The following is a 72,089-nucleotide window of genomic DNA, read 5'->3' on the forward strand; positions in this document are numbered from 1 at the left end:
CTCCCTCTTATCTACTACTGATCCCTTCTCTTCCTGGTCCGGGCTACGGTTCAACCCACGCAAGTGTGGCACCTTATCCTATAGGAAACCATCGGCGTCCCGTCTGCGGGTCGACCCGGAACCTTTCTCCCTAGCCGGGGAGGAAATCCGAGTCATCCCCAAAGGCGAAACGTACAAATATCTTGGCGCTCGAACCGGTTACGCCTCGGATGCGTCCCTTACCCAACCTTTCATCTCCACCCTGGAGAAACACATTTCCTCTTTAATGAAATCTTTCCTTACTCCAAGCCAGAAACTTCTGGCACTTAATTCTATCATTCTTCCGTCCGCGTCATACCATCTGCGAGTGCGGCGCTTCAGACAGTATGAGCTTCTGAAGCTCGATCGACTGGTATTGCAGTGTTTGAAGGTGGCGTGGCGTCTTCCCAGGTGGGCGTGCAGCGCTTTCTTTTACTGTAAGCCTGCATTGGGGGGGCTTTGGTGTGTTGAATCTGTGTCGCGAAAGCGACACGCTTTCGATAGCCCAGGCCTTCAAGATGCTGACGTCTCCTGACGACCGTGTCTCTGCCATCGCTTTCGGGCAGCTTAGGCGTTGTGCCAGTCTGAGGTTCGGCACTCCAGATCCTACCCCGTGCCAGCTAGCCAGTTACTTGAATAAGGACCCCCCTCCTGAAGGTGCCCGTTCTCGACCGTGCCCAACAGGCGAAAGCTTGTGGGGCCGCGTCCCGGCGGCTACCCGTCGTCTAAATGTACGTTGGTCCGCACGCCCGGATGGCGGTCTCGAGTTGACCGCGGGGAGCTCCAAAATCACTCCTCCCCTAAGAAAAAAAGTGGTTCCGACCCTCCACCAACACAATGACTTGTGGTGGAGGAGACAGTGGGAATCCAAACCTGACCAAGGCAAGACGGTCAGTGCCCACTGTCTGTCCGGATTTTCGAACTCTTGGACTCGGCGACCGGAGCTCCTGGATCACGCGAACCGTGCATTTGCTTATAAAGCCCGCCTAAACCTACTTCCCTTGAAATCAAAACCAAGCCATGGCCACCCATATAAACCTGCCATATGTCGCGCGTGTGGGAAAGCGGAAGAGACTCTTCCTCATATATTGAACCACTGCCCTACCGTGATGCCTGTTGTCACGGAACGACACAATTCAGTATTGTGGGAGATCGTGAAGCATGTACCTGCCGAATGGCAACCCTTGCTTACCATAGATAGTACGGTTCCACAACACGTGGAAGCGGGCGGTGCTGATCTGCGCCCTGACATTGTCCTGCAACGCCCTGACGGTGTCACGGTTGTATGTGACGTCACTTGCCCGTTCGATTACGGCGCGGATTCCCTTCGAAAAGCCGCCGACAGGAAACACGACAAGTAGGCTACGGCGAGTTATGTGTAAACATATTGGAAGACAGGAAGCGCCCTTGCAGGGACGTCCTGTCCAGGGATATCTATAACTACGGGATTGGAAACTCTATGGAACTGAAAACCATTTTATACACCAGTAGGGTCACTTTTCTTTGTGCGCTGCTGTGATAAATAATCACATAAATTGATCTCAAAGGTCAGCAAGTAGTAGGCTAAACGAACAACCAAAAGTGTAACAATCAATTCACCTGCTGTAAATTGTAAGGTCTATACTCTTGCCTGGTTTGTTTATTTGTTTGTATTCCATTAGTGGTCATGTTGTATTTTGCTTGCTGCTTAAAAAATTTCCAGACTGACTATTGGTTATAGTTCTGATGACATCTTAAACGAATTGGTTTCGTACTGGATTGGTCTGTGAACAAGTTGATGATACAACAACATATTTCACTGATTGCTGAACACTCCTCATTTACGTACTTCTGATCCGAATTGCAGTACGCAAAATGCTAAAGAACAACAGTAGGCGGTTTGGACTTGTTGCATTTATTCATTTTTTGGATTCATTGTTTTTTTTCTAGCAGCGCAAATGTACTTTTATATTCAATTAAGTTTTAATATGAGTGTATATTTTGTATTAATATTGTAAAATCGAATTTTGTATACCTTTTAGTCGGCATTTTATTTTGTTAATCTTTCTGTAGTCGTAGTAATGTGATGACCCTACTGATGTATAGCACTGAATAGAGTTTCCAATCCCGTAGTTATAGATATCCCTGGTCCTGTCACTTCCGTTCGTCGTAGGCTCCCTCGGGAGCTATGCTCCGTTGAGCTCTCGGGCTTTGGCGGCCTTGGGTGTTCCTGCTCGTGGGGTAGCAGAGGTGGCTAGAAAAGTGGCCTCCCTCTCAATCGAAGGTTCCCTCCGTGTCTGGAAAGCTTGGAACGCCGGGCTCACTCGTGGAGGGGCTACGTCATAGAAAAGACGATTCCAGCGATCAGAAGCTCAATTCCCCAACAACAGAAGCTCTGCAGTAAGCATCCGAGCGCGCAAGACAGCAAACCTCAAAACCCGCCAGTAATTGTGTGACGTCATAGTATGTTAAATCCATTGTTTCATTATCAATTTACCTGTAAACAATTGTTGTTTCATCAGCATGCTGCAGCTCAATGAAGAATACAATCATCATCAATAAAATAAAATAGCAATATATGAATTAAGTATATATTGCATATCGTGAATGGACTCATATCATCTATCAATGACGTAATATCATTAACAACACTGGATCTGTATTTTCATATTTCAATATTTTAGATTATCACACACTACCTTCTCCCGATACGCTGCTCTTTCCCGCTCGGATCAACCTCGCGTTGCTTTTAACTCATCGATAAACATGATTTCCTGATCAACTCGATGCAACCTCCAAAGTTTCATCCCACTATTCTATATTTTTCCTGGTAACGTAGCCTAGTCATATCTACGCTTCGATCGCTAGTCCCCCCGACCCATCTGGGCGAAACTGCCTCAACGTCTGGCCAGTGCACATCTGTGCTCGTTGGTTCAACGTAACCACTTTTTCGGTAGGTAAAGCATACAATATATTCCCACTTACCATCTTTTTTTTTTTACACCAATTAATTGAGCCTTTGCTCCAGATTTTATATAATTTTCGTCTCCCACGAGTGTTCAAATCGTCCTTGTAGCTAAGCATCTCTTCCTCGTGGGAGACCCCAAAGTTTATCCGGTCTGCCTACGGGCAGACCGGGTATAGGAGTTAAACGTACCTGTGTTACGGTCACGTGATGGAGACGTGGGCGCTGCCTGGCTTTATAAAAATTCTGTCGCCCGGCCCATCGTGAGCTGACCTTTTTGCGTTTGCAGAAAGCAAAGCCTGTCTCCCTGGCCCGTTCCGCCATTCTAACTTTTGCGGACGAGTCGCACAAAATTCTCGATCCACACTTTCCTTCCACAGGTACCTAGACTCCCCAGCCTGGCCCCCGCGACCTAAGCTGGTGGACTTCCCTTCCGGGTGCATCGCCACCCCATAATCACGCCGCTCCCCGCCTCCACGGGGCGTGGCAGGCCGGTTCTTTAAAGTCTCTGACCTGGCTATGTTTATTGTGTTCTTCTCGCCGTGTCAATTATTTTGTACTCGTGCGTCGTTGATCGAAATAAAACAGTTCATCATCTTCGACCTGGCTATGTTTGTTTGTGCTCTCTCGCCGTGTCAATTATTTGTACCCGTGCGCTGTTGATGCAAATAAAACAGTTTAACACTGTTTCGAATTATCTTATGCTGCCTTCGCCTTGTAACGCTGTTCTTGCCCGCTCGGATCAACCTCGCTCTGCTTTCAACGCATTGATCAACTCGATGCAGCCTCAAAATTTCCACCCCAATTTTCTACTTTTTCCTGGTAATGTAGCCTATCAGTGCCTCTAGTTTCAATCGCTAGCCTCCCTGACCCAGCTGGGCGAACCTGCGTCAACGTCTGGCCAGTGCACATCCGTGCTCGCCGAATCAAAGCTTACTCTTCTCCAGTGAGTATGTATTACAATCCCACCTATATTTTTTGTTTCTATTGATTAATCGAGCCTCTGCTCCACATTTTTATTTGAATTTTGTTTGCCACGAGAACCAAATTATCCTTAAATAGTTGACTCTCTTCCTCGTGGTAGACCCCAATTTTATCCGCTCTGCCTACTGGCAGACCGGGTATAAGAGTCAAGTACCTGCGCCGAGGTCGCGTGAGGGAGACGTGGGCGCCGCCCGGCGGTCAATTACTGCCGCTTCCAGCGTCCACACGCGACGGGTCGCCCGGCCCGTCGCAGGCCATCTTTCTGGGCAATGCAGAAAGAGCCTGTCTCCCTGGCCCGTTCCGCCATTCTAAATTTGCGGACGGGTCATGTAACGTTTTCGATCCACACTCTCCCTCCACAGGTGCCTCGACTCCCCAGCCTGGCCCCCGCGACCTAAGCTGGTGGACTTACCCCTCCGGGTGCATCGTCACCCCTAAATCACGCCGCTCCCCGCCGCCGCGGGGTGTGGCAGGCCGGTTTTCTAAAGTTTTCGACCTGGCTATGTTTGTTTGTGCTCTCTCGCCGTGTCAATTATTTGTACCCGTGCGCTGTTGATGCAAATAAAACAGTTTAACACTAGTGGTGCGATACTGACGAGCCCAGCCTCATGGGCGAAACACGGTGTCTATCGCTGTCAATTCTTGCTACAAATCGGCTGCCGAGAAACATATCGTTGATTGGAAAGTCTGAATGGCTTGCGTGGAAGCTACACCGTTATGGTTAGCGAATCGTAGCTGCTCGCTGTACTAGCGAGTGCTCAGCCTTGTGCTGATAGCCGGGAAGAACGCCCCTCTCTTCACAAAAACCATCGTGTCAGAAAAATTTCTCAGCAACAATTAGTCTATCTTAGCTAACCATTTGTCAACAGTTTTGCTTTAACCAATGCGATAAAACCTTATTTTTGGACATCTTAGCATAAGTGATGACTGATGAGGCAATGCTGACTGCATTTAGTCTATATTCTATAAACCATATACAACTTTACTTCGGCTATTATTAAAATTAAAATGAACATTATCGATTTCATACCTTGATCGCAGGATCGCAGCTCCACACCAGAAAACGAGATTCCAAAAAGACCGAAACTTTGCAACCAAACTGATTATATAGGCTATATAATACAGTAGAATTCGCCTATAGTGACACCTGAAGGGACCGCGGAAAAAGTGTCACTATATAAGCGAAGTGTCACTATAGACGAATGATGACGTCGTTGATAACTTCACTTGTGTAGTATCTGCGCATGCGCATCCCATGTTGGTTTAATTCAAACCCAGTCAGCAAATCAATCCTTTATGGTTCAACCTCTGCATACGTTAAATCAATGTAAAAAGATAAATTTGCTGGCTGGGAACTGGCAAATGCTGATAAGAACAAAATATGATTCCAACTTAAACTGGAAATACACCATAAAGTGTCCTTATACGGAAATTTTTGAGCCCAAGGGACAGAAATGTGGTGTCACTGTAAGCAAAGTGTTCTTATACACGAAGTCACTATAGGCGAAGTCATTTCTATGCAAAACTAGGGATCTATATTTGAACTGACGATGCACTGAATAAGTGCAAAATATATTTTCTGTAACATCTACTGACAACTGATCCCTGTTACCTTAGCAATTGAGGTTTTAGCTTTCTAGATATGGAACAGGGATCGTTTCAGAATAAGACTAGGTCAGAATGCGAGGCAGACTCCGACGCAGCTCAGCATCAGCCAAGAGCAGTTAGCTACAAAACTAGGGATGGTAGAAGTAGGGGATTGCTCACTCAAAAGTAAGGTGGACAACTGGAGGGTCACCATGTTATGACAAAATTTGATGCAACTACAGCTTGAGGTCTACTTTCATACTCAGGTGCAGTTTATATGACCTGTCCACGTGTGTACAAACTGTGTATCTCCAAAATAAATGTAGGAAATTTGTGATATCATGTTCATTTAATAGTATTCAAGTCATGATAATGCAAGGGTAGACTTCACGCAACACCGGTAACGGTAGGTAGCCTCAAACTGCTGTAGTGAGGTTTTGCAGATTTTGTAGCACCCAAAATTTTAACCAAATATAGCAATTCATTTGATGAGAATAAATTTACCTAAAAGCAAAGAAAATGTTGTGCAATTCTGCTAATTTTTGAACTTCTTAGTAACCCTCCAGCTGTCCATTTCGTAGGAAAAATCATTAAAGTAAGTCGTCCCGGTATTCTACTGTCCCTATGCAAAACATATGGTTTCCCTTAACCAGCTCAGTGGCCGAGTGGTTTCGCCTTCGGCTCTGGTGCTGGTAGATCTGAGATCGATTCCAGGTCGGGTCAAACCGAAGACTTTAAAAACGGTACCGATTGTGTTCTATCCTGCATAGCGCAGTGAGAATGAGTCGGGTAATAATGTGATAACATCGTAAACCTGATACAAATTAAAAATGAGCCCTGTCGCTAAAAGACCTTAGCTGTTGTAGAGCGACAATAAATAAAACCATAACATTATTATTATTATATGGTTTCCAAACGGGACTTTGCAACAGGTGTCACTATAGGCGAAGTGTCACTATAGCCGAAGTCACTATAGGCGAATTCTACTGTATAACTGCTTGACCACGCCAGTGTTGCAAAAAAACGAGTATTTTTTTCACTTTAAATTAAAAAGTAGCGGGTAGCGTGAGTGCGACAGAAAAAAAGTAGCGCCTCTCCCGCTCCCGCTACTTTGGAAAAATAATAGCGCCGCTACTGCATCCGCTACTCATATCTGGATCCTAAATTTTTATAACTTTTTTTTATAGATTTTGTTTCACAAAGATACAAAATTTTAATGAGCTCCTGGCAACATTGCCAAACCTGGAGTAAGTTTTGAACCATTGTGTTTGTGGCAACACTAAAATTGATTCAGGTCAAAATAAATTGATGTTGACTGTTGTGAGAAGATCGTTTATCCTTTTACCACCCCAAGTAGGCGCGGATCTAGGATTTTTTTTTGGGGGGGCCAGAAAATTTGAAAATAAATTAAAAAGATGAAACAGATATGAACAATCAGTGGCGTTGCCAGGAAATTTTGGGGGTTTGACGGCCGGCGAGCAAAGCCCGACGGCGTGTTCGCCAAAGACGACACCCAACGGCGGGGGGTCTGGGGGGCCTCCCCCAGAAAATTTTGAAAAATTACTTTGAATTTGGTGCATTCTGAGAGCATTTTCAACAAAAATATGGCTTAAATATTCCTGTAAAATGGTGCTGTCCGATGGCATAGCAAAAGGATAAGATCATGTTTTCTTCGGCATTTTTTCGGTAATAAAGCTAAGTCTCTACCGTATGTTTTCTTGTTGCTGATTCCTGGCTGAGATGTTTGGTATTGGCAAAACTCGCTCTTTTAATGCATTTTCGCTTAAAATTAGGCAAACTTTGTTTCAAAGATAGAGACTGAAAGCATCATTCTCAATATCGTGACGGCACACGCGTGCCAAAGGGGGGGGGGGGGGGTTGTAACCCCCCTTTGGCTACGCCACTGTGAACAATGATACTACGACATATACGATATGCTATAAAATAGACATTAAAACAGCCATGTTCATCAATAAATTTTGCTGGAATAAAAATTGCTAAGCATGCAAAGTAAACTTGAAATCTGGTTTGAAACCCTGTATGCAGTGTCCATGACCAATTGGATATTTATAGGTTTGCAGACATATAGCCTACAGTAATTGATTGAAATTATGATGAAGACTAAAAACTATAAAACAATTCAGGTTTCAGATTGTTTCAACAGACGTCATTTGGTTCAGCGTTGGTTTCAGCTGAGCCAGCTCCAACAAATGTTTGCCATTAAAATATATAATCGATGGATAATTTCAACCTTAATAATAACGAAAATAATTCCCACTCCCCTCCGGGATAAGTTAAGTCCGCTGTGGGACTAATATCAGCTGTTTAGAAGCATATCAAACCATTCAACAATTTCTCACAAAATTTTGGGGGTCCCTTGGGCCCCCCCCTATAAATCCGCGCCTGACCCCAGGTGCCCTGTGAGTCAATCAATCAATGTTTTATTTGTCAGCAACAGGAACATAGGTACATGTTTGAAATATGCAAATGCAATATATATATACAATACAAAAGTTACACAAGTTCCCATACCGACAGGGAGACAACGAGACGACCATACGATCTACTAGTCAATTGCCACCCTATGGAAATTACGATTTTGTCATTTAAAATAAGCTTACAAGAGAAAAAATAAAATAAACGTTGAAACGTTCCCGCGCTTCAACAACATACGCACAAAAAAAACATATTGATGATAACGTAGGCCTAAACACAAAATTCCATGAAGCAAGCAGAGAATAATCAAGTTTCCAAATTCCAAAGAAACTGACAAGTTGGTTTCTAGGGTCTGCAGGGGTAAAATGGGTACCTGGGGTAAAACAGGTAATTATATTATTTTAATGAGTGCATCATTTGTTGTTGTTAAAATGTAGAGCTGCTTTCAGTGATAGTTATTTATACCAACTGCTATAATTTAGCACAAAAAAAAGTGAGAAGAAGAGTTTAACTAATCCATTTATTGATTTTGAAGTATTTTTTATGCAAGACGCTTATTTGGGTATTGTTTGAAAGTGAAACTTTTATGCTTCTTGGAAAGTTCAATAGTAGGCATCAAAATATTGTATTGATCACATTTAGAAGGTGTTAGACCATCTTTCTGTCAATATTTTTTGCTTTCCAAGCACAGTTTACTTGGAAATCAGTATTTGTAGAATACGGGGTAAAATGGGTATGCTTATGATACTTTGCAAGAAGAAGTGCCACGGACCTACAAAAAGATTTGTAGGAAGTGATTTTGAAGATTTGTGGGAAGTGGGCTCCATACATTTGATCCTACTAAAGTACACCTCGAATTGTAACAGCACTCAAGAGTTGAATCTTCTTCAGCAATCATCTCAGTCTCCAAGAAAGCTGCTTCGACAATCCATCATTAATACAATTACTCCTCCTGCATTAGCTGAAATGTAAGGTGCTCTAGCCAACTCCAAAAGGAAGAGAAAACGAGTACAGGTCAAGACTAGGAAAGTATTGACTGCAGATACTGCTGAGAAATGCCTATTTATGGAAGAGCAACAAAGAAAGAATAAAAAATTGCAGTGGCAAGGAAACAGAAGTCGAATGAAGCTTGTTCCAGTCATCAATCAGGAGAGTCTGAGGATGATATAACTCATTGCATCGCATGTAATGGCCAGTTGGAGATGGATACTTCAGAAAATAAAGAAAATTGGGTTGCATGTGATGACTGTGATGTGTGTGATGAATGGACCTGTGTCTCTTGTCTTCTTTCTGACTTTAACATAGACACATACCGGTAGTGCATTTGCAGCCAATGCCACCAATAAACTTCTTGTCATTTGTATGGCAGTATTGTGTTTGTGTTGATATTTGATGTTAAATAACTTGTTACTGTATTATTTTGTATGCTTGTGTTTGTAGTTCTTTTTCCATGGTCTTCATTTTTCTATAATACAACAATAAAGCAAGTAATACTGAGTATATGTATGATATACCCATTTTACCCCGAGGCTTGGCTAAAATGGGTACCAAAATGCAGGTTCAAAATGATAGGCCTACAAGGTATATAAGTGAATATTTTTGAATATCATAAATATGACATATTCTACACATATCAAATGTTACATTGGAAAATTTTTTTAAATATTATAATACTTCATCTGTTAAGATTTTACAAGATTTAAAAGAAAAAATTAGCCAAAATTCTACCCGTATTACCCCAGTAGACCCTATAACATATATATCACTTACGATGCACTGTAGCTTTGTAAAATTAACGTTTTGATCTCTTTTTTGAAACAATGAAATGATAAGTTGTTTAGCCTACTTGGAACCTCTGACCTGAGCATTGGTCCCAATACCTGCATGGACTTTTTGCCAAATTCTGTGTTTGATCTATTTATAAAGGCAGTGGCTATTTGACCGGCCCCGGTCTTTGAATCTGAAACACTATTTGACCGGTCATGACGTCACTACATAAGTACTTTTTTCTTTTTCTCTTTCAAAGCAACAGACGAGAAGCGCCGATATAAACTTCTAAATTCAACACGTTTTGTTCAACTCAGTACCTGGCTCGTACGTTACATCTCGGCCTGCCATTCTAGAGGGGATAAGTTCGATACTATCTGGAAGCATTGCTTTTTTTCATCTAAACTTTGAACCGAAGCGCATTTTTGTGGTCAATTTTTAATTTGAGTAGCCTACAGCCCATTTTTTTATGTCTTTTGAAATGTGAGTAATAAAGTTAGAGTTTTTTTAATTTGCTGGAATTTGAGAATTTCACTGGGTAATTTTCCGATTCTATTTGAATAAGATTTCAAATTGGTTTTGTAATTGAATCATTGAAATTGTCTAAGTGTTTGAATAAAGAAAATGAATAAAGAAAAAGAAAGTTGCCCGAAATGCAGTAAAAAAGTTACAGTGGATGGAATTGCTTGTGACATTTGTGACTGTTGGTTTCATGCTAAATGTGTGAGCTTGACAAAAAATGCATTGCAAATTTTGTCAAGTCACAGCAGCAGTGCAACTGGTAGCAATGGGGTCATACAATGGTTATGTCCTGGATGCCAGAGAGGTTCAAAAAAGATTATGGATCATATAACCATGCTTATGAACATTCAACAGGAGCAGAGACAAAAAATAGAATTGCTAGAATGTGAAGTAACCAAGTTATATTCGCTGATAGAAACTGTTGAAGAAAAACCCTGTGAAAAAAACTCTCAAGTTGTTGAATTGCATGATGAAATGCAAAAGCTAAAGCTGGATGTTCAGGAAGATATGCACAAGCAAAGAAGGCAACTCAATGTAGTGGTTTTTGGGGTCGATGAATCAACATATGAAACTGAATCACAGCGGCGTGAGTCTGAAGGAGACAACCTTTCTGCTGCGGTGGAAGAGGTTATCTCACACAAGATTTGTATGGTTAACAACAAAAGGTTGGGGAAAAAAAAGGAGGGAGAGACACGTCCAATACTAGTCACACTGCAATCACTGGATGACAAACATAAGTTACTAAAAAATGGATATAAAATCAGTCAATCAAAAAAGTTTCAATTCAATGTGGATCGGACAAAACAAGAGAGGATGCTTTGGAAAAAACTGATACAAGAAAGAAATGCCAAAAGAGATGCTTGCACAAGCGACGAGGAAAAACTATCTTGGAAAATAAGGGGAATGAAAGTGGTAAAAGTAGGAAAATAAAGTTTATGGATAAAAAACACTCCATAGTCCTGTACACAAATATGGACACTTTGACAAATAAGAAAGATGAACTCCTTGCTAGAATTATCACCTCCAAAGCTGATATAATTGCTCTGGTAGAAATAAAACCAAAAAATTTTCAATTCCGTCTTACACAACAAGAACTGGAAATACCAGGATTTGATATCTTTTGCAAACTTGATGACACCGGTAGAGGAGTACCGTATGCATCTATACACATAAAAGTTTAAAAGCAGCTGAATGGCGAGATCCTTGCTGGCATCTTCCTGATGCATTGTTCATTGAAATAAAAGATAATTTTGGAGTAAATGTAGTGATTGGAATTGTCTATAGAAGTCCAAATAGTAGTGATGCTCACAATCAGAACTTAAACAACTTATTGTATAACCTAGGATCAAAAAACAATGATATTTTACTTGTTGGAGATTGGAATTTTCCTGAGATTGACTGGTCTGTGCCAATCTGTACCAAAGCTGTGACCCACCCAGCCAATTTATTTTTGGAAGCCTCTAGGAATGCATACCTTGATCAACATGTCGAACAACCAACACGGATACCGTACGAGTCGGAACTACACCAAGTTTAATTGACCTGGTTATGACAAATCAAATTGGCCTAATTTCAAATGTTACTGTAGGTTCCCCAATAGCTAAAAGTGATCATGCCACAATAATGTTTGACTTGCATTTGCAGAAAACCACCACCACAATGTCTAACTGGTTCTACAATTATTCCAAGGGAGACTTTAATGGTTTAAGGGAAAGCTTAGAAAAGGTGGACTGGGATCAAATACTGAGTGATACTTTAGACATACCGGTACCAGAGATGTGGGAAAAATTCAAGAATAAAATATTTGAGGCTCGTAACAAATTTGTACCTCATGTCAAGATATCTGAAAAACGACAAAGGCCAAAATGGTACTGCAATCAAGCCCAAACTGCAATACAAGCAAAACATAAGACATACAGAAAATGGCTAAAATCAAGAACAAATGAAGATTACAGATTTTACTGCAAAAAGAGAAATGCCTGTACAAAAGTCATACGTAATGCAGTTAAAAATTATGAAAAAACTCTAGCAGCAAATATATCTTGTAATCCCAAAGGTTTCTGGAACTATGTAAAATCTAAAACAAGGTATCAAGAAGGTGTTGCAGACATCGACACTGCTTATGGAAGAACAGATTCTGATAGTCTCAAAGCTGCTGAACTGAATAGTGCCTTTTGTGGTGTATTTGTAAATGAAGAGGACAATAGGAATGAAAGAGATTTTCCTTCATTCAGCACTAAATCACTCACTCATGAGATGGAAACAATCCATATAACTATTGAGCAAGTAAGAGCTGAACTCAAAGCACTTAATGTTAACAAAGCGATGGGACCTGACGCAGTGCATCCCAGACTGTTAAAGGAAGCTTGGTGTCAAATCACCTATCCCTTACAAAAAATATTTAATCAATCATTGAAAACAGGACAACTTCCAGATGAATGGAAACAAGCTAACGTAACAGCCATCTTCAAGGGGGGTGACAGGCATTGTCCATTAAATTACAGACCAATTAGTCTCACTTCAGTAGTTGGTAAAATTCTGGAATCACTTGTGAGAAATCAAATTACACTGCACATGACAAAAAATGGATTTTTCTCTCAACACCAACATGGTTTCATGCTTGGTAGGTCATGTATGACTCAACAAGTTGAAGCACTAGACAACTGGACTGAAATTTTGGGCCAAGGTGGTAATGTAGATGTTGCTTTTATGGACATAAAGAAAGCATTTGACACTGTGCCTCATAAAAGGTTGTTGACAAAGCTTGAGGCATATGGCATAGAAAAGTTTGTACTGCAGTGGATAAAATCTTTTCTCACATCAAGAAAGCAAAGAGTTGTTGTGAATGGACACTACTCAGATTGGAGAAGTGTTAAAAGTGGTGTGCCGCAGGGAAGTGTATTGGGACCAACATTATTTGCATGTTATATTAATGACATGACCGAAAGTGTAAAATGTAATATTAAGTTATTTGCAGACGACACAAAAATATATCAAAAAATAACGGACAAAAGTGACTGTTTAAAACTGCAGAATGATCTTGATGCACTGAATGAGTGGTCCAGAAAATGGAAATTGAAATTCCACCCAGAAAAGTCCTGTATTTTAAGAATGGGAAAAAACCCACCAACATTCAAGTATACCATGATTCAAGACTATACTGACAACTCAAGAAAGGAATTGACATTTGTGAGTGACTACAAGGACCTTGGTGTAGTTATTGATCAGGACTTATCATTCAGAAAACACATAGAAAAAATGGTTTCTAGAGCTAACAGTATGGTAGGACTGATTCGACGTTCTATATCTAATTTTGATACCACAGTATTTGTCACTCTTTTTAATGCATTAATTCGTCCAATTTTGGAATACAATAATTTGATCTGGTTCCCAACATATAAGTACTCTGTAGCTGTAGTAGAAAATGTTCAAAGGCGTGCAACCAAATTGGTTCCTGGATTAAGGCATTTGTCATATTCTGAAAGATTAGAAAAATTAAACTTGCCTACTCTAGCATTCCGACGTCTTCGCCATGATATTATTCAAGTGTATAAATATTTAAATGGTTTTTATGATGTAAATTATACTGTATTATTTCAAATGAATCCAAATACCTATGATACAAGAGGCCATAACTTAAAATTGTATAAGCCACAAACTATGTCAAGGCTGAGAAGCAACTTTTTCACAGTGCGTGTAGTAAATGCCTGGAATAATTTACCACCAACAGTCATAAGTGCACTTAGCTTGAATGCATTCAAGGCAAGGCTTGACAAGCACTGGAGCAGCAATCCATTGAAATTTACCTTGAAATCATCTTATGATGTTATGTATTAAGTGACAGTACTATTGTGTATGTATTTTTCATGTATATATCACCGTATTGTTTTCTGGTCCCACTAATATGTCTTCTAAAAGTTTATATATGTTATCAGATGTTATTGACGGATAGAGTTATTAGTTATTAAACTAGCTGTTAACCTAATTAACAGCAAATGCGTTATGTATATCAGAATGATGAAAAAGCACCTCGGTGCTTACAACATCAAATATTTATTATTATTATTATTATTAAAAATGCGCTTCGGGTCAAAATTTAGATGAAAAAGAAATGAAAAAAGAATGCTTCCAGATAGTATCGAACTCATCCCCTCTAGCATGGCAGCCCGAGACGTAACGTACGCACCACGGACTGAGTTGAACAAAACGTGTTTAATTTAGAAGTTTATATCGGCGCTGCTCGTCTTTTTCTTTGAAAGAGAAAAAGAAAGAAGTGCTTATGTAGTGACGTCATGACCGGTCAAATAGTGTTTCAGATTTAAAGCCCGGAGCCGGTCAAATAGCCACTGCCATTTATAAAATAGTGGTTGCTTGTTTGATATCTTGTGTTATGCTGATGAATAGATGAGTTGCGGTCTGTGATTGTTGCCACTCGCTTCATTAATTTGAATTACCAGGACTCACCACGAGGAGGTTGGCAACATGAGTCCCATGTATATATTTGCATAATATTATACATCAATACAGTGCTTATTGAAGCATAACAGGGATCACAGTTTTGAAAATGGCATTTTTTCTTTAATCTGTATTCACGTAATTGTTCGTTGTGTCGTAGTTTCAACTCGATAAAGTATGCTAAAATCGATTTCATGTTTGAAGTCACAAAAAATCTAAGGGACGTTTAGATAACCCATGAAATGAGAATAAACATTCAACCTCGCATTCGCTTTTTCTCTACCACGCGTTTTGACTTTGAAGTTGCTCTTCACGCGCGGGAAGATATGTGTGACTGTGAGCGTGCGTGCCCTGCGCATCTAAGTAGTAATTCACGTTCCGGAGAAAGCCATGTCGGCTGAGTGGTGAGAACGTCTGTGCGACGTTCAAAAGGCCATGGGTTCGACACTGCTTCAGAGCATGCGGCTGTGTCTCGGCAAAGACACTTAATGGCAAGCCAAAATAAGGGGAGCAGCTGACTCGAAGACTATATGTCACTTGGCTGCTTCCTGTCGTCTGTTGTATCGCATCTGTGATCGCAGTGTACTGTATGTTATCGCAATGGGCGCAAATAAAAACACGATTATTATTATGCGATCAGCTGCTGTTTTGCGGGCAAGAGCAACGTAGGCTGTTTCGCTTTCGGCGTTAAGTCCGTTTAAATGATCTAAATCTCTTTCGCAAACTATTTTATCTTTAGAGCTTCGGTGGAGAGTTTGTCTTGTTGAACCATAGGCATACGAAGCCGAGCAACGTGATTAAGTTTAACATCTTCAAGTTTATTACATTTACATAAACATAAAACTACGCAACAAATTAAGTATCGAATGTTTTCGACATCACAAGATGTCCTCTTCAGGAATAATATACATACAAATTAACTACATCTGAAAAAAAATACAATGGTTAACTAAATCTATAAAAAGAAAAAGACAAAAAACTGTACAGTACTTCTGACTAGCTCAAACTCAACGATATAGGCTCCACGAGAATCAAAGGTAACTGCATCAAAAGGTGTTAAACAGATTACATGATATGGTAAAAAGGCAAGGTGCGAAAAAACTAATTTTAAAATACAGAGAGCAAGAAAGACGAGCCGCAAGCATACAATTGTCTGTTCAAAAGGGGATTGTGACGTTTTATGTACAGGGCTTCCAAGATCTTAGTTTGATACTCAGACTTGCCTCTAGACATGATCTCAAACTGCTTGATAGAAACGTTATTTTGGCATTCTGTACATTAAAAATGTGATCTTTAATTGCGCTTTTCTGTATAGAATTCAAATTGAGGTGTTCCCCAGCTCTAGTCGATAAATGTCTTGTTGACATACCGATGTATGTCAGGCTTTTTGGATACGAAACCGAAAGATAAACCCGAAGAAGACGATTTTAGCAACTTTTTTGATATACCATTCTTGGGAAAAGATTCGGTAAGATTTTCAAAAAATCTAGCTAAAATTGTCAAAAAGAAATTTGATTGTGACATTTACCCTGTATATAGAACGTTCAAAGTAAGCAGATATTTGCAGCTGAAGTCGCCTACGCCCTTTGCTCTATGTTCTAATGTCGTTTATAAATTCAGGAGGACATCTTGTGATGTCGAAAACGTTCGATACTTAATTTGTTGCGTAGTTTTATGTTTATGTAAATGTAATAAACTTGAAGATATTTTATCTTTAAACGTTAATAATTAAATTGTAATACAAATTTACAATTTAAATTGTAATAGCCATTTTTGTTGCCCCTCAACTATAATTTTACGGGGAGCGCCGCCCCCTGGGAGTCGGTGCGTATGTGGGACATTTTAAGGACAAATAATAAAACTATGTTTTTTTATAGTCTAACACTTTACTGATGTGACAGGAAATTAAACATTAGCACAAAGAAGTGTTTGAATGATTTGCTAGCCTTCTGACACAGCATATAAAATAAGGCCAATTTATTTTTTTGTCTGAATTTTAGGCTACCTGGCAACTGTGGTTCTTTGCTGACATAATTATTTTTTATTTTTGCATCATCTCAATTTGTTATTGTGGCATCATACAACTTCGCAAGGCAAAGTCATGTAGTTTCTTCAATTTTTAGCAATAATGATTCAAGCAATACTGACTGAGTGATAAATGCCGGAATGGCCCGTTTCGGTGAGTCCGATTCGGTTAGTCCGATTCGGTGAGTCCGATCCCTTAACAGGGGATTTTTTCAATTTTTTTTTAAAATTATCGGGTACCGTACTGTAGCCTAATTATCATTGCCATTTTAGGGTTAGGGGTTAGAAGTTAGGAACTCACCGAATCAGACTCACCGAATAGTAGCAGACCCGATAAATGCATGAGTGATAAATCCAAATGCAGATGCTCTTTCAACCATGTGTAGTGAATAAGAAAGAATAATCTAGTTAGAGGGATGCACTGTGCCACAAACAAGTTGTCTGAGGTTTGCTGTGGCCTTCTGCTATTTTCATGTTTTTTTTTTTGTTAACTGTTATAAAGTAACAGATAAGATTTTCGATGTAACTGTTAATAGCAGTTATTTAAAAATAACAGTTAAGCACATCTCTAGCACCTAGTGACATATTTACATACCACAACATTTAAAACATGGAACACTTCACCCTGTCAATCTTGGTGTCCAGGCTTTAAGCCAGTTGCTCAAAACCTTTACATTGTTTACACGGAATGGCCCGTTTCGGTGAGTCCGATCCCTTAACGTGGGATTTTTTCAATTTTTTTTTTTAAATTATCGGGTACCGTAGCCTAATTATCATTGCCGTTTTAGGGGTTAGAAGTTAGGAACTCACCGAATAGTAGCAGACCCTTGTTTACAAGTATGCAAAACTGCCAACATTAAGCTTCCAAGAAGTCTTTCTCAGTTCGACGATAAAGTTCTCATGTCTAATAGAGGTGTTTATTTGACTATTTCTTTTAATCAATCTAACAGATTATTAGCCTTCTGGGTTTAACTCGTTTTTAGCCTTCAGTATTACCATTGTCCACATACAGCGTTTGTGCAGTTTGGTCAGAAATAAATGTGGCTTTGATTTTGAACTCACTTTGGCAATGAATGTAGAAGAAAAGAAGAGGCTACGAAAGTTCTTATTAGACCATGATAAAACTTTAATAAATTTCTTAAACCCTCTTCCCCTTCTTGACAAAATGCCGTATTTTGCAAAGGAAAGTGACGGTATGAAAGTGAAATTGATTTATCTATGTCATGTACTATTTTTGCTAAATTACGTTTGGTGTCCGACGTTTTCTTCGTAAACAGTTCTTCGTAAAGCAATTCTTCGTAAGCAATTTTTCGTAAAACAATTCTTCGTAAAGTTAATTCTTTGTAAAACAATTCTTCCCAAAGCATTCATTCGTGCATGCAATGGAGATTTGATGTATACGAAGAAATGCTTTACGAAAAATTCTTTTACAGATTTCATTTCACCAACATCTGTTTACGAACAATTGTTTTACGAAGAATTGCTTTACGAAGAATTGTTTACGAAGAATTTGCCTATAACCATTACGTTTGTAGATTGCATTAATATACTGCAGTTATTTGGTGGTTATCATGTTGTAGGCCTATGTGAAAATGGCTTTTGGTGTGCTGAATGTAGCCCAATGTTTCTAAACACAATACTACAAAATACGTATCTATTTGGGGTTTAAAAAGAACAACATTATTAGATGGACTTTGTAGCAGGAGTTTGTAACAAAGTTTTGAAATGTCAACAAAGAAATTATTAAGTATGTTTAGATTATGCCTTTAAACGTGTTGAACACTAGGATGGTGTTTTCAAAGTTCCTCACTGTGTACAGGGCTGCGATTTTTTCTTTCTTGTCGAACGACCAAAAATTCTGCGTTTGTTTGTCGAATAGTAATATGACGTCATAAGAGTCAGATTATAAGCGTTTGGCCGCGAATTACCACACAAGTTGAATGGTATCAGAGTCACTTACTGAAGTTTTTAATTGCACGCTGGTTGAGTGATTGCAAAGGAGTATCAAGCGCTAAGTTATGTAGCCTACCTACCGGACATGTATATTATTTGTTTTGCTCCATGAAGAGAACTGTTGTAAACGCGAAACTGAGGATCGCAAAAGAAAAAATTCCTTAGACTATACACCTAGCGTAGCCTAAAGTGAGAATTTTTCCTTTGGCATCTCTTTAGTCTCGCTTAGTACGTAAATGGTTAGGCCCGTACCCGCACGCAAACACAGCTTGGAGCGAAATATGCAACTTACCAAGAAACACAGCGAAGATATAGCGAAAAATAAACTGCAGATAAAAGAAAACGGAACAATACTACGATAATACGAAACAACGGCGTAATGTTACAGCGTTTAAGGTGTGCCGAGATGGCAAACAAGCCCCTTCACCTTCATACAACATTGCAACTTCAGACCGAAATCCAGATCTTTCGATTGTTGGTGGTATTTCAACATGAGAGGTCGTTTCAACTTCCTGATGAGTTTGAACATCTAGTGAAGCCGTGCTATCGCCAGGGCCTGACCTTGTATTTGCAGATGGTAGCTCACCGGCCGAACTGCTTGTGCAAACTCAGAAACATAAAATTTTATTGTTGAAAAGTGAAAACGTAGTAGGCGCATTTTACTTAACATGCTTTTGCTTACCACTATTAAATTAAACATGTTCAAAATTGAGAATGCTTTGCGACGTTAAGCTATTAAACGCTATTAGCCGGAAGTTTACCTGAATGATAAGTTCCAAAGTGACGTGGCAATGCTTCTCTCGGTAGCTCCTTCGAACAGATCCCGCACTTCACTCGCTGTTTGCTGAATCTAAACCGCTTCTCGGTAAGACTGACCGAAGCTTTTGCCATCCGTGTTGTCGGAGGCTTCTTTCGTTTTTTAGTCATGATAGGATACTGACTAACTGAAGACTATCCTATCTGTAATTGGGCAAAGCTATGCTGTTCTTACAACTTGCCTTGTCCACTCCCAGTGACTACCTACTATTCTTCTAAAAGCGAACTCTTATATATAGCGACCTTTCTTATCTGTGTTTCTGATTCTGAACATCTGGTCGAAAACTAGGCTATTTTCTGATGTAAAAAACTTGCGTAATAAGTAGGCTTTATTGTGTTCTTTTATTGTGTGCTTCTGTGATTATTTTCTCCTGTATCAATCACTTGCTGTAAGTTACAGTAGAATTTGCCTATAACGGCTTCGTTTATAACGTCAATTCGCCTATAACGTCACATTTCGCTCGGTCCTGGCAGAATTCCTATCTTTTACGTACATTGTAGTTCGGCTACAACAGCATCGCCTATAACGTCAATTCGCATGTAACAGCACCCTTTATTGGTCCCCAGACGTCTTTTGTTCGTTTATAACGTCACTTTAAGCCAGTGGTTCCCAAACTTTTTCAGTTTATGGCACACTAAAAAAATTATAAAACGCTCGCGGCACGCCTACAAAAGAAGAAAAGTTGGTTTTAAAAAAAATATTTTCATGTGTTAATGCGATGGATGTGCTTGTTTATACGAACATAATAATAGCCTATACGTCTGAAACGAGGTTGCATTGTTAACAAACATACCCGAATTTCGTCGTCAATTCCAAGCAGTCTCTCTCGTTTACTGCTTTTAATTTCAGTCAAAACAGAAAAGCTATGTTCATTGTTCACATAGCCATGAAAATGCAAATGGGAACATAATTTTAATTGCTTTTGCACCAATCATGGAATAGGATTTGGAAGCAGACAGCCAAAACTCATCCAAGTTTTGTTGTGGAAACAGCGTTTCTAAAAACAGGTCGTTTTGTAAATCAATAAGCTGTTCTTCTTCTGCAGAAAGATTGCTTGATTCATTGCTTCCAAATGGATTAATTACCCATCTAAAGTTGTTAACAGCAAATTCTGGGAAGTAATGTTGCAGTGCAAGCTGAAGTCCAAACAATCTGCTCATGAATTGCGGAATGATTTCTTGTTTATGAGTTGATTCATTAAGAGCGGGAAACGAATCAAAGACTTTCTTCGAGACCTTGGTTTTCCACAACGTCAACTTTTCGTCTAATGATTGTAGTTTTGATGTTGCTGTAATAATGTTTCCAAATGGACCTTGGAGACTAGAAGTCAACCTGTTCAGTTTTTATCGAACAAGTCAGAAAGAAATAGAACTGTCACCCACCAGTTTTTATCTAGAAGATAAAATGCAAAGTCTTTTCTTTGAGTTTCCATGAAAGAAATAACTTGAGTTTTCAAATGCACCATGCGCTTTAACACCTTTTCTTTAGAAAGCCATCGTACTTCAGTGTGATACAGCAGGCACTCGTACTCTGAATCCATGGCTTTACAAAGCTGAGAAAAGAGTCGATTTTGTAGCGGCGAGATCTAATGTAGTTTACCACATGGCTTACTTGATCCATAACTTCTTTTAAATCTGCAGGCAAAGATTTAGCTGCAAGAGCTTCTCTATGGATCATGCAATGTACAACTATCACGTTTGGATTTTTTTGAAGCACGTAGGCTATGCCACAAATCCTTTATTTTTGCCCCGCATTGAAGGACAACCATTAGTACAAACGCTCACGGAGTTACTCCACTTCAATTTAGAAATCAAAATATTTTCATCTATTAATTGGAATATGTCTTCTCCTTTGGTTGTGCCCTTCAATTCGTTGCAAAACAAACATTCATATACCAATGTTTCGTTATTAATTAACTCGCATATGCATGTCTGCATACCTTATTATAAATATTTATAAGCTACAGTTTTTTTTCTCCAAAATTCCAAAAAGATTTGCGGCACACTTGAGAATCCATGGCGGCACACTAGTGTGCTGCGGCACACAGTTTGGGAATCACTGCTTTAAGCCATCACCTTCACCACGAACGGTCAGTCTTTTAATCTAGTTATCGCTGCTGCTTACAAAATGTCTTCCCTTTATTTTGCTACGTCGTTCGCAGCAGGGACTTTAATTAACTGAATTAACTTTTTTCCCGCGTGAAAAACTATCACGTGTAAAAAGCAGCTCCACAGCTGACCTTTAAACAACTCAAAGCAACAGTTGTACGTGCTGTACTGTATAAACTAGCAGCCGCAATGAGTGTTACACAGTACAGTTGTCGAAAAAGGTACTGGCAGGACAAAGTCCCAGACACCGAAGTTCTCAGTAAAGCAAACATGCCCAGCACTCTTACCCTCGTAAAAAAGGCACAAATAAGATGGGCTGGCCATGTCCACCGGATGCCGAACCACCGCATTCCTAAACAACTGCTCTACGGAGAACTGACTAACGGCAAACGTCATGTAGGTGGTCAAAGAAAACGCTTTAAGGACACTTTAAAAGCTTCCATGAAAGAATTCGCCATCGACGCAGATTCGTGGGAAGATTTAGCCGCAGAACGACCAATATGGCGCAGTCTTATTTATAAAGGCGCAGAATCAGCTGAGAAACACCGTACGCTATCTGCTGTCAGAAAACGAGAACATCGCAAGGCCCGAGCCTCAAACAACCCTGGCCCTAGCCAACCATCCTTCCAATGTCCATCCTGCAGCAGAAGTTTCACCGCACAGATAGGCCTCATCAGCCATCTCCGCACTCATGTAGCCTACACTGACCAAAGTCAACACTAAAAAAAGAAAAAAGAAACTTGATCTCAGTCTCATTGGCCATCTTCGGAAACGAAGGGCGAACATCATCATCATCATCACAGTTGTCGAAAGAGATCTCGTTATATACTATTGTATATAACGAGCCATGTTGCGCAAATTACCTGTATCAGTGTATCTTTCGCTGTAGGTTTTTTTTTTTAAACAATTTCTTTGTTTACTGTATTTTCTGCGTGACTTTTGTCAGTTTGGTGGTATACAGCAAACCTGACTGGATTATACACCTCTTTCTTTAATCAAAAAACAGTTTTGAAATAGTTTGCGGTTGTTCGTCTATAACGTCAATTCGGCTATAGGCCTAACATCAGTTTTTGCAATCCCCTACAGGTGCCGTTATAGGCGAATTCTACTGTATATAACGGAAAGGAAATCTTAAATTTGTTTTCGTCATCATGCACTGGCTACATAAATCCATAATTGTTAAATCTTTCAAAGGATGGCATCTCGCCTGGTGCGAGACAAATTTCCTGCAGATGTCCAGACTTCCCAGCCAACAAACTTGTTTATACATGTCATGCATTGTGATTCAACGTCTGCAGACGTTGAATCAATGTAAAAACGTCGGGTTTTGCTAGCTGGGTTGTGTGCTTTTGTGAATGTGCAAAATCGCCCGTTACGTAATCACAGAAACTCTTTTAGTGGAAAGAAGTCGAGTTGCAACCGTGTTTATCTACTATTCTTTATTCACATTGCAAAACATTTCTGCAATCTTGGAACAACAAGTGCATAAGTCAGACATAAATACAAACTTGCAAACACGTTGACAACTAAAAGTAGCCTACTTCGGTTATTAAATACAAACTTGCAAACACGTTGACAACTAAAAGTAGCCTACTTCGGTTATTTCATCTATAAAAGAAACCCGTTGTGTTGACAAGCACAAAACGTGCGTGGCGAAATGTTTGATGGCAGGCGTTAGAACTTCGATCAAAGCATTTTCTCGCAGTGTTCAAAATGTTCTGGAAGTGAAGTCCTTTTCATAAAAATAGCGGCTTTTTTCATCCGTATTTCTGAACATCTGGTCGGAAACTAGGCTGTTTTCTACATGTGAAAAACTTTCATAGCAAGTATCCAACAGTCATTTTACCAGAGCAATATTATTAATTGGCTCAAACGGCGAAATACAAACTGGCATAGACGTTGACAACTCAATGTAGCCTAGGTTATTTCATCTATAAAAGAAACCCGTTGTGTCGAATAGCACGATTATGTGTGTTGCAAAATGTTTGATGCCAGGCGTTGGAACTTCGATCAAAGCATTCTCCAGCAGTGTTCAAAATGGCGGCGCTGACGCTTTGGGAGTTTCTCGTGTGAAGCGTCGCTTTTAGACCTTGCTTTGAAGTACCTGGCGCAAGAAAGTTTACATAAGTCAGCACTTTTATGATTGCATCACGTGATGCCCCCCCCCCCCGATTGTTCCTCGACCTGACGACGTTTAGGCCTCTCTCAGTTTTTTGCCTTTTTATTTTCCTTTTTTTTTGTTTTTTTTTCCGTAAGGCACGGCGTTTGTCGAATAGTGATGGCGCGTGTCGAGTGACCTCGTCACCAAAAAAGGCAAAAATCGCAGCCCTGACTGTGTAATGGGATTTTTATAGTTTATATATATTATACTTATTAATACAACAACATACTTTTTCAGATTGATATTGTTATGATTGCAGCTCATGCCAGGATTTACAAAGCGGTTGAATCTCCAGATGAACAAGTGAAAATATTTCTTGATGAATTGGGAAAGTCCAATGAGCCGGGTACTCTCCAGTATTTTCTAGATGCATTGCGTGCAACTCCAGGTACATTGCATTTGAACCATTATAAACTCGCATTGAGTGGTGGCAGGGCCGGATTTAGCTGATGGGGAGCCCCCCTGCAAAAAAATTTTTCGCGTCTACGGCGCGAAAAAACACCTTTACATCTACAGTAGCATTAATCCAACACTGCAGAGCATTTTGCAGAAACTTCAAAGGCTGAAAGAAAAAAAAAAAAGACACAAAATCACATTCTTTCCACGTAGGGGGGGCCTTTAAATGTCGGGGCCCCCCGGGCACCTGCACCCTCTACCCCCCCTAAATCCGGACCTGAGTGGTGGCCAGGCCTGGCCCATACAATTGACTGCTGATGTCAAAAATAGGCAATGCAATGAAAATATAGTAAACTTTGTTCTATGTATTTAATCAAGCTATATTGGCTTGGTTCCGACGTAGTTCGATTAACCAGGTTGACTGTATTGGCCTCTTGCTTGGTCACAATAATAATATACTCTACTATCGCAATAGCAGGCTAATGAAGTCATACCAGTAGTAGTCTGTTAAAATTAAGCAAAGAAATTATTGAATTAAGCCTGTCGGTTGAATAGAAGCTTTCAAAACTTTTTGTCAAACCATGCCACTTTTTAAATCTAAAGCACATATTGAAAAACTCTATAATAGGTTTGACTTTCTTTTAGATCAGGAATGGCTTTATCAATTGGTGACTGGCAAAGTACCTGATGAAGATATACAAAAATACTTCTATCATCTGGAAAACATAAATTCTATCAAACAAGTATTAGCCATTATTAAGCCACAGCTGAAAGGAATTAAATTGGTTGAAGAGCTATTGGATGACATGTCTGTTTATCTTGATTCTAAAGAAACGTAAGATTGATTTTTCTATTTATAAATCTGTAGAAACTATTAACATGAAAGGGAAAGTTCTTGATTATTTCTTTAATTTGTCCTGAAGGTGTTAATTTTTAAATTTGTATTTTCATTTTAGCAAAGCTTACTTTGTAAATTTGGAGTTTGTACACAACACTTTTTCAGGTGCTTTTTGCGAAACAAGTTGAAAAATGTTGGAAATGAAATAGGTTTGTTCTGGATTTTTCGTTACTTGCAAAGAAAAGACCCAAAATGGTTGAAAACACTATACGAGCATGTGAGAGAGCGACGATATAATGATGGTGATTCCGCACGAACAACTTTAGCAGATGCTCTTCAAGAATACTTTGATTTTGGTGAGCTTAAGTTTTTACCATCGTCGAGACATACTTTGCTTCATGAATTTTGATTGCGTTATTGTACGTCGTCGCGCATGCAAAGTTTTAAACTATTATTTTGTTTTCATCAACAAAAATTTTCACTTTGCATTTGCAAGTCAAAAGAAAAGTAGTGCAATTTTCGAACAACATTATTTCGTCATGTATATGATGTATGTATAATTGTATACTGTACCCAGACAGTAAATCGGTCGGGTTTTTTACATTGATTCAACGTCTGCAAACGTTAAATCAATGTAAAAAATGACTGATTTGTTGTCTGTATAGATCAATAGATTCACTGATATACCCTTGTTGTGAGCTTCCTAGTCAGCAGTTGTGAGCCGAGCATATCGCATTTGAGCAAGTGACAACTGGGCTAACCACACTTCAGCAAGTTGCTGCTAAAGTTGACAAATGATAAAAAAACTGAGCAAGTAAATCTGATTTGCTGACTTAGTAGTAGCTGAAATGAACTTGCTGAGTTGCCACATGCCGAATGGTCTGACCACCTTTTTTTATTGCAGACGCTGATAAAGACAATGACGTGAGTATATATTGTTAGAGTGCCTTTGTTACCAGACTATTTCACAACGAGCGAACGAGCGTGCATAACAGCATTGCCGAAGACTTACAGCAATAAACGTTTATGACACTCTGACTGTGTGTTTTGTCCTGTCAATGTTTAAATATTTAATCATGAGCGATGCTGCCAGAATAAAACTTTCGAAAGGGCTTTCTCAGAGTTATATTTCTACAATTAAATTCCAATATTTCTCATTGTTATTCACCATGTATCAGTAAAGTTACTTTCCTTTCCACAACTTGGTTAAAAATCCGTCAAGAACAAGTTGATTTAATTGTTCTCAAGACGCATGACCAGGGTATGGAATGGAATGGAAGACGTTTTTTCCATCTTCCATCCCGAGATTTTCTTCTATTCCATCTCCATTCCATCTTAGAAATCTTCCGTTCCATCTCAGAAATCTCTTCCATCTTCCATTCCATCTTCACATTTTGTGATCTCCACGTTGAATATGCCACAAATAAACCTAAAAACCATAGGCTAAATTTAAGCTAAAAATTTAACAGCAATATTTTCCTAAGGATTACGTATTGTTTTGTTTCCTTCTGTTTTCCATCAACTTTGCAATTGTAGTTTTTCGTTTCGAAATGTACAAAAATCTATCTTGTTTAACTGCTTTCTCGAAACAAAACCCACGAGAATCTCCAAACATAGAACACAAGTGTCGTATGATGGAATGCTGTCAAACGTCAAGAAGTTTCCTCCTCTTGGGAGAAGTGTAAATCGTTTATTGCTTTCTGTTTGGTCAATTCTGCCTTACGACAGTAGGTTTGACAAATAGGCTACGCGAAGTTACGCGTCAGGCAACAGTCACGTGGGTTTAATACAAACCGAAAATCGAATTATTTCTGCAAACAACGTAATATTTTGAATGTCTTGATAAAGCGTTAGAAAGTTAATGATGGAATTGGGATGGAAGATTGTCTTCCATCCCATCACCGAAATCTTCCATTCCTTTCCATCCTTGACATTTTCCATCTTTCATCCCAAAATCTGTCTTCCATCCCAACATCCCATTCCCTGCGCATGACATTTTGCTATTGCTGTTGTGCGTTTGGTTAAGCCTTATAAGTTAAGGCTGTTAAGATGCTTCACCGGGATTTATCGGCTAGCTTACATGCTGTGTGAAGAAGTAGGCCTGCGACTAGATCTTGCACGCAAGCTTTCGGCTGATTTGCATTTGTGAATAGAATTGTGTCAACACCATGTTTTTTTGCTTGTTATGTAATTTCGTTCTCGTCAAGGGTTCATTGTACAAGGCATTATCTTTTGACCATTTCAATCTGTCTCAAATTGTGTCCTACAAATTTTTAATGGCAAAAGTTGTGGTCTACTGTAGTGGTAAATTTAGTATTCACAACGTTCGTGCTGGTACATTTTGGATAAATTTAACTTTTTTCAAAGGAGGATATGGATGTAGATGAAACGAACACGGAGGTTGCCACAGTCTCTCACACTTACACGGAGCATGAAACAGAGCTTAGCAATGCTGGTGCGTGGATTATCTTACTTCTTCTATCGAGTCTTCTAAAGTTTGTTGATACACCACAGATTGACACATTCTTCCGCAACGGAGTTGTACACTGACAGGTCCCACCTACTGCACCGGGTGGCAAGCCGAGGGCAAACAAGAAGGTGGTCCGCTGTTTGGGGCTCGGTGCCACAGATACATACAACAGGGCCCGTGTCGTAGCCCCACTCCACCATTGCAGACTTAGTACGTCCAACACCGGTTCGGAGTCGATTTAGTGTTTTCCACTTTGCCCAAGGAGCGTTTGCTCCTGGGGGGAGGGACTCTGATGGTGGGATCTTCATTTCACTGTATGGTGGTTCATTTTCGAATTGTTGTTTCCATTGCTTAAGTCTTGTTTTTTCTTTTGTTGAGGTTAGTGGCTGAACGTCTGTTAGGAAGCTTTTTCTTGATTTCAACCGGGTTTGTGCAGCAGTTTTTCCAAATAGAGGATGTTTTTCATCACATGTTTGCTTTAGCCTTTCAGCTTGACTGTTAACGTCTCTTCTTATGTGTGGTGGTGCAATACCAGCAAGCAGATAAAGTTTGTTGGTATTTGTGGGCTTCAGACACCCAGTAATAAGACGACAAGAATGATTGAGTACCGAGTTAAGCTTCGATGAGTGACAGGACCCGTTCCAAACAGGGCATGCATATTCTGCTGTGGAGTAGCACAAAGCCAATGCGGTCATTCTGAGGGTTTGTGGATTAGTGCCCCACCCAGAGTTGGTAAGCTTTCTCAGGATATTGTTTCTGGTGTTAACCTTAGCCTTTGTGTTTTCAATGTGCTTTTTGTAGCTGAGAGTACGGTCCAGTGTCACTCCAAGGTAGACGGGGTTAGGGCAATGTTCCAGCTCTGTTCCCGACCAGGAGATTTTGAGGGTCCTTGTAGCTTCTCTGTTTTTTAGGTGGAAAGAACATACTTGTGTCTTTGAAGGGTTAGCTTTGAGGTGATTGTTGGTGTGATATTGTGTTAACTCCTCGAGCGACTTTGTAAGGTTTTGTTCTATAGCAACAAAGGTCTTTTCTTGTGATGTTATGCAAAGATCATCGGCGTATATAAACCGCTTAGTGTGTTGATCTATCGGCTGATCGTTGGTGTATATAGTACAGTAACGGTGCTAGAACACTTCCTTGAGGAAGTCCATTCCGTTGATGATGCCAGCGGCTTGTTTTTGAATTCAGGATAACTTGGAATCGTCTGTTGTGGAGTAACGTTGCTATAAGCTTTGTTACTGCAGCATCTTTGGACATCTGCAAGATCTTTTTCAGCAGGAGACGATGGTTTACTGTGTCATAAGCCGAAGATAGGTCAACAAATGCAGCACCAGTAATCATACCTTTCTGGAATCCGTCTTCAATATGTTGCGTTAGACACAGCAATTGACCTGTTGTTGACTTTCCAGGCCGAAAGCCAGCTTGTTGGGGAATTAGTTGTGGTTCAACAGAAGGTGATAGTCGGCCAAGAATTAACCTCTCGAACAATTTGTAAAGGTGACACAGTAAAGAAATTGGTCTGAAGCTTTTTGCTAGAGATGGATCTTTTCCAGGTTTCAGAAGAGCAATGATCCGTGCTTTCAACCAGATTTTTGGGATGTGTTTCTTTGCCATGCAACAATTAAACAATTTTAGAAGCCACTTTCTAGCCAAAGGACCAAAATGTTTTATTTCTTCAGTGAAAATGCCGTCTAGTCCAATAGCTTTGCCATTTTTGAGAGTATCAATACCTGCCTTAAGTTCGTTTGGTGAGAAGGGTTTTGTTAAACCAGTATTTTCAGTATATTCCACATTCTTGATTTTCGGTCTGGGGATTTTCTTTGTTGGTTTACCATTTTCCAGCAGCTGGTGGGCAACTTTATTAGCCGTGATAGGATAGTGTTGCTGTTTTGATTCTGATGGATCGTTACTTAATTTTCGTATTAGACTCCATGCCTTCTTGCTATTCCTCGACATATCTGTTGCTTCGATGGTGTTTTGCCATTTTCGTTGCCGTTCTTCGGAGATGGAGATCATCAGGAGTTCGCCGGTAAGGATGGTAGCTTCCGCAAAAGGGTCTTCTTCAAACAGTTGTTGGTACTTTTGCAACAGTTTGGCACTTTCGCAGTTTAGACCGGGAATATATTTTGAGCTACATCCACGTGGGATGTTTCTCTTGGCTATCTGGCGCACAAGATTGGCAAAGGATTCATAATTTTCTGGCGCTGGGTCAACTGATTTTATTTTGTTTTCAAGTTCTTCTGTGAAACATGCCCAGTTTGCCTTTTGAAAGTTGAAACGTCGTTGAAAAGGAACACTTGATGGTGAGATTGCGGCAGAGATGCTTATGCTGATTGGACGGTGTTGTGTTCTTGGGATAGCATTCAAGACTGTTTTCTTACACATTCCTGCAATTCTATTGCTTGAAAATGCAATATCGGGGTTGTAACCAGATTTCCATCTTCTGCTATTGAATGAGTGGGGCTGTTTAGCGTCATGTATTAGTTTGAGTTGGTAGTTTTCAGCCCATAATTCAACAGCTTCACCATCAAGGTTTGTTTCACTGTATCCCCACTGGGTGCTATGGCTGTTAAAATCACCAATCACAACATGTGGTTTCTCTGTAGTTAAGAAAGGAGGAAGTTCAAATTGGGTAGGTGGCGGTTTGTAAATGGAGGTGATGTTGACATGAGTGAGCTCAACAGACAGCGCTTCGATGTCCTTCAGATTGAGCTTTGATGTTGATTGCACAATCAGTCCTTCTCTGACAAACATGGCACTGCCATGTTTTTCATGCGGCCTTTCAATGACATTTTTCATGTCATGTATCACTGTATCGTATTGCCGGTAGTTCTTCTTCCTGAAATTTTGCTATGTTCGTTAATGCCTTACTAGTAATTATCTTACTAGAGTTTTTTCATACAAGTTTTGGAGCGAATGCTTGATTGTTTTTTCTGCTGATTTTTTTTACGTTGAACCTTCAGTTTATCCAATAAATATTTGTTCTTGTAGATAGAGTGCCTGGCTCTCTGCTGGCTGTCCCGTGCACTCTTCGTGTCACAGGAACCAGACATTAACAATAATAGCTTTGTTTTTTAATGTATTGTTGTAACTTGTTACCTTGCATTGCTCATCGAAGCATGGTGTCAGACGCATATCCATTGTGGGGAAGTAGAAAGTACATGACAAAAATTTGGAAACACTTTTCTTGCCGTTTTGTATTTTATTGTCGTACAAAAACTTTTTTTAATTTTATTAAAATTTGCAGACTCGCCCATGGTGCTCAATATTCCTCCGCCAACTTTGCAAGACCCAAAAATAAATAAAATTGGTATGTACTTTTTTTGTTGTGTTGTGTTTTCCCTTGTCGAAGACAAAAATTTGGAAATGGAAAATTGTAATTTTGCTTTTCATTATCGCATAAAATTTTTTCATTCAACATCAAACTTTATGTTACAGACTCGCCCATGGTATACAATATTCCTCCACCAATTTCGCAAGAGCCGAAAATAAAGAAATTCGGTAAGTATATTGTTTTACTACCGCAAAACATATCCCCTTTGTTTTACAGTAGCTGATTTGCAGAATCGCCTCTGTAAGTTTATTCATATTTGTCTTTGGTTTCGAATGTTCAAAACAGTTTGTTTTATTGTTCCTTATTAGACAAACAAAACAAAGTAACTTTAGCGGGTTTAACATGTTTTATTACAAAGAGAAATAGCATAATTAAAAAATCAACTTATTTTCGACACGTACGTGTGTCCTCATCAGGAATCTGATTATGCACCATAACTGTAACGATACTCCGGACTGAAAAGCCTTTTATAATTATCTATCTTATCTTACAATTTTCATTATATGTATATTACAGATTTAAGTAATTCCTGATGAGGACACACGTAGGCTACGTGTCGAAAACGTTTGAGTTGATTTTTCAATTACGTTGTATCTCTTTGTAATAAAACATGTTAAACCCGCTAAACTTTGTTTTGTTTTCTATGTTTCAACAAAGCAAAATCTCTACCAAAGCTTTATTGTTCCTTATTAAATGAATGTACGCCGTGAATATTATACACTAATACCAGCCTTGTAAGTTAAAAGCGTATGTCATTTTTTTAACCTTTCAAGCTATTCCAGCTGTGTGATTCAGGCTTGAGAGCTGATGATCACACCGAATACAAAAAATAAAAATTCCACAGACTTGAGTGATTACCGTGAACAACATGAACAATATTTTGTCAGAGGAATCGAAAGAGGCTAAGCAATTGCCCCAATTGAAGCCACTCAGGACGGATACAAGGTTTCGAGTCGGTGAGCTTGTTCGAATCTCCCTTGAAGCAGACGATTTGAAAGTTCTTCAGAATGACCACGGTGGCTGGAGCTCCGCGATGTCACAAGTAATGTTTTTGAACGTCATTTTAATATCAACTTAATGCTTTTCAGCTGCCGAGTGTGGCAAGAATAGACACCTGTTTCGGCCATGAGACTGTGCTCATCAGTATCGCACCACTAATTCATGCCACAGAGATTTCGGCCGCTGCTTTTGCAAGTCAATTGAAGTCTTACTGTTGTTAAAAAAAAATAACCAAACCAGCTGTCGCCAAGAATGTAGGTTGTGTAGAAGGAACGATCTACCTGCCGTCGTCATAAGGCTGAGTAGTGAGTACTCACTTTAGATAAGTATTAAGTACTCAGCGAAAATGACATGTTTTTCAGTTGTGTGTCCAATGTCATACTGTGTATATGGCAAAATTCTGAAATCGGTTTGCACGTTTCAACAGAGGTTTGTAGCCTAGGCAACGCAAGAGCCTGCCGCCACAGGTGTTGAATGACGCGCGTTTTATCAATCAGCGAGTAAAGATTTGAACTTACTTCAGCAACTTGAAATCATCCGATGAATTTTATATTGTTTGTAGCTAATCGGAAAAGAGGGCCGTGTGTACCAGATATCGGGCAATGGAGACGTGCAGGTCCGCTACGAGAAGCGTTTGTTGAAAGGCTTGCAATATAAAGCTCCAGTTTGGACATTTAATCCAGCCGCGTTGGAGCGTATCGATTGACCAAAGACAGCCATATTCATAGCAACATCGTGCTATCCTTTATAACTTTCGAAAGTAGATCTCCCGAGAAGCCGATGCCATACCAGTTTGTCGAATCCAGGCTTATACACGGTGATTGAAGATTTAGACTAAGTGGACGGGAAGGCAAGAAAGCCTGTTTTCGTGTCCATCTTCAGACATGTCATTAAGTATCGTGCCAAAGACACAGCTCTTCGTCGGAGTGACGTACCAAAGGTGTCACCATTTGGCTATGCAGCTGACACCAGTTTGTGATAAGACAAACGGTGTCGTCACAGCGATGGCAAAAACTTCAAGTTTTTGAACGGTGAAGTGAAATGAATCCTTTGTCCTTTGAATTTCAATTTTCCTTACAAGCAATTCGTCTTATTATTTTTCTTATTTTTTGTGGTTTTCAGCCTTACTTGGCTTTTGCAAAGTAGAGAGCAAGAAATAATGTAAATCCACCTACAATTTTTCGCCTATATAGAATATATGCGTAGTTATTTGCAAAAAAAGTTCAATGCTCCCTGTTGTAGTTTATTTGTGCATCATGTCTGAAACAGCTTTGACATTTGTTGCGATCTTGCGCTGCATTTATGCTTTGCATCATGTTTCGTAGACCTCACGACTTATTTATTAAACTTGAAGTCTATATATTATCGTTGGCACATCATGCTATGTTTTCAATGCCTTCGTAGGAATGTGTTGCACTGGTGGTATGATCACTGAATGGTTGTGATAAATCAAGGGCAGCTAGTACAAAGAGATGTCTTGACTGTAATTACCGGAGAGATTCCTGAGGTGGGACGTTGATGTTATGCTTAGAGCAAGTGGTCTAGAATCTAGATCTTCTGTCCGGCGAGCCAGGCGTATAATGGCTCCCTTTCGGCGAAGCCCGGCGAGTTGGATGCATGCAAGGATTGGTAAGAACTCCGTTGGAGTTGGTTGCAGACACAGTCCTTTTTGATCGAATAAAAAAATACAATTGTTAGCAAAACGTTGCACAAAATTGCCAACCTTGTCCCAACCCATCCAGAAAATAGCCAACGTTACACTTGTTTATTTTGTGCAACCTTGGGAGAAAGAAACTTTAAACTGTTTCGGTATATCCAGCACGTGATAATGTTCGCGTTTTTTCGCATTTTTGGACCTCTGCTCGGTTTGGCATAAACAAACTGAAGCAGCAGTTTACACTTTTCTGAGATTTGACATCAAAAAATTACTAGGTTGGCAACACTTCTGCCCAACGCTGGTTTTAAATATTCACACTCACATTAACCGGTAGCCTATAATTGTAGGTTACTGCATCAAAAAAACAATAACAGCATTGATTGCCTGCTGTTAATATTTAAAATCATAGCAAATGATGATGTTCAACTAAACCAACATTCAACAAACATTTGGGTAATTTGAAAGAAAATACCAAAACTGTTAAGAATTGGCACAACGTTGGCAATACTTCAGATTCATGTTTGCCAGTCACACAACTGTGATTTTCAACTAAACCGCATAAAAAGTAGTCTGTGTTGGTATTTTCAAAGATGAAAACAAGTAAACGTGAAATAATTAGAAAAATTGTAAGCTTAATTGTTGGCCTAGCTGCTGTTGGACAAATTTGCCAACATACCCAGCAAATAGCCAACGTTGGCCTAACAATGAATGTTCGCTGCGAGAAGAGTCCAGAGGGTATTTGGATCCTGGACCAGGATTATTCCTGGGCCCATAACCTTTCTGAGGAACCCGTAACTTGAAGAAACCACCTCGTGTTCTTTGGATATAGTGCGTTTTTTTTTTCAGAAGCGTCTTTAATTTGTGTCCTGAGGATGTCACTGGTACGGTGGCCGGTCGATTGGTCGAAAGACATTTGGTCGACAAGACATTTGGGTTAGGTTAGGGTTAGTTAAGGATTAGGTTAGGGTTAGTTAACCCTAAAATGAATCGTTCTGTCGACCAAATGTCCTGTCGACCAAATGTCCTGTCGACCAAATGTCCTGTCGACCAAATGTCTGTCGACCAAATGTCCTGTCGACCAAATGTCTTGTCGTCCTGTCGACCAAATATCTTTCGACCAATTGACCGGGTACCACTGGTATCGGGCCCAAATTATCCTCTCAACCGTTTTAAACATTGCAATAGAATAAGTAGCAACAGAAAATACCGACCATTACTAAGAACAATAAAATATTTCATTGAGAATTTCCAGAGATGTAGGCATACTTGCGGCGTATACGTAGACTTTTTGTTTACGCTAACGCTTGCGGCCACATTTTTTTGGATAGTTTGCGCTTGAGGCTACGCCGTAAAGTTTTCGCGGGTTTTTAGCGCATAGCGTCAACTAGGGATGGTAGAAGTAGGGGATTGCTCACTCAAAAGTAAGGTGGACAACTGGAGGGTCACCATGTTATGACAAAATTTGATGCAACTACAGCTTGAGGTCTACTTTCATACTCAGGTGCAGTTTATATGACCTGTCCACGTGTGTACAAACTGTGTATCTCCAAAATAAATGTAGGAAATTTGTGATATCATGTTCATTTAATAGTATTCAAGTCATGATAATGCAAGGGTAGACTTCACGCAACACCGGTAACGGTAGGTAACCTCAAACTGCTGTAGCCTAGTGAGGTTTTGCAGATTTTGTAGCACCCAAAATTTTAACCAAATATAGCAATTCATTTGATGAGAATAAATTTACCTAAAAGCAAAGAAAATGTTGTGCAATTCTGCTAATTTTTGAACTTCTTAGTAACCCTCCAGCTGTCCATTTCGTAGGAAAAATCATTAAAGTAAGTCGCCAACGCATACTTTTTAATGTATTTTTTTCGCTACAACACGCCAATACCTTCCAGCGCTGCAGTTGAAAGAATGTTTTCAATCGGCAAAGACATATTGGAATCAAAACACAGCAAAATGTCAGATGGACACTTTCAGATGCTTGTGTATCTTCGTGGAAATTCAAAATAAAACTTTTTTGTTTCGAGCGGTTTATACCGTGTGAATGTTTGGCACCTAGCAAACAAAATGAGTTTACGCTAGTGTATGCACTGACGCTGACAGCTTTTTTTACAAGTTACGTTGACGCATGCGGCGTATGGTTTTTCGAACGTTTACGCTGACGGCGTCAATATTTTTTGTATGCGCATACATCACTGAGAATTTCTAACCCTGACTTAACTTCTAACCATCTTCGGTTAGTTTAAATCTTTATCCTCGGCCAGAGTCGCACAAAGCCTCTGAATCTGATAGTTATTCCTGGCAGTTTCGCATACTTGTAAAAGCATAAACCACTGCCGCAAGGCCAGTTACCGATATCGACAAGAGTGAAGTTTTTGACTGCGGTTGAAGTGTTGTTGCCGGGGAATTATTCCATTCATTAGACGCCGCTGAATGGAGAGCAGTCTTTATAGAATGCGTTGTTCGAGAGTCAAACCAGCGCCGCTTATCTTGAAGCTTCTTCGTTCTCGAAGTCACATGCTAATAAACTGAGCTATCGGGCGGACCTCATAACAGCAATCATAGCCAAGAAAGTTATGTGACGGAAACAAATGTGTAGCTGGAACTGAAATTTCGAAGTTTTTTGCCTACTGGTAAAGCTTTTTGTTCATTAGGCTAGTTTGGTAGTAAAAGCAAAACTAGGCTACTACCGACCCAGGAAAACCACCTACTTGAATAACAGGTCTATTTTTCACTTGTGGCTAGTCTTATTTTCTGTGGCCTGGCTTACAATTTTCACATGTAGGCCTATTGGGAATACTGTGCTTGCTTTAATTTTAATATGACCAACTGTTTTCAATGAGATTTGATTTTGATGAGTTGGTTATTGATTTTATGTGAAAAAGCTTTCAGGCCCACCACAGAATTTTGTTTCATTTTGACTGAAAAATGGGCTACTTCGCCTTTCATTTTGATCTCGTGTAAGATGCTCCACAGGAAATCCTTTATGGAACAATCTTGCAGCTCTGATCATGAATAGAATTACAAGCCTACATTTTTTAACCTTTCATACAGTGGCGTAGCCAAAATTTTTTTTTGTGGGGGGGCTAATTCAATTCAATTTATTTTTTTTTGCTGGCGCGAACATGTAGACAACGATAAAGTAATCACACGAATTTTACACCAACAAAAGGAGAAGATGACAAAACCAAAAGGTTTAAAATATGCATCAATAAAACTGTTTGAAAAACATAATCTTAAAAATACACAGCCACCAAACCTTGAAAAATTACACTTAAATAATGGATTATAGCGCTTTCTGGAAACACTTTTAGGGTAATATTTGTATGAAGTTTATTAGCAGATAAACAGCTATTAACTTATTAAAGGTAGCTCTTACACACGAACGGGCAAAAACTGCAGCTAAAATTAGAGAACACCAACAACTCAGCTACACAAAAACTCAATAACTACACAAAAACCCAACAGAGTAAGCCATTCTGAAATTGTTTCAACAAATTAGTTAAAAGAAACGTAAATCGCGTAAAATTTGCACGATTTACGATTTGCAAAATTTATTGGTGACTTTCTGTGTGTCTAAAACAAGTCCTGGGGGGTGTTAATAGCCAGATGTCTTGGAAAACGTTATAAATTTCTACAAATTGTATTACATTTTCAACAAAGGACTCAACCTCGGAATCCAAACTTGGAAAATTTGAGGGGGCCATGGCCCCTTTCGCCCCCCCTGGCTACGCCTATGCTTTCATAAGCCCAGTTTTGTTTCTGGCGTAGCGTAAAAGTAGGTTACCATGGTTCTGTTTACTTAACTTGATGCAATTTATGTTCATGCCCCTTCCCTTCATGAAAATTTTCTACGTAGGCTACGCCACTGGTTTAATTTTTCCCCAAGGTTTATGACGTAGCCACATTGGCTTACTGGCGAGTTGAATGTTCAGTAGTCTACTTTATCTTTTTGACAATATAGCAGGAATTGTAAGCTAATTTCAATAATTAGCTTTCAAAGCCGTTTGCCGATTTTATGAAAATCAAGAATCCCTGGCTGCATTGCACATATGTCTTCTATTTTGTTATAAATCTTTTTCGTGTAGTGCATATAGGTTACCATGAGTTTGTAAATAGGTCAAGTTAGAAAAGTGAAACTGGCAAGGTTTTATTACAAATGGCTTTATTTTTTTGGATGATGGGTAAAATTTCAAATGCCATTAGGACGAAACAAAAAATTGCCGTAACGTAAATTTTTATGTCAATTTAAATATTTTTGCTTCTGGAGTTCCCCCTCTCCCAATCAAATGAGTTACACTACACCACTGATCCATCGTAAATTTTTATGTCAATTTCACTAGCTGCCACTGAATGGAGATCAGTCTCTGAAATGCGTTGCTGAAGCGCATATCCAGAGAGTTTCAGACTTCAATTCGTAAAAAAATTAAATAGAAACCCCCAAGCGATCTCAGAACGGAAAAAACTAGAACATCACACAACTAAGGCGAAAGAGAAAATTGAATTGAGTCCTGTCTTTGTCATGAGTTACCAAGGGGGGTGGGGGGACTTATATACCAGTCCCAGGTATAACCTGTCCCCCCCCACCCCCCATGGTAACTCATGACAAAGACGGACTCAATTCAATTTTCTCTTTCGCCTTTCTTGTGTGATGTTCTAGGCGTTACCTCTCAGAACGGTAAAGACCAAAACATCACACAACTAAGGCGAAAAAGGATCCATGACAAACAATGATGAATGACATGATCAATGACAAACTAAGGCGAAAGAGAAAATTGAATTGAGTCCTGTCTTTGTCATGAGTTACCAAGGGGGTGGGGGGTGACTTATATACCAGTCCCAGGTATACAATTCCCCCCCACACCCGATGGTAACTCATGACAAAGACAGGACTCAATTCAATTTTCTCTTTCGCCTTAGTTGTGTGATGTTATAGGCGTTACCCCTCAGAACAGGTCTTCACAACTGTAGATTAGGCTAAACGTTTTTTTTTTTCAGCCCAATGTAATTTGCCTATAACTGGGAACAGACCAGTGTTCCTAAAGCTCGTGTAAAACCGCTACTACCACAGTGAACCCGCAGCATTGGGCTGAAAAAAAAAAGTTCAATCTGCACTTGTGAAATAGTTTACCATCATGCTGCTAAAAGCAAATCTCAATTGATTGCATACGGTAGCACAGTTGTTGTGAATGCCTTTTACATTCCCAGACAGCAAAATCTGTTATTTTTACATTGATTCAATGTCTGCAGGAGTTGAATCAAGCTAAAATTGAAGGATTGTACTGCATAGGTTGCCTGTGTTCGTTTTTGTATTCGTTGATTGCCACGTTTGTTTCCCTTGCTTTTGCATTGTGCCTGCGTGTTTTTTAGGTTGACTTAATCATCACGTTTTGCAAATTCGTTCAGTTGTAGTTTGTGCAGTTCTAAGTTGGGTGCTGATGCTGCTATCATTTGTATGTATTATTTAACTCCTGTGTTTTTAGATGCTCCGTATTAAATTAGTTTAAGCTTTCGAATTAACTAACAGTGACATTTCAATTTAACAAAACTAATCTTGTGATGAATGATGGATCGTTTGATGCAGCCGTCACGATTGGACATTGACTTAAATTCTCTTATGGCAAGGCATTGGCGTCACTGGCAGAGGACATTTGACAACTACATTGAAGCTTTGATTGAAACACTCACTGAATTGCAGAGGGTGGAAAAGCTCAAGGTTCTCACCAACTGTGTCTCGCATGTCATTTTTCAACACATCTAGGAGTCGAAACTTGCAGCTGTTACAACGTTGAAAAACTTATGTTTCAAATACTCCAAGCGAGATCTTCGCTAGACACCTGATCGCGACTTCAAAGCAAGAACACGGCAAATTCAGGATTATCCGCAACATCCAAGGCCTAACAAGCGATCAAAGAAGTTTCTCAAGAACCAAAGTCTACGTCAAGCGCAGGAATTACCTCAAGTGTGAGTAAACTGTGCTTTGTTTGTGGACGCCCATTCCGCAAGAGAACTGGTAGCCTATACAGTATGTCCTGGTAGCAATTCCGTTATAAGTCTTAAAGAAAAGGGCATTTTGCTAACGTTTACCGGTCTAAAGTTCGACAGGGCACAAGTGCTATTGTAACGTTGTGCGCAGTTCATGAAGCAATTACGTGGTGGAAAAAAAATATTTTGATATTTCATAAAGTTGGTGTGCGCTGGCTTTAGCTTCGGCCAACACATCTTCTCTTTAAAGTTAAACCTTTGAATTAAATAAAGGTAACATTTCAATAGTGATGTACTGATGTTGCCATTATGATGAAGTAATAAGTTCGTTTCATATTTTTTACACAATAGTATATGAATGTCATTAAGAAAATGAGTATCGGAAGAGGCCACTGTTGCAACACTTAGCAATAAGAATAATCAAAATTTGCGTTAAAGTTTTAACGTAAGCTTATTAGGATACATCATAAGTAGGTCTATTACATTTTAATGTAAGTGTATACGTGAAACATGGTGCAACGTAGCCTAAGATGCAAGTGTGTTTTGTTGCTAATTCTTTCAGTTTCCTTTTATTCACCATTAACTCTTAACAAATATATAATGGATGTGCAGAAATAATTAAAAGCAACATAATTCAAAACATTTTTGAAGCAATCGCGGCGATAAAACCTCCATGTAAATTACTTGCGTCAGTAAACCCGCCCTCCCCCATGTGCTAAGCTACAACTTTGATGTATTCACTGCCACTGGCATTGCGTCCGTTGCGGCCGCTTGGTAACAAACAGTATATATAATCATACCAAATCGCGTGACACCATAGTAGGATTAATGTATATTGGAATCATAGTTGAAGTAATTCAAGACATTATCAAATGTTTTCATTTTCAGGCAGTTATGATGAAGACTTTATACAATGTACACCAGAAGTTTAAATCGAATAACTTAACAGCATGACATATCACATATTATAATAGACTACCATTTCTGTAACTGCACAACTACAGTAATTACATTACCTATTTGATTGCGCAAAGTATAAATTCTATACTTGTACAAAAGCTTATTAAAATATTTCATAATAAATTTTCAATAGCTTTTGTATAGAGGTCTTGCTTCAAAAATCTGATTGGTTTTGTCTAACGCAACTCCTCTAATGGTGGCACCATCCAAATACACGATAAGGACTCGTCATAACATGGAATTCCGTTTTCACTAAAGCAATTGTGTTTTTTGTGAAGTATTAGCCTATTGCTTTGTGCCAATCAGCTAATGCTGCAATAAGGTAGCTACCTTATTGCAGCATAAACCAAACTAATTCAACAATACAGAAATTTGTTTACATTTAACCTAATCAGCACAATCGCAGTTTTGCATCAATTCGAGAATTTCCTCAATAAATTGATATTGTTCTTCAAATTGATTTTCTTTTTCAATTCTCAGGATATTTCCATCATCAACCAACCAATACTGACAAGTATTTTTTATATTTAAAATACTGTAGATGGAGAATCAGCAGAGCCCTATTTATGGCATATGCATTTCGCTAGAGCATCATTAGTGCATTATTCAAATAGAATTTATTTTAGAAATAAAATAAAAAAACTGGGTGTTTTCAATTAATTGAAATCTACGCCCAATCAAGTTTTGTATTCAAAAATATTCAAATCCGATTTTCATCAATAAATGATTGATCAGTCAAGCGTGACGAACGATTTGTATCAATAATGGAAACAATCAAATCACACAACTTTTGCTTGTGATTCCTCTTGATTGCTTCTGATATTTTCCCTCATTCCAGTAAGTGTTTTTTTTTTGTCGGAATGCGAAAGAAACGATATTGTAGAAATAAAATACAATGACAAAAGTAAAAGGTGGCGAAATCGCGTTTTTGTGAAGAACAAGAGCTAAAAGTTAATTTGATGCTATTAACATATTGATCAGCCAAGTAGACACGTAACACAGACAACGCAAGCAAGAGCAAATACGTAGCTTTGAAGAAGTTATTACAAGAACGCAAAATTGTAATTTTTGTGGTTATCTTATTTGCACTATGACAAAGACCCATCAGACACTGGTGAAAGAAATTATGCTCGCACGCCAACAAGCGGATGGGCTTCTGCTAAATCTCGATGCATATTTCCGGCATCGCATTTGTTCACTTACGTTTGTAACCATTTGATAACATTTAAGTCTTGTCACGCAATGTTCAATGCGTTAAATGAACAATCAGCTGGTTTTTCTTGTTAAGATTTAAAAAAAGTAAATAATAATACCCAGAATAATGGGCAGTATGAGTATGAATGTCTTAATCACTTGAAATATTTTACCTTGTTCCTTATGCATGGCTAATTCTTTTTGCAAACTTGCAAGTTTAATTAAAGCAGCTTGTTTCTGAATGATCGGTTTCATTGCTTCTGTAACAGAGTCAGATACCTTTGTTTGCGTTTTCAACTTAAAATTAGTGTGGTTGATTTGGGATGAATCTACTTTTGCAAACGCTGTTTTTCGTGAAGCAATGTCGTTGTTACGTGCTTTGTCTTTACCCAGTAGTAATGCAAAAGAGGCAATGTTTCCAACAGGAAAAGTTTTGTTTATAGCATTTGTGCTAATTGTTCCAGAGCTATTTACTCTTTATTTTTCAGTAACACGCTTTTTACAGTTAATGCGTCTTCTGGTGTTGCATGGTATTACTAATGGCTTTGTAGTCTGGTTGATACTTGGTGAAGTTAAGCTTCATTCAAGCGTTGAGACTTCCATCAGTCAAATGAAATCGTAGGTTGGTCTTGATCAGGGGTCGGCAACCTTTTTGAGCCGCGGGCCAATTTAAGCCCTGGCGAGCCGGACCTGGCCCGCGGGCCGTAGGTTGCCGACCCCTGGTCTTGATGTTTTTTAAGTGCGAGAACGATTGCTCACATAGGTACGTGGAACCAAACATGGTCATTACAGCAGTACACAATCTCTGCAGTGTGTGATACGTGACTCATTCCAGACTTTGACAATCAACTGCTCTACGGGTTGAAGTTTTTACATTTCTGTCCGCTTGTGGCTGCTAGCAAGCTGCTGTCGTGCAAGTTTTTCCAAACCCTCATTCAGCCACTTGAACTTGTTCACCCAAATCTCCGAAGCTTTCTGATATTAGATTAGGTTTCCGACCGTTGGACTAGAGTAGACATTTGTGATACAATTAAGCGAACACGCCCACCTGTGGACGGGCTTCTGCAAAACCTCGATGCATATCGGGCATCGCATTTCTTCACTTATGTTTGTGGCCATGTTTTGTTTTATTGTTTTAAAATATTTTGTTCTAGTTCAGAAATCTGATATTTCCATAATCAACCAACCAACATTGCCAAGTCTACGAAACGCTTTCCCTTCAAATTGAACCTTTTCAATGAATGAATCTACAACGAGCCAATGAGATTGCGCAATCAACTTCTTTGGTACCGTACTCAAAAATATCCAAATCAAATTTTTAATATTCTCATCCAAATTCTCATTCCATCGCTTTTGTGAATTGAAATCTACAACCAACCAATGATATTGCGCAATCAAATTCTTTCATATTTTGTACAATTTGTGCTTACCTTTGATGTGAATTATTCTGACAAAGACTGACTAGACATTCGTGATAGAATTAAGCAAACACGCCAACATGCGGATGGGCTTCTGAAAAGTCTCGATGCATATCGGGCATCGCATTTCTTCACTTATGTTTGTAGCCATGTTGTGTTTAAGTGTTTTACAGTTTCAAAATGTTTGTTCTAGTTTAAAATTCTAATATTTCCATCAACCAACCAATTTTGGGAAGTTTACGAAACGCTTTTCGATCAAATTGGGTCTTTAATGAATTGAAATCTACAACTAACCAATGATATTGCGCAATCAAATTCTTTCATATTCAAAAATATCCAAATCACATTTTTATTCATCCGAATCATCTATAAGTGATTGGCCAGTCAAGCGTGACGATCGATTTGTATCAACAATGGAAACAATTAAATAACAAACGACTTTTGCCTCCGATACCTTCAATACCAAAAATAATTCTACTTTTTCGATGCTTGGTTGCAACTTGCCCCATCCTTCAACGTGGTCGATGATTATTTGAAGGAGTTCCATCGCTTTTGTGAAGTTGTATTGTGTTTTATACTTTAACGCTACGTTTAACAGAATTACTTTTTTTTAACTTTTAAAGCTGATGATGAAAGAACTAGGCTACACTCAAAACAGCAAACAGAGGTGTTAAAATCAGCAATTTTATTTGATCTGTATTATATATTAAAACGTTTAAAACGATTTACACATAGAAGTTTTTAAAGATTTCACTTCCTCGTTCGACCAAACACTGGCTGTATTGCAGATTTTTGTGTGGGCGGATTTGTTTCAAAAAATTAATTGGTGTTGTCAAAACGCAACTCCCCTATATAACGGTGGCACTGTGGTGATCACCGTGGGGGGGGGTGAGCAATGCAAAATCACCCCCCCCCCACACTCATTTGGCTTTGAAAAGGTTTTGTGATATTTTATGGATCGAATTTTGAAAAATATTTCGGCTGTTGTCACTTTTTTGAATTTTGATTTGACAACCCTGAACTACGAGCCAGGCGTTTAACACTGGAGTTTTAACCAAGTTTGCTTACCCAAAAATGCCCTTCGGACAGTGGTGCCGAAGTTAGTTGAGGATTGGGAGGGATAAATCAAAATTTTATCAAATTGTAGACGATTTTGAACATTGGAGGGATGCATAGCCTACTTTTATACACACTTTTAGTGGTAGGCTACTGGTAGCCTATTAAGTTTATTAAACAATCACCGGACCTGGGTAAATTAGCTTCTAACAGCATAATATACAGACAAGCAATCATGGAGATAAAAGCGCTACCAGTGCTCTTAAGAATGACTGCTGCATGATTAAGAAACAAGCAAAGAAAAAAATGGTAGGCTACCCCCAGCGGGATTCGAACCTACTGTAAGCTATATGACCTTCCAATGAATAAGTTACTTAGTTTTTCCAAAAAAAAAACAACAGAAGTTATACTTTTCTTCTTGCCCTCTCCTTCACTAGAATACAAAATAGCAAATTCATTACAAAAATACTAACTTTCAAACATATCACAAGAACTTGTTACAATCGAACATATTGCGTCTTACGATAGTGGGCATTGAAAACTCATTAGCACTGTCATTTATAGGCTACTGATGTCTTAAAGAATATTTTGGTGAATGTTGCAAACAATGCTAGCATTCAACCTTTCCTGTCCCAAAGTAATTCTCAGCCAGGTTTCCAATCTACAAAGATTGGAAAACGACCTCTCACAAGCAGCAGAGCTTACTGGGAAAATTAAGAGGATCTTAATCAGCTGGAGTATTTGAGAATAGAGAGGTTTTTCCAACTCGGACAATGCCTGGTAAGCTCTTTTAGCATCGTAGCCTACAGAGATTTTGCTCCTGTTGCCTTGCTGAATGAATCAATTTGATAACTCATCGATTGTCTATTCAGCTCGGATAATTTTTGATCATTTCAGGAACTAAGCCGTTCTTGAAAATTCGTGCAAGTTTTTTATAGCCTACTTTGCCAAATCGGAATTCAGGCTACTTTCAAACCGTTCGGTCAGTTCAGAGATAACTCTGTCCATGAACTGATTCTAAAGTAACTTATTTTATAATGCAGTTGAGTGTCCGCAGTATAGTTGCCATGGAGCCTCCACCCAATCTTTCAGGGACTCTTGTTTGCGTGGTGCTTGCAAAAGCGTGATAAAATTAGCAGTAAATTTTTCCGGAAGTGAAACTGCATTTTTGTAATTGTTCTCAAACTCCAAATCACGATATTTCTCGAGTGATTTTTAGGGTCTGAAACAGCTCATCACAAGAGTCAATGTCAAGCTTTTCTCCTTGCAACGTGATACTAAATTGCTCTATAGTGTAAGTGCCAAAGGCTTCAAAATCAGCACAAGTCTCAAATATGTTTTTGCAGTTTCTTCATTACGGCCAGTGGCCTGGTCCAACTCGTCCTTAATACCTTCAATGAAGGTCCGTCATTGTCTAGCGTCAAATCCAAGACAATTTAGAACTGATCAAACATCAATAAAAGAAAAACAACAGCAATTCGAGATGCTTGCAAACAACTAAATTGAAGTACAACTTTATAGCATAATTTTTTTCTGATTTATTGGGAGAGGATGCTGCCAAAATTGGGGGGGATATATTCCCCCCGACTTCGGCACCACTGCCTTCTGACACATCCTTTTTGAAAAATTTGGAAACCTGATGACCAATGAAGCCGACGCCACCATGGGGGGTCTGGGGGGCGACGCCCCCCAGAAGTTAAAATAACTGACGATTTTATCCCACTGTCCAAAAATCACCCCACCTCCCCCCCAAATTCTAAAAGTGGATAGAGCTCCTGCCTCACTGTGTGGTTTATCCCAGAGAGACTACTGGCAATGCCCAGTCGTCTATCTTGCACTCCACGCGTTCATTAATGAGCCCGTTTGTACGAGCGATTTTTAGACAATTGCATTTGTACACAACTTGCAAGTTTTCGCCTTCATTTTCTTTTCACGTTTGCAGCGATCCAACGTAACTTAAAACTAAAGGCTGAAAGAACACGTCACTCTAGTGATGACGTAACTCTCACCAGTGTAGTACTTCCCACTTTCTGTCTTGTCCTGATTTGTGAAGCTTCCTATCGAACCCTCCTCGTGACTACATCGTGACAGCGCTGTGCCTGACAAATTTCCAAATATGGTTTGAACTTCATCAGGGCTGAGTGATTGAATCGCTTCAGTCATTTGGCTTTGTATCTCCGATATTCTGACTGAGCTTTTGTTAGCGGTAACTTGGTCAATGCGATTGCTCAACTCGTCAATCATGTTGGTATACAAGACAAGCTTCTGGGCTTCTTCTCTCTCACCTTGCAAGTTCACTAGGATGTTCAGTTCATTTTGGATTTTGTTCATTTGAGTTTGAACGCTATCGTCTGAAGAATCAGATGACGCGATCACTCCAGTTGTGAGCAATGCGACGGTTGTTACGGACAATACACTGATGATGATTGCTATTATCAACATCGTCACCATCCCGCATGCCGCACTTTTCACTGATCGCGGCAGGCTTCGTTTTGACGGGCAGCTTTTAGGAAACGTTTCCAAATGGACTGACAGCTCTCACTCAAATATTCTCCCTAATTCCAATAAGCATTCCGCTTAACAACAAACTGACAACAAATTTACCTGGTTAGTAGGCTAACTACCATGGGTTTTTGAAGTTTTCAATCTTATAAATTTTTTCGTTTCACAGAGTTACTGCTGTGGATGAAGTGCTTACCTGGATGGTATCAAATGTTTAGTCCACTGCAGGGTATGCTTTTGTTTAGTGTAGGTCTATTTTGAAAGTAAGCGCAGAAAACGATTTATCAAAAAATAACTTCATCAAGATGTTTGAAATTGTTCCTTCGTTTATTTAAGTTTCTACAGAGTTGATTTACCCAAATGCAAAAGTTTACCAATTAGAAAACCAGCTTTAAATCAATAATAAACTTGGAATGCAGACGTAAAATTAACTTATAAAGCAAACAATCAAAGTTTGATATTTATTCATTCAAAGTTGAAGCTCGACGTCTTAACTTCTACTTTCAATAGAAAATTAATTTCGTCTGCATGTAGTTTTTGTTGAGTTAAATTTATTAACGTTATGAGCCAGATCCGAATGACAACTTAATGTGGGATTTCGTGGGCCAGATATGATGCGTTTTTTCCCTCTGTTGGCATCTTTCCAAATCGTATCGCGTTTTGCCACATTCCAGCCTTTAAGCATTTTCGTAACGGCAGTCCTCGCATTTGTTTCTACATCATAGCCTAAGTTCAAAGAGTGTTCGTCGAAAGAAACCCTTACAACCTTCACCTGAATGAATACCATAGTGAAAGCGGCTCGGGTTCCAAATAGCGACTGTCAGAACAGCGACTGTCAATAGAGCGACCACACGACAGCGATTCATTTAAAACAGCGACTGTTAATAGATCTCCACATACGCTGCACGGGACTTTCAAAGTTGATGACTTCATGGCTGAGAACTTTGAAAATCTGTGCTTTTTAGTGGATTTGGTTTTGATTTCTTTGAATGATTTGTTGAGGGTGTCATTTTATTCACCGTTAACGCGAATCACAGATATAATGGATGTGCAGAAACAACCAAAAGCGAAAAATTCAAAACATCTTTAAAGCAATCGATAAAAACGATAAAAACTTTCATGTAAATAACTTATGACAGTAAACCCCGCTTCCCTCCCCCCCTATATAGTTGGCTACAACTCTGATGTATTCACTGCAACTAGCATTGTGTCTGTTGCGGCCGCTTGGTAACGAACAGTTTGTTAATAATCATATCAAATCAAGTGACATCAGTAGGAATAATGAATATTGGAATCATAGTTGATTCAATTCAAGACATCATCAAATGTTTTCGTTTTCAGGCAGTTATGATCAAAACTTTATACAATGCACTAGAAGTTCAAAACTACAAGTCGGCACGGGGCTCCCAACTTGCGTCGATTGATTGAACAAGACTTGCTATGCATGTGAAGACATACAGAGCAAGTGGCGACATCAACGATACATCAGCAGCTTGTGGAAATAAAATCAATAAAAACCACGCCTCGGTGGGGCTAATGTTGCTGTTGCTGTTCAATGAGTTCGTCGCAAATTTTTGTTAGTTCTTGATTTTCTTTCGTCTTTTGGTCAAATTGGGATTGCAATGACTTCGATTGATTTTCCAGGAATTTACATCTGGCCTGCAACGACAAACGTTTCAGTTACACGTGTCCTAAATCACGAACAGCGCGCGTTGACTACCTGGCCAGACTTGATCTTCGTAGAATCAACACGTGACAGCAGCCGTGCATTGTACGCAGCACAAATGAGCGTCAATTGTTCTAAGATAATCTTCAACAAAATCGACTGCGAAAAGCAGTGGGCTTTGGCTCTCTTTTTTTCTGGTTATCAATGAGATTGCGCAATCAAATTCTTCCATATTCAAAAATATTCAAATCAAATTTTTAATATTGTCACCCGAATCAAGCGATTGGTCAGTCAAGCGTGACGACCGATTGTATCAACAATGGAAACAATTAACTCACACAACTTTTGCTTCGATATCTTCCCCAATTCTAGTAAGCATTCCGCTGTTTCAAAGCTTGGTTGCAACTTGCCCCATTCTTCAACGTGGTCGATGATTATTGGCAGGAGTTCGATCGCTTTTGCGAAGTTGTATTGCGTTGTAAGCTATTACAACTTGAATCAAAATGTTTGGCACAGACTTCACATTCTAAAATCCCTCAACCAAAACTTCCAGAGTCACATTTCTTGGAATGTTTTCCAACTTGTCTCCAGGCGACGTTATTGTTCGTTTTTCACGGCATCTGTAGAGTATCTTAATTTAGCATCAAACATGATTGCATGAGGTATAGTAGAGAAAAGCAGATAGATGTTTATTGTTTATTGGTTGCTGCGAAAAAGATGTGCGACAAGTCAGAACACAATGTACAGTAAAACTGTTAAAAGATCACAGCTATAAAAAAGAAAATTATAATAGCATCACAGCAACAAGAGGCTAAACTAAACTCATCAATAATAATTATTGTTGGCTAATTAAGACAAATAAGTAAATAAATAACAGTGCAGCTGTCCAAGATGACGTAACCTATGTTACAATTGCAAGTCTGATTGGTGATTAGTAATTTAGCACTTGCCTAATATGTGTCAACAAATTTCTTTTTGTACATTGTTTAAAAAGTTGTGAAGGAGGATTTGCGAATTTGAACTGGCATATTATTTCACATTTTGCACCAGAGTATTTTATAGAGCGTTGTAGTTTAGTGGTGGTGTATCGATAATGATCTAGGTTGGTCAAGTCTCGAGTAGTCAAGTTGTGAATTTCGTTGCAATTTTTAAAGTAGCTTTTATTGTGCATTTAGTTATTGTATTTTAGTTTAAAGTGCATATTTATGAGTTTGTTTGCAAGTTTTACTGTACAATAACAATAGACACAAAGTCGAGTATAATAACCAGATTTAACACATTTATTTTGAAGCACTCACAGAAAAACTGCATTAAAACCAACTTTGTATCGAACGTTTTTGACACCTGATAGTGTCCTCGTTTGTAGCCGTGTTGTACTTTGCTGTTTCAAAATATTTGTTCTAGTTCGTAGGTCTGATATTTCCATCTACCAACCAATTTTGAGAAGTTTACGAAACGCTTTTCCTTCAATTGGGTCTTTTTAATGAATTGAAATCTACAACGAGCCAAAGAGGTTGCGCAATCATATTCTTTCAAATTCAAAAATATCCAAATCAAATTTTTAATTATCATCCGAATCGAGTGATTGGCCAGTCAAGCGTGACGCTCGATTTGTATCAACAATGCAAACAATTAAATCACAAACACCTTTTGCTTTGATATCTTCAATACCAAAAATAATTCTACTTTTTCGTTGCTTGGTTGCAACTTGCCCCATCCTTGAGCATGGTCGATGATTATTTGCAGGAGTTGCATCGCTATTATGAAGTAGCCTATTGCGTGTTATATTCCAATGCTACATCTGACGAAAATATATAAGATATACATATCCCTGATATACATTCAGACGCATTTAATAATTGAAGTAGTTCACTATAGTAAACATTATCATGAACCGAAAGCAATTCTAAAGCCAAATTAAATAGTCACTAGTAGATAATGGCTGCCCTCTACAGAATGGTGTCAGTGGTGTACGCAAGGGTGGAAATTCGGGGGTAAAAAACCACTACCCTTAGAGCTTAACATCTTAGTTTTTGAATACTTTTTTATGGCTGCTTTGCATTGGTCGTTTAGTTCTTTTTTGGCACAGCAACCTATCGATGTTTTTGTCAATATTAAAGTAGTTCAAATTGTCAGTGAAGCGGGTATGGTGAATAGAGTTCTGCAATGGCTTTTAAGCTTGCTTCATTGTGTTTTGTTGTAGTAAACCAGCAATCTGTGTTTTAATGTCACACGAATGTAAGAAATCATTGTGATCTCTGTGTTTGTAAGCAACTGTAGGTACCACAAATCAACACTTTTATTTTAAATATTCATGACCATAGTTCCACGCACACAAACAAATACACTAGATCAAGCGATAGCATACATAATGCTATTGTATTGAAACATGAACCACGATTACAAATGAAAGTCAGATCTCATTTAAAATTTAATGATTAATCAACATGCTGTCAAAAATCATGCAACAATAAACAAATAATTGTTGTATTCAAACACAAAACGCCACAATACTGTAATAAAAATTGATACGCACAATTGATAAACATTACAATTTTTTTATAAACTATTTGAGAAAAGATCATTATCACACATTAAATGTTGTACTTATATACAATTCTATCACAGTTGGCGATCAACATCATACACATGATTAGTGCTATTGTAAGTGATTTTGAAATTCATATAACAACATAAATCAATTAATCTATTCAAAGGCAGCATTGTAAACAGACCAGAGTAGGCCTACATAAATTGCACAATCACTAAATGCCATATAAATGACAGCAGATTACGAATTAACAGTTTGCAGTTTACGTTTCTTTGCCAGTCTTTGTTTAACAATTACATTTTCCTTGCGACAAAAATTATTGAGTAAAGAATTTGTGGATGCCCAGCAAGTCATCTTTGTTATTGTTGAAATGCTGTGACCATTTTCACAAGTGTTTGTTGACAAGTAATCAACATCGCAATCCAAAGTATAGCACATAACGTTGTTTGTAAAACCACCTGCTGTTGGTTCTTTGAGAATATAAATTGTTTAGTTGCAGATAGTTGCTCCATAATAAGATAATTTATTTGAACAATCTTTATAATCTTATCATCAAGGTATAACAATCCTCCTCTAGTGATTGCACCAATATAGCTATTTACATTCGACATGGTTAGGAATGGTTACAAGAACACAAAGTTGTAAATTTAGCGACAACAATTTTTTTGGTTGCCTTTCATTTGAACTATTCTGACAAAGACCGATCAGATACTGGTGACAGAAATTATGCTCGCACACCAACAAGCGGATGGGTTTCTGCAAAATCTCGATGCAAATTGGGCGTCGTATTTCTTCATTTACATTTGTAGCCATGTTGTATTTTACTGTTTCAAAATATTTGTTCTAGTTCAAAAGTCTGATATTTCAATCAACCAACCAACATTGGTCGATCGAGACATTGTCAGTGCACGTTTCACAAGAGGTACAGTGCTCTTTAATTGCACTTTTGGTTGTTAAGTTTGGGTTTACGTGCTCTCCGGCCCTTGCCAACAAATGTCTGGTTGACATACAGTAATATATTACTGGTTTGCGTCACACAAACAACTAAATTTATACACAATATGCGAAGAAAGAGCAATGGGGTTAAGTGCCTTCAGTTGAAAATATTGGGGCACTTTAAATATTTTAAGAGAAGAGAGAAAGCCAGTGTTTGGTTGCTTTCTCTGATATTTTAAACTTGCCCTTCTTGCTGCTGTTATTACGATTTTGTGATTCTATTCACGTACTTCTCCTGCTACCTGTCACGTAACAATACCGGCTGTTCAACAGATTGGCTCTTGTTTGGTTCTTGAGTGGTGGCAGTGCATACAGCAGTGCGTCATTCAATGTTTCAAGGATATAATGTAGATTTAACTCAACGAAGTCTACTAAAGTAATGCAGTACCTAACCAGTGGTTTGATGACTATCTCTGGCTGGAGTATTCAGAAGCTAAGGATGCCACATTTTGCTTTCCCTGTCGAGTTTTCAACAGCTTGGTATATGTTATAGTCCTGTTAATATTAGTTCAATTCAATTTATTTTTCATTGCTGGCGCGAACATGTAGAAAACGATAAAGTGAACACACGAATTTTACACCAACAAAAGGAAAAGATGACGAAACCGAAAGGTTTAAAATGTGCATCAATAAAACAGTGTTTGAAAAACTTAATCTTAAAAATGCACAGCCACCAAACCTAGAAAAGAAAGCGAAAAAAGAAAACTTTTATTTCGTCGATTGTAAAATAGACCTATACAATTAACACTTGCAAGAGCAACAAGGGCGATTCAACACAATAGAAATTCAAAAAGTGACAAGTTTCCCGAAGTTTTTACTTTGAGAGTCTCGCATTCAAAAACTTGGTTGTGATGTCATAAAAGACTCAGAAAAATAAAATTGCAGGAAACCGGCTCAGTGTCCATGCGGATTCAGAAAAAAGTAAATAAAAATATAGATAAAATTAAATATAATAATACTATTTCTGTTCAAATAAACTTTGTTCAATCAATTCCACTTTCGAAAGGTTTTACAAAAGTTACAAGGGAAGTAATTTTCTTGCGATTTAAATGCAATTATATTTTTACTAAAAAGGTAGTGATAAAAATGCAAAAAAATTGTAGTCAAAAGCAAATGAAGGAGAAAGATTATAGTTGCAACAATTTGTATAAAACATTAAAGCTACAGAAGTAAAGTAGTTTTAATGATACGAATTTTAGTACAAAAAATAGAAAAAAGTCTGGCAGCACTTCTAAAAATATAGTTAGGCTACCATTCAACGTAAGTTAGTTAAAGTTTATTATTCTATTAAACTGCAATTATGCTCCACCGGTGTTAAATGATTTTTTATTCTTAATGTTTCTTTATCCTATATCCACGAAGGTTTCATGCGCAATATAATGACGATAAAGTTTAAAACACAAAATGAGCGAACAATTATATTATATACGTATTAAGATGCAAAACTGCAGTATGACGCCAACTAAAGTCAACATGTTCCTACGTTTATTAGACGTTAAAATACGTTTCAGTTGTAGTAAAATTCTTTTCTCATTCTTTTATTTCTAAGGATATTGCACTGCTTATTGCTTTTAAATTGGAAGATTTGCGTCCCCGCCAGCAAGATTGTACATTTTTTACATCGATTCAACGCCCTACAACGTTGCATCGATGTAAAATCAGCAGATTTAGCTTGCTGGGGTTGGCGTTGTAATTGATTTATTTTTACTTTCAGTGAAACTTGTTAATACTGTAATAACAATTAACTTAAAAACTGTAATAATCTCGCAAAAAAAAGCAATCAACCTATGTCTCTAAAACAAAGCTTGCCTAATTCTAAACGAAACTGCATTAAAAGAGCGAGTTTTGCCAGTATCAAACATTCAAATACCTCAGCCTGGAAATAGCGGTGTACGGTCGATTGGTCGACAGGACCGACGTTAGGTCGACAGGACGTTAGGTCGACAGGACGTTAGGTCGACAGGACGTTAGGTCGACAGGACGTTAGGTCGACAGGACGTTAGGTCGACAGGACGATTCATTTTAGGGTTAAGGTTAGGGTTAGAATTAGGGATAGGTTAGGGTTAAGGTTAGTTAACTAACCCTAACCCTAAAATGAATCTTTCTGTCGACCTAACGTCCTGTCGACCAATTGTCTTGTCGACCAAATGTCTGTCGACCAACTGACCGGGTACCGAAATAGCAACAAGAAAACATGGAGACTTTGCTTTATTACGGTACCGAAAAATGCCGAAGAAAACTTGATCTTATCTTTTTGCTATGCCACCGGACAGCACCATTTTACAGGAATATTCATACCCACAATTTTGTTGAAAATGCTCTCAGAATGCACCAAACTGAAAGTAATTTTTTAAAATTTTCTAGGAGAGGCCTCCCAGACCCCCCACCGCTAAGTGTCGCCTTCGGCAAGCACACCATCGGGCTTCGCCCGCCGGCCGTCAACACCTCCCTTTCAAAATTTCTGATTACGCCACTGTCTTGCACTGTCAATATTTTTCCCCTCCAATGTTGAAGGTCTGGCGGCGCCACTGTCATAAACCGAAAGCAATTCTAAAGCCAAATTAAATAGTCACTAGATAATGGTCGCCCTCTACAGAATAGTGGCAGTGATGCACGCAAGGGTGGAAGTTCGGGGGTAAAACCACTTTCTATTGAACTTGACATCTTAGTTTTTGAATACTTTTTTATGGCTGCATTGCGTTGGTCGTTTAGTTTTTTTTTGGCACAGCAACCTTTGGATGTTTTTGCCAATATTAACATTAGATACGAGTTGTTTTTGTTGTGATATGACCTAAACATAAGTTGCAATAAAAAAGAAAGCTGAAAACGAGACCTATCTGACTTGTACTGACTTTTTAAATGTTTGGCCCCTTGCAGGTTATACTTTCGTTCAGTGTTGGTCTATTTTAAAGCTAAGCTCAGAAAATGATTTACCAAAACATAACTTAGTCAAGGCGCTTGAAGTTGTTTGTTTAAGTTTCTAGAGTTGATTTTACCTAAATGCAAAAATTTATCAATTAGAAAACCAACTTTTAATCAATAATAAACTCGCTGTGTAGAAGTAAAATATAAATCAAACAATCAAAGTTTGATATTTATTAATTCAAAGCTTAAGATTGACGTCTGAACAACAAGAGCTAGAAGCTAATTTGATGTCATTAACATATTCATCAGCCAAGCACACACTTAACACAAAGAGACCCAAGCAAGAGCAAACACGTAGCTTTGTAGAAATGGTTACAAGAACACGAAGTTGTAAAATTAGCGACAACAATTTTTTTGGTTACCTTTCATTTGAACTATTCTGACAAAGACCGATCAGATACTGGTGACAGAAATTATGCTCGCACGCCAACAAGCGGATGGGCTTCTGCAAAGTCTCGATGTTTGTTTGTTTGTTTTTCATAAATGGGCGATGCGTATTGGCCGTCGTATTTCTTCATTTACGTTTGTAGCCATGTTGTGCTTTATTGTTTCAAAATATTTGCTCTGGTTCAAAGATCTGATATTTCAATCAACCAACCAACATTGGTCGATTGAGACATTGTCAGTGCACGTTGCACAGGAGATGATGCGCTCTTTGATTGCACTTTTGGTTGTAAGGTTTGGGTTTACGTACTCCCCGCCCTTGTCAACAAATGTCTGGTTGACATAATGTATGTCTGGTTTGCGTCACGCCAACAACTAAATGTATACACAATATGCGAAGAAAGAGAAAAGGGGTTAAGTGGCTTCAGTTGAAAATATTGGTGCACTTTAAATGTTTTATACACAGGATGAATGTCACATGAAAATTTCTTATAAGTTTAACTAGGATTTTTGCAAAACTTGTTAAATCTTTTCCTAGAAAGAGTATACTAATAAGGTTCTTGATGAGAACACACGTACGTGTCGAAAACGTTTGATTCATTATGTTAGATATTTTGTTTTGTATGTAATTTAACCCTTAAATTAGCACAAGCGCTGTTTTGCATGAATTCGAATATTTCCTCAATGAAGTGACATTGTTGATTTTCTTCACCGTGCTTTATCAATTCTCTGGATATTTCGATCATCAACCAACCAATACTGAGAAGTTTATGAAGCGCTTTTCTTTTAAATAGGGTCTTTTTAATGAATTGAAATCTACAACGAGTCAATAAGATTGCGCAATCAATTTTTTTCATAATTATTCAAAAATATCCAACTCAAATTTTTTATATTCTTTTCCGAATCATCAATAAGTGATTGGCCAGTCATGCATGATAATCGATTAATTAATTTAAGCTAACATTGTGCTTTTTCAATTTTTGTTTCTTGGTAGGCTATATTTCGCTGGTTAGGACTTTACTCCAATGCTATTATCATCTGACGAGAATAACTATTAAAAGTTATACATAGCCTAAAATCAGAAAATATTGCAGTAGTTGTTAAACTTAACATAAACATGATCTACACCCAACACAGCAAACAGAAGAGGTAAGAATCAGCAATAAGATTTGTTCTGTATTAGGTCATTCTTTAAAATGTTTCAAATATTTCACACAAATAAAAGTTTAAAGATTTCACTTCTTCGCTCGACCAAACGCTGGCGGCTGCGTTGTAGATTTTAATAGCTTTTGTGTAGTCAGTTTTTACTGCAAACAATTGATAGGTGTTTGAAACGCAACTCACATTTCATGTCGGCACTCTACAAATACACGATATCGACTCGCCTCAACGTGGAATGCCGTCTTCATTAATATAATCGCGTTTTTGTAAAGTAGGCTACTATTGCTTTGTCCCAATCAGCTACCTCAATGCAACATGAGCCAAAGCAATACAACAATACACAAATTTGTTTACATTTAACCCTTAAATCAGCACAATCGCAGTTAAGCACGACTTCGAATATTTCCTCAATGAAATGACATTGTTGATTTTCTTCACCGTGCTTTATCAATTCTCTGGATATTTCCATCATCAACCAACCAATACTGAGAAGTTCACGAAACGCTTTTCTATCAAATTGGGTCTTTTTAATGAATTGAAATCTACAAGGAGTCAATGAGATTGCGCAATCATATTCTTTCAAATTCAAAAATATCCAAATCAAACTTTTAATCTCATCCGAATCGATTGATTGGTCAGTCAAGCGTGACGATCGATTTGTATCAACAATGGAAACAAATCACAAACAACTTTTGCTTCGATCTCTTCCCTAATTCTAGTAAGCATTCCGCTGTTTTAGGTTTGAATAAGTTATTACAAGAACGCACAATTGTAAATTTAGTGACAACAATTTTGTGCTTACCTTTGATATGAATTATTCCGACAAAGCCTGTCCAGATATTGCAGGGGTCCCACTCAAAAGTTTCCTATTTTTTTTATGATTTTATGCCACAAAAGCCAAAAATTTTATGATTTTTTATGAATTTCTTTGGTTATTTTATGATTTTTTTATGATTTTTCATCAAAATTTTATGCTTTTTTTATGATTTTACATCAGAGCTCGATGTTTTGTTATATTCAATTTTTTAAAGTATTTCTTTTTACAATTTAAGGATAAAAAGCGATTACGGAAAAACAATCAATGCAAGTCATCACGTCAAACCCAACATAGGCTACAGCTTTTAAGTGGAAGTACAAAACATATAATAATATACTGTAAACTTGTTATTCTTTACATTATTTCAATATGGTTAAATTGTTTAGCTCAGTTCAGAGCAAGCTGCACTTTAAAAATCAAATCAACGCAACAACAGACTTGCGAAGACATTGGGAATAACCAGTAGGCTACTGCTAGGTTCTGCAGAAATCTAACTTATCATAATTCCTTTGGAACAGACCTGTTAATCAGTATTTGCTGTGGCTTGATCTTTCTAGCATGGCTCATGTAAACCAACTTTTTAGTAACATTACCGGTACTCAAATGGTCAAACTGAATGTCTAGATCACCCTGCTTTGCTGAGTGCCGTAAATCAGTTATTATATTATTATACTCTTACTACAACCAGCCTAAAAAATAAAGAAAATGAATATGTAATGTGTGAAGAAAGTGAAATATGTGATGCAATAGTGCTTTACAATAAACGAAACAACTGTTCAGGAAGCTGCAATACCATAGTGTAGAACATGGCTAGTTGGCTACCATGTCACTTAATTAAATGCAAGAACAGTAGAATACCTAGTTTCAAATAGCTACAGACCTATATTTTAATACTAATAGGGGCTTTTCTAAAATATGAGTGGCCACTATATATGGTTAATGCAACCCAAAGCTGATCTAGCCCTATTTCAGATCTCGAACCGAGTCATGACCTTACTTTAAATAAGTTCAGGCTTAACTCTAAACTTAAAATAAACCTCCATAGGTATCATAACCAATGATCCTTACTCGACTAGTGGCCAAAGTGACCCTATGAAAAACTATAGCGGCCATTCATAGTATAGTGCAGCCTCTTCACAACACTGAATTGAAAAATGATAGGATAATGATGATAAAATTTCTGATAGGATGATGATGATAAAATTTCTGATTCTGAAGTACAAAAAACCTAAGCCATACTAGATCAAGAAAATGCAAACAAAAACTAAGAGAGATACCGATTGCAAGTCAGCATAATTTAGGCTACTTCACACTCACAGCAAGGCAGTTGAAACACGAACAAAATAGAAATAAAAGAAATAAGACTGAAAATGGCGTTCGTTCAATTTCAAAGTCAACTTAACTTGTTGAGACAAAGTTAATTGGTAAAGAATTCCCTTTTACGATCTTTTCTTTTTAATTTCAGTTTGGAGCCTATAGCATTAGCAAGCACTTTCTCACATTTTCTTTTACGATTACGGCGATGTCAATTCTTGCTTCAGCTGCTTGAAAAACTTTTCGATCCAACGCTTTGTTTGACAATGCCTCCTGAAGCTTTGCATGCCCATCTCCAATAATTTCATCAGCAGCTTTAATGCTTGCTTCAGTTTTTTTTAATTTCATCTTCAATTTTTTCGATTTCCTTTTGTTTTTCTGCCATATTGTTGGCTTCAACAGTAGCCTGAGCACTTTCTTTCTCTTTTCTGAATTTTTCTTCAAGACCTCTTTCCTGCTCAAGGTCAGCCATATACTTTGCATGAGCACCCTTTTAGTTCTGAAACTAAAAGGAAAGTTTACTGTTAATGGGAAAGTTTACCTCATCATCATACCGATTTAGTTCACCTTTCACCATTCTCAGTGCAACAATTGTGATTTCTTTAAGAGAACTTCTATGTGAATCAATCAAATGTTTATTAATGGAGAAACTTCTTTTAGGACTGGCATTACCATGATTTAATGTTAGAACATATTTTGCAAGACAAAATAGTTGCGGATATTTTTTTATCCCAGCATCATCTAACAGGCCTCCAATTTTTGTCCAATAATAGTCAATTCTCTTGTAGGAAGACACTTTTGGTAGGGGTGTTACTGTTAAACCATATTTGATTAGTGCTTGAGTCCAGTAAGAAGATTGGGAATTGGTGTAGCTATTTGTTACTTTCAAGATCAGTCTTTTTGTAAAACTCATCTAGAATATCCTTAGATTGATACCATAACCACTGCAGTCTTGCCTTATCATAAAGCTCTTCTCTTAAAACAGATGTACATCAATTGCAAAAGCATTTGCAGGACACTTTTTAAGGCAATTGGAGACTGTCCAAGTTAGATTGACGATAGAAGTTGTAGCTCCAACATTATTTCATTTTTTTGGGCACAAAAATTAAGTGCAACCTAATTCGTACTCTAAACACTTCGTACCCTCATTTCGTACCCTGAAAAGATCAAGAGAAAAAATTTAAAAAAAGCCGAAGTGGCTGATCGCAGTATCGGCAATTTTAAAATTTTCCTCCTGAAAAGATCGAGATTGCATCCCAAAAATTGTGCCTGCTTAAGAACAGATAATTGGAATGACAAATGATGTAAAAGGTAACTTGTAGCAACCACAAAAAAGTTCAGACAGTCAGATTTAAATTTCTTGTCAGCTTCAGTAAGGACTGCAATATCACTGACTAAAATTTTTGCTCGTGTTCCAGCATCAATCAAGTTCAACGGCTTCTGAAGTTCTTTGTGACATCAAGCAAAAGATTTTCTGACTCTGTGGATGATGTTTTTTTTGTTGTTGATAAATTTACCAAACAAAGCCGTGATCAGATAGCAGATTGCTGAGTAAAGCATGTGAATCAGTGGCTCTTCACATTGGAATAGGACTAAAAACCGTTCAAAGTCACCAGAAGCAAATGATACAAATGAAATATATTCAATCAAAGGATCTTTTAATGCTTCTGAAATCCTTTTGTATCTCTGGGTGGATGCAATGTTTGACTTGAAGTTTTTTTGTTGAGGCAAAAACTGCAGGAAATAATGTCAGAAGTCCCATTCAAGATTTAAGGACATGTCCGCCATGAATTTCGAGGCCTGAGTAACACATTGCTTGCAAATGGCCTCAATAGTTTCCTTGCCTAACCCTACGCTTTTTCCCAAAACATTGCTGTCAAATTATCCTTTCACCATTCTCCCACAATAACTGCAATGTCTTGAAATCTTGTCAGCGTCTACTTGTCTAGCCTATGTCTAATGACGTTTAAAACATGCAATGAAAGTATCTAGCTACGATCTTTTTCTAATTCCAGCTCCACAGGCAACGCTGGACTTGATTACGCAACCACATGTTATCCTAAGTCAGTGCATTCAACAGACGGCGTCACAATCGTTGCACGAATAATTATTCTGTTATCATGGTTGGAACTGTTACACATTACACTATATCAATTTATTGATTTTTACATGCTCAGTTCTCCATCACAACTAAATTTTATGATTTTTTATGATTGTGTCTAAATTTTATGCTATTTTATGATTTTTACCAAATCAAGCAAAATTTTATGATTTTTTATGATTTTATGCCGAGTGGGACCCCTGATATTGGTAATAAAACTTATGCTTGCACGCCAACATGCGGATGGGCTTCTGCAAAGTCTGGATGCGTATCGGGCATCGCATTTCCTCACGTTTGTAGCCATGTTGTGCTTTATTGTTTCAAAATACTTTGTTCTAGTTGAGAAGTCTGATGTTTCCTCCATCAATCAACCAATAGTTTCAATGAATTGAAATCTACAATGAGCCAATGAGATTGCGCAATCAACTTCTTCCATATTCAAAAATATCCAAATCAAATTTTTAATCATCTGAATCGACTGATCAGTCAAGCGTGACGATCGATTTGTATCAACAATGAAAACAATTAAATCACAAACAACTTTTGCCTCCGATCTTTTCCCCAATTCTAGTAAGCATTCCGCTGTTTCGATGCTTGGTTGCAACTTACCCCATCCTTCAACGTGGTCGATGGTTATTGGCAGGAGTTCGATCGCTTTTGTGAAGTTGTAAGCTATTACAACTTAATAAATCAAAATTTTTGGCACAGACTTCACATTCTAAAATCCCTCGACCAAAATTTCCAGAGTCACATTTCTTGGAATGTTTTCCTGTGCGCGAACGGGCTACTTCTACTTCTTTTCTTTGTTCTAAGTTTTGACGGTATAAAATATCGACAAGCAAACAAACGACCAACTTTACTTCAACCCAACTAAAAACTGATGAATTTTTGCTCAACGTAGTCAAAAATGAAACGTGTAACTTACAAAAAATGTGAGATCATCTGAAGGCAAGCGTGAGACTAATTTAGTTTCTCGCGCGGGCTTGCGGTGAGAAGCCAAACGTCACATTCCAACTTGCTTCCAGGCAACGTTATTGTTCGTTTGCATGGCATCTGTAGAGTTTCTTACTTTAGCATCAAACATGATTGCATGAGGTGTAGTAGACAAGAGCAGATAGATGTTTATTGGCTGCTGCGAAAAATATGTGCGATATATATATTTTTTAAATGTACAATCCAACAATACAAAGTACAATGCAACACTATGTACAGTAAAACTGTTTAAAAGATCACAATTACAAAAAAGAAAATGATAATAGCATCACAGCAACAAGAAGCTGCGAAGTGACCATTCAAGAGCTTCAAGTCAAACAGTCACCCCTAAACTCATCAATTATATTTCATCATTCATCAGTCGTCATCTCCGCCTGCAGCAAATTGCGCATCAACATGGGTTATTTGCTTCCAAGAATGGCGATTTTGAGCCAACTCGCCCAGTGTCGCCGAGTTGAGTCCGGTCCATGATTGGATGTTGTCTTGCCATCGTTTTAGTTGTCTGGCACGTTTTCTTTTTCCTTCTACTTTGCCTTCTGTGCAAACTTTGCTGATTCCGAATTGTGATCTCTTTGTGTGGCCGAACAGTTTTAAAACTTTTGATTTTATTATTGCTGCAATTGGATGTATGGTTTTGTCATAGTTGAAAGATCTTCTGTTTTCGTGTGGTCAAGTAGCCTTTTGTTGGTCATGCTTCTCATGATGTGATTTTGGAAGGTGGTGAGTTTTTTTCATTGTTGATGTCCAATTTACACATTCTAGGCTGTACAGCACGACTGGTAAAACGTTGGTGTTGAAAATTTTTGATTTCAGTTTGACTGAGAGTCTATTGGATGTTAGAATCTTTTTGTTCTTTTCAAATGCTGCCCAGCCTAATAAGCCAATTCGGTGTTACACTGCAGTCTTTCCATCGTTGGTCGCGGATAGTCTGTGGCCAAGATATATGAATTCTGGTACTTGTTCAATTTGTTTTCCAATAATAATTTTTATCTAATTGAGACAAATAAATAAATAACAGTGAAGCTGTCCGAGATGACGTAACCTATGTTACAACTGCAAGTCTGATTAGTGATTAGTAATTTAGCATTTGCCTAATATGTGTCAATAAATTTCTTTTTGTACATTTTTCAAAAGTTGTGAAAGAGGATTTGTGAATTTGAATTGGCACTCCAAATTTTTGCACCAGAGTATTTTATAAAGCATTGTAGTTTAGTGGTTGTGTATCAATAATAATCTAGGTTGGTCAAGTCTCGAGTAGTCAAGTTGTGAATTTCGTTGCAATTTTTAAAGTAGCTTTTATTGTGCATTTAGTTTTTATTGTATTTTACTTTAAAGTGCATATTTATGAGTTTGTTTGCAAGTTTTACTGTACAATAGACACAAAGTCGAGTATAGTAACCAGATTTAACACATTTATTTTGAAGCACTCACAGAAAAACTGCATTAAAACCAACTTTGTATCGAACGTTTTTGACACCTGATAGTGTCCTCGTTTGTAGCCATGTTGTACTTTGCTGTTTCAAAATATTTGTTCTAGTTCATAGGTCTGATATTTCCATCTACCCAGGCCCGGATTTAGGGGGGGGCATGTGCCCCGGGCCCCCCGACTTTTGAAGGGCCCCCCTACGTGAAAAAAATGTGATTTTGTGTTATTTTTTTCCTTTCAGCCTTTAAAGTCTCTGCAAATTGCTGTGTAGTGCTGGAGTAATGCTATTGTAGACGTGGAGGTGGTTTTTGGCGCCGTAAGCGCAATTTTTTTTTTACAGGGGGGCCCCCCAATCTAAAAGTGCCCCGGGCCCCCCATCAGCTAAATCCGGCCCTGCACATGACGTTTAAATTACGCGAGGCAAAGACGCATCATGATGATCATCCGCATCATCCATCTGTCATCATCAAATGATTCTCCCAATTAAATTAAATCTCTTGACGCATAAATCATCTTTTTACAATAAGAATTAAGTAAGTTATGACGCTTTCAAATCTCGTGAAAACAACTCCCTATTAAAAACAATGTATTTCAAGCCTCGAAAAAATCGCGATTTTTGGAAATGAAGACGATGTCCGATCAAGCTCAAACTTTCAGGAATGTCGTTTTATGACTATTCGCAAGAAAAAAAAGTTTGTTGCAATGAAATCGGAGAAAAAGTCCAAACTACGACCCACCCTAATAATGCAGCAACTGCGTAATGCGGTAACTCGAGTAACCAGATATTTAAAACATATCCCATGTACTTTTTATCACCTGTTTTGCATTTTTTCGTTGACTGGCAACCAGAGCGTGTGCTGCGCTGGTGGCAGTTAACATGGTTAGCATGGGTGGGTGGTATTAGAACCACTTACATAATTAAACTTCTTGTTCGCCAACTAGCCCAAGTTGTGCTTTTTATAACGAAACAACATAAAAATATCAGTCTAACGGCCATCAATGGATTTGAACGATCATGTAATGGAAATCAATCTTGTAATCTACAATTTAGCACTAATGATCATTGGTTCGTTGGATGAACCGAACGATTGATTGAACAAATGTTTCGTCAATCTAATCTGAGCACCTCTTCAATGTCGGAAAAGATGGCCGAGTTGTGGCGTCGTCGCTGAAAGAACGACAACGATGATCATGACGTAATCGTCGTCAACAAATGAAGATGACATGTTGCGACAAAGTGGTAAGCTCGACATTTTAGACTTAAGGAGACCTCGGTTCGAAACCTGCCTAGAGCACAAGGACTGCGCATGGTAAAACACTGAAAGATATGCCTGCAGATGGAAATGAAAGTGTTTTCCTTGACTTGTTCATAGTAATGAAAATCTTCAATAGATGGGTAGTAGCCTCAAAGCTAAAGGTATATCAATGTTCCGACCATAAGACATCAATATCGAGATACTGCATTGGTGCAACGGCAATTGTCTGGAGTTTTAGACTTCAGTTTTTTCATCAACATATTAGGAGACGATAACAAAGTACCTCCTGCAAGATGCAATATACTGGCATACAAATGAACGATGATTGAAACACATTAAGTCACTCTCTCACCTTCTCGGCCAACATGGCTTCGGTCTTGGCGGCATTCCTAGCCTGGTCTATCTCATTCCGCATCATTTTCATCTCCTTGTCAATCTGCGTCCTCTCCGATTCCCAGTCCGAGATTAGATTAACCGCGAAGCGGGTTTTCACCTCCGTTTGTTTCGTCAGCGCATTGATCTAGAAATATGAAAGTGATAAAACCACAAGAACCGGAAGATAGAAGACGACGTCAGTACTATTAAAGGTCGTCGTGCCTGAGTGGATGTCTGAAATAGATTCAAAGAGCGAATGGACGTCAGTTCGACACCTGTCCACAGCACGCTGTTGTGTGTTGCCAAATAATCGTATGAGCTCCTGGGACCAAGAGGCCATCCTGTTACTACCCCAGATTCCAGATGATCCCGGACTACACTGGAAGGCTACTAAAGAGCTGTCAGTCTTTGGTTTCATCCTCCAATACACGCAGACCTTCCACTCCATTAGGCGGGCTGAAGATGGTGCAGTCGTTGATGATGTGGTCTGCGGTCTGTTCCTCAGCACCATTTTTGCAAGGAAAAGGTGCCAAGTTCCCCTTGAAGTCACTTAATGACGTAATTGACAGAATGAACGAAGATTGGCCGCCCTGTTCGTTCTCTACAAAAGTTTAGCCACCAACAATAAGCTTAGACACAACATCAAAGTACCTGCAACTTAAGATCATCAATTTGAGACAGGTAACACATCTCATTCTCTTCAGTGGCTCTCCATTGATGGTCGATCGCTTCCTCTAATTGGTGAGCCGCCTCGTCTAGCCACAATCTTTCCGCTGGTTGGCGTTCATGCCGGACTTGCTTTTCTTTTGATAATCCCTCCAGAACCCGAAGAAGAGCTGAAGGTTATTGAGTTAAAGGCCAGTTCAAGACAACTACAATATGTGCCCCGGGACCCCCGACTTTTGAAGAGCCCCCCTACGTGAAAAAAATGTGATTTTGTGTTATTTTTTTCCTTTCAGCCTTTAAAGTCTCTGCAGATTGCTGTGTAAAATACAACTTGTTGGAACATACAACAATCGTGACAACTTCTCAGCTTGCTTTCAAAATTTAGAGAGAACTATGCACGTTTTGTTTATTCTCTTCCTTTTCTCAAAAACTCTATCGACAAGCAAACAAACGACCAACTTTACTTCAACCCAACTAAAAACTGATGAATTTTTGCTCAACGTAGTCAAAAATGAAACGTGTAACTTACAAAAAATGTGAGATCATCTGAAGGCAAGCGCGAGACTAATTTAGTTTCTCGCACGGGCTTGAGGTGATCGAAGCCAAACGTCACATTCCAACTTGCTTCCAGGCAACGTAATTGTTCGTTTGCATGGCATCTGTAGAGTTTCTTACTTTAGCATCAAACATGATTGCATGAGGTGTAGTAGAGAAGAGCAGATAGATGTTTATTGGCTGCTGCGAAAAATATGTGCGATATATTTTTTTTCACAATGTACAATCCAACAATGCAACAATACAAAGTACAATGCAACACTATGTACAGAAAAACTGTTAAAAAGATCACAATTACAAAAAAGAAAATGATAATAGCATCACAGCAACAAGAGGCTGCGAAGTGACCATTCAAAAGCTTCAAGTCAAACAGTCACCCCTAAACTCATCAATAATATTTCATCATTCATCAGTCGTCATCTCCGCCTGCAGCAAATTGCGCATCAACATGGGTTATTTGCTTCCAAGAATGGCGATTTTGAGCCAACTCGCCCAGTGTCGCCGAGTTGAGTCCGGTCCATGATTGGATGTTGTCTTGCCATCGTTTTAGTTGTCTGGCACGTTTTCTTTTTCCTTCTACTTTGCCTTCTGTGCAAACTTTGCTGATTCCGAATTGTGATCTTTTAGTGTGGCCGAACAGTTTTAAAACTTTTGATTTTATTATTGCTGCAATTGGATGTATGGTTTTGTCATAGTTAAAAGATCTTCTGTTTTCGTGTGGTCAAGTAGCCTTTTGTTGGTCATGCTTCTCATGATGTGATTTTGGAAGGTGGTGAGTTTTTTTCATTGTTGATGATGTCCAATTTACACATTCTAGGCTGTACAGCACGACTGGTAAGTTGTATTGCGTTTTCAGCTAACTTTTTAATTTTTTTTTCTTAAAAGGTTTGAAAGCTTGTTAGTTGGGAACTATTTAATAGCAAATATTTTTAGTGTTTATTGAACAGTAGAACTTGCGAAGTCGAGTAGCATTGCCAGATCTAACATATTTATTTGGAAACACTCACAGAAAAACTGCATTGAAACAAATTTTATATCGAACGTTTTCGACATCTCATCGTATAGGGCTTACTCGTTTGGAATAACAATTGTAAATTTGTTTACCTCTGAACAAAAAACAATTGTAAAAGATGAGATTTAGTCAAAACTGGAGTCAAAAATAGCCCAGTGATCAATTATTTTTGCTAGCTCACCAGCCAAAATCTAATTAAAATGCACAGAGCAATGAAAACGAACCCGCAAGCATAATCGTCTGTTTGACGGCTGATTCTTGCGTTACATGCGCAGGTTTTCCAAAATAGTTTCATTCTAGCTAAAAGTTGACCATTTTGGAACATGGCTCATTTCACTCGTATTCAAACCAGTTAGGCCTATAGCCTACAACGTTGAAAATATAATTAAAGAATATATTGGCGGTAATTCTTTCTGAAGACAAAAACCGCGTTTTCTAACGAGCAAACGCCAAAAGTTACAGTAATTTGATGCCGGTGTGTTAACATATTCATCAGCCAAACAGACACGTAACACATAGAGAACGCAAGCAAGAAGTTATTACAAGAAAATTTAGCGACAACAATTTTGTGGTTACCTTTTATTTGAGATATTCTGACAAATGCGCTCATGCAAACATGAGAGTAAACCATATCACGCATGGCCACAAACCTAAAAAGAAACAAAGAGAAGCATGAGCTGTAAGACAGAAAACGTGTGGTTTTTCGAAATCCCTAGTTTCGAAAACGAGAAATTAAAATTACTTAATTCTATGGTCATGTGTAATGGTTTACCAACATGCGGATGGGCTTCTGCAAAGCCTCGATACATATTGGGCATCGCATTTCCTCACCTGCGTTTGTAACCATGTTGTGTTTTGCTGTTTCAAAATATTTTTCTCCTGTTTACTTCAGCTTTTAACTATGTGAATTTTTAATGCATTTTTGCGATTTTGCATATAACTTTTGTAGGCTACCTATTAATCGACTAAATGGCGACATTATCTCATTGCATTTTGACGATACTCTTTAATGTTGCTGAGCTACTCTAGTCAAATTAGATTGTTATCAGAGCAAAAAGGTTGACTTTCGAACCAATAGAAGCTCATAGCTTATGCTTACATTTAGTTTTATTTGGATTACTAAGTACTTGTGGTTCTGATTTTTCCCTTTCGATATGATACTCTGTGCTAAAATACTGTAATTTCTCAATAATTTTTTGGATTTTGTCTTAGCCTATGCTTTTTATTTGTGCTTGTCCAAAATACTGACGAAGCTTCCTATACGGCGGCAAGAGTTCTAATCTAGAGCTATAGGCCTATATAAATTTTGTTACAAAACACTACTGTGTTTATTCACTCAACTATTTCGCATTTTGCCTTATTTTAGATCAGGGGTGGGCAAAGTTGTTCAAAGAAAGAGCCGCTCGCGGATAAACCATAAACACCAGCGAGCCGCAAAATCGGTTGACATAACATAACAGCAATAAAAACACAATGGTTGTTTATCCATATGAGTTTTGTAGCCTACTTGACTCACTAATCTCTGAAAATTTGGACGATAAGTTGTTGATGCTGTGCGAATTAATTCTTCCAAGTGTTCATTTGTCAAGGTTGCACGATGCTTTGATTTTACAAAGTTATAAATTCTTGTAAAAATGAATAAGTAAGTTCTGGCACTACTTCTAAGCTTCAACTATTCGCTGCTTATAGCGACTTTACTAAACTTCCAATTGTTGCTGACTGAACGCAAAATGAGCCAGGAGAAGCACAATGTTGCTTTTGCAAAGTCACAATTCCATTGCAATGGCTACAGTAAAAGAGAGACTCTTTTTTGATCTTTGTGTTGTATTGGCCGCAAATTAGATTTTGAAGACAATATAGGCTAAGTCAGTGTGATTCTCAACCTTTTTTGGTCATGGACCATATTTAAAAAAAAAAATATCCGATGGACCACTTTGCTATGTTGACGCCTCGTGAACACCACTAGTCGAAACTGTATTGCACATAGGTCAGAAAACTCAAGGGCGTGTTCAATCTTAGTGCTTAATAAAATAATACGTAATTAACTAATTAAGCAAACCCTCTTAATATGCACACTCAACCTTGAATACACATAATTTTAATTTCAAATTTTATTCTAACAAAACATCATGCACATATATTGCTTCAATAGAATGGCAATGTCTGGTAATGTCTCAGTTTGTCATGGTTTGAACAGTTTAATAGTCTACTCGTCAACTGGTAAAATAAGTTCAAAAACTGCTGAGATTATGCTTATCTAGCACTTCCAGAAAAATCGATCATAAATCACGAAGTAAATATAATTATTTCGTCACGCTGACATACAATCAAACAATATGCCAGGGGCGGATCTACCGCGTTGGCTTGATTGGTACAGGCCCACCCAGATTGACAGTGGGCCCACCCAAAATCAGATTCATGAAAAAAACTTATTAATGTTTAACACTAGAACAACCAAGTGGCACTGAGTTGTCTGTGGAATCACTATTTCACAGAATTTGTAAGAGATATTCGGTAACACTAAGTTTTTGTATGCTGGCCCGCCGTGGCATTATTTGTGAAGGCCCATCAAGATATTTCCGAGGGCCACCCTGAAATTACGTTCTGAATCCGCCACTGCAATATGCTACATAAGCTATTGTAGTAAATGATACAATTTTAAAGAACGTTTTATCAAGGATTTATAGAACTCTCTGTGGACCAACAGAAACTCCTGGTGCACCACCAGTAGTCCACCTGGACCACGTTGAGAATCACTGGGCTAAGTCACAAATTTTAATTTATACCAACCGATTTTTGCGCCCCTATCAATGTGGCGCCCATGGCTCGAGCCATACCTGCGATACCCTAGGTACGCCACTGCTTGGTTGACAGTCCGAGATAATATATTTATAAAGTATAATCGTAATTTTTTTGTAATATTACGATTCAATGCAAGAGCCACAAAATTTATGTTGAAGAGCCGCATGCGGCTCGCGAGCCGCAGTTTGCCCACCGTTGTTTTAGATTGTAACATGCCAGCAAATTATTATTTAACATTTAACATGTTCTGGTGAACAGAAAACTTAATCAGAAATAGCTTGATGGGTTTCCTAAAGTATTTCTAATGCTGATTTCAAGAATCGATTTGATAAAAAGAAAAACAGATATTGACTTGCGTTTTGCAGAATATGTGATATTGTATAGCAAAGCATAGCCTACCGCTTATAGCTGTGAGGGTGAGCATAAAAAGCAATCATGATTTTTTAACAGAAATATACAACTGCACAGTAGATAGACTACTGTTCTGTTATCATTATATCGCAAGTTGTGAATTGCCTCTAAATTAGTTGTGTCCATTTGATATTCGTTATTAGTTTTGTATTTTTTGATTTTGTTTTGTATTCGGCATTTGTTGTATAACTTTTTCGAATTGCCACATGTTTCCTTTGCTTTTGCATTGTGCCTGTGTTCCTTTCGCGTTGCTCTTATCAGCACGTTGTTCAGTCTCGTTCAGTGGTAGGTTGTACACTTGTTGTGTTATTTAACTCCAATGCTTTTATAGGTGCTTCGTTTTAAGTTTGTTAAAATAACATTTCAATTAACAAATTCAATCTTGTGATGAATGATGGATCGGTTGATGCAGCCGTCACGATTGGACATTGACGTGATTCTTCTACGGCTTCGACATCACAGGTCGAGGACATTTGACAGCTACATCGAAGGTTTCCTCACCAACTGTGTCTCACATGTGGTTTTTGAGCACATCGAAGAGTGCGAAGCTTAAAAGCGGCTGTTATATATAACGTTAAACTTATATTGCTGCAAAATTTCCGAGCGAGATCTTCGCCATACGATACATCTGTTCGACACGTCACAGCAGATTCAGGATTATTCGTAACAGCAGAAAGCCGAGCAAACGCTAGAGGAAGCTTCTTGATAATAATCAAAAGTCGACGTAAAGAAAGCCGAAGCCAGGGGCGTATCCTCAATGCAAGTAAGGGAAGCATTGCTTCCCTTGTTAAAATCCGGGACTACAGACTTCTCTGTAGCCTAGTCCCGGGTTAAAAATGAAAAAGAGAAGATGATCATTTTCAGTAAAACGATTTTGTGATTTCTTTACCTGAATAGGAATAAAAACAGCTTCTAACTAATGTCTCCGTATGACTTCAGCTCGGTTTTAATTTAATAAAAGTTGGAAGCTTGCGGAAGCATAGATTCGTACCGCAGCTCTTGCTCTCGTTTTTGCCATACAAAGAAACAAGTCAGAAACAAAAGAAAAAAAAGCAGCGCGTACATTTCTTTTAAATAATAATATGTGAAAGCATTTTCTGAATCGCATGTCCCCGGACACCCCTAGAATACGCGTGCCTTCAGCACCCTCTAACCCCCCCACGAGTTTCATTGCTTTCCTTGCTCAACCCACTATAATAACTTACGCCACTGGTAAAGATATATACGGCCTAGACAGCAACAAGCCAATTACTCTGAGCTACAAACATAAAATTATTAAATATAAATAACTTAGAATAAATTCAAGCTTTTATTAGTTCAAATCGTGAAATCACAAGAGAAGTAATTTATAAATCCATATAAAGTAGGGCTACCATACGTCCTCTTAAGAGGATTTGTCCTCTTTTTTCAAGAAAAATGAATTGTCCTCCGAGGACACTAAAAAATGCTCAAATGTCCTCGTTTTTGACAGTTTGGGTTTTCATGCCTATATTTTCAACGGGATCATATTGCTTGATGACGTTTCTGCGACGGCTTGTAGGCTATTTGTTTTCTGAACATTTTGTATAGGCTACCAATGTAACATGCTGATTTATAAATTCTACAAAAAATTGGCGCATTTTATGGAACTGTTGTTGAACCTTCATTGGCTGGTTCACTGTAAGATATTAAACGACATTTTAAAGGCCATGCTCACACTTTCACAAAAAATTATTCTTTTACCTTCATACGTTTTATATTGATACAACGCTTGTAGACGTTGTTGGTTCCCAACTGTTTGGTTCGTTTGTTACTTGAAACAAACTGAAATGAATGTATATAACACCTAACATACAGCAAAGGAAATCGTGGCATAGATAGGCCTACAGCTTTGCAAAGAAAGAAACAGCCTTTCAGTTCACGCCGTTTTTAGCATCTTAACGGTTATGTGCAGCCTACTGTTTTAGTCATATTTCTTGCAAATAATTTAACAATTTCGTGAAGGCTGACCATTCCTTGTTGAAAAAAAGTTAAGGCTTGACCTGGAGGTCGTGCCTGATTTGTCACATTTTGCAGATTTTTGCGATCATTGCTGTCTGACTGAAACTGT

The 72,089-nt window shown here is 38.4% G+C and overlaps 2 protein-coding genes across 4 annotated transcripts; both read left to right on the forward strand.

Moving 5' to 3' along the window:
- Positions 1–11,229: 11,229 nt before the first annotated feature.
- On the forward strand, positions 11,230–14,095 carry LOC145785177 (uncharacterized). Its single transcript, XM_082596871.1, has 4 exons — positions 11,230–11,398; positions 11,602–11,789; positions 11,903–13,540; positions 14,021–14,095. Exons 1-4 carry the CDS (start codon positions 11,230–11,232, stop codon positions 14,093–14,095), a joined length of 2,070 nt encoding a protein of 689 aa, XP_082452997.1.
- Positions 14,096–17,256: 3,161 nt separating this feature from the next.
- Positions 17,257–33,179, forward strand: LOC145785682 (uncharacterized). Of its 3 annotated transcripts, none has more exons than XM_082597374.1 (10): positions 17,257–17,439; positions 24,037–24,165; positions 24,819–25,008; positions 25,177–25,367; positions 25,916–25,935; positions 27,379–27,466; positions 30,729–30,791; positions 30,920–30,982; positions 31,703–31,857; positions 32,377–33,179. In XM_082597374.1, the coding sequence occupies exons 1-10, from the start codon at positions 17,427–17,429 to the stop codon at positions 32,518–32,520; spliced, it is 1,056 nt and encodes a 351-aa protein (XP_082453500.1). In that variant the 5' UTR covers positions 17,257–17,426; the 3' UTR covers positions 32,521–33,179. The 3 variants fall into 3 exon arrangements, with proteins under 3 accessions (XP_082453500.1, XP_082453498.1, XP_082453499.1); XM_082597372.1 differs by lacking the exon at positions 17,257–17,439 and adding an exon at positions 17,709–17,931; XM_082597373.1 differs by lacking the exon at positions 17,257–17,439 and adding an exon at positions 18,353–18,485.
- Positions 33,180–72,089: the final 38,910 nt, after the last annotated feature.

The sequence above is a fragment of the Aplidium turbinatum genome, chromosome 16 (assembly GCF_918807975.1).
Source record: "Aplidium turbinatum chromosome 16, kaAplTurb1.1, whole genome shotgun sequence".
NCBI lineage: Eukaryota > Metazoa > Chordata > Ascidiacea > Aplousobranchia > Polyclinidae > Aplidium > Aplidium turbinatum.

Excerpts from the sequence above, each read along its gene's own strand:
- LOC145785177 (XM_082596871.1), top strand. The coding sequence starts at position 11,230 with ATGGACACTTTGACAAATAAGAAAGATGAACTCCTTGCTAGAATTATC. Across the intron at positions 11,790-11,902 it reads ACGAGTCGGAACTACACCAA|AAAACCACCACCACAATGTC; the intron begins GTTTAATTGACC and ends TTGCATTTGCAG. Across the intron at positions 13,541-14,020 it reads TTTCTAGAGCTAACAGTATG|GCAAGGCTTGACAAGCACTG; the intron begins GTAGGACTGATT and ends AATGCATTCAAG.
- LOC145785682 (XM_082597372.1), top strand. The coding sequence starts at position 17,808 with ATGAATGTAGAAGAAAAGAAGAGGCTACGAAAGTTCTTATTAGACCAT. Across the intron at positions 17,932-24,036 it reads TTTTGCAAAGGAAAGTGACG|CTCATGCCAGGATTTACAAA; the intron begins GTATGAAAGTGA and ends TTATGATTGCAG. Across the intron at positions 30,792-30,919 it reads CCCAAAAATAAATAAAATTG|ACTCGCCCATGGTATACAAT; the intron begins GTATGTACTTTT and ends TTTATGTTACAG.